Source organism: Salvelinus alpinus, chromosome 4, assembly GCF_045679555.1.
Source record: "Salvelinus alpinus chromosome 4, SLU_Salpinus.1, whole genome shotgun sequence".
NCBI lineage: Eukaryota > Metazoa > Chordata > Actinopteri > Salmoniformes > Salmonidae > Salvelinus > Salvelinus alpinus.
The window spans coordinates 50,957,704-51,017,685 of NC_092089.1; the positions used below are offsets into that span (position 1 = coordinate 50,957,704).

The window sequence follows — 59,982 nt, forward strand, 5'->3', positions numbered from 1 at the left end:
AAGAATGTGGTGATTGACAGAGTCGAAAGCCTTGGCCAGGTCGATGAATACGGCCGCACAGCAATGTCTCTTATCGATGGCAGTTATGATATCGTTTAGGACCTTGAGCGTGGCTAATGAATACACCCCTGGTGAACCACACTGAGGGAGTAAACAATTAACTTCCACATTTGTCCAGCAGCATCACTCATTGTAGCCTACAGCTAATAATAAACTCAAGGCCTATTCACAGATCGTGTCATTTAGGAGAAACAGTAAAAGATTCCCAAAAATGATGACCAGGACCATTGGTAAGTAAACATCTTCCAACCCTGTTTAGCTGGACTACTTTATGCTCTGTATACAGTATGACACATAAACACAAGTTCATAGCAGTGATTTAGATAAACATGTGAGATAAGATGACAACTGGAACATTGAACTGAAGAGCATTGAAGAGCCTTTGAAAGCAGTCGTCGTTATATTGGTCACAGACACACAGATGAAAGAGCATTAGGGCGTTGTCTCTGGGGTGTGTGACACGTGGTCACTCTGTCTGACGTACACCCTCCTTGTTGAACCTTGTGAGATGCCTCTGGGCGGTGACATCATCAGCGTCCATTATACACAGCCCTTTTATATTGAACTCCATATTCTTAAGGACTTTAAGATTTTGAAGGTCTTTGACTTGTGTCCTCTTGTTTACCACCATAGATAAACGTACTGGGTTGTATTCTATATCTATTTTATATTTATGTGTACCACATAAGATTGGTCTTTTCACAGGTAACTTGTAATTGACCAATACGAAAAGTTCTACCGTATTATCTTTTTTATTAGAAGTAAAAAAGTATAGAGCATATTAAGCATAACCATGGCCAATAACATTTGTATACCAAATGTATTGTTTGAGGTTAACACAAAAAATGGCAAGCGTGGTGGTTTGGGTTTGACAAAGCACCAGGCCTGCAAGCTGGAACCAGTTAACTGTCCTACCCTCCCTCCACCCCACACTGGCGACTGACCTGTCATAATGACATAGTCCGTCTGTAGTCGCCCCCACCTAAAACATTCTGCTCCTTTGGCCTCAGTCCGACCTCCTCCGCCCCAAACCACCTCCCTGAACTCTCCTACTCGCCTCCTCTTCAACCTTGTCTCCTAGATAGCACTGACACTATAGCTGAGAAATGGACGCCCTCAAAACTCTAGACAGATGCGTTCTTTCCCCTTTAAAAAAAGAGGCTACAATGAATCTCTCAAAGGCATACTCTGTTCAACTCACAAGGGAAACAGAGAAAAAGAGGCAGAGAGGGAGGCAGGGAGGGAGGGAGGGACGAGGCCTCACATGCCTGTGTTGACCTGTGTTTTGAACTCTGGTGCCTTTAACAAACTCACATTTAACTCACTTAATTTCACAAGACAGGGACATGACAGATCATTAGCCTGGCAATATAGAATCAAAATAGTTACAATCTCGAACTGTTCAGACTTTACAGATGTTTTCGTGAGAAGACCTGTTTCCGGGATGTCTCCTCGTCCCACAAACTCTGTTGTATGTCAGCTGTTTTCCACTGCAGAACCAAATGGCCGACAATGGCGGATGCAGTGGATTGTGACGCAACCCATGCAAAAACACGGAAGTCTCTAGCTTAAAGTCATGGATTTTAATGAATGAAAAGTCAATTAAAGTATTATACTAATTTGATTCCTGCGGACATGAACTCCATATATTGAACTTTTCTATATTCTACTAGCTAAATAATATTAGTGACATGTATACAGGGCCTATAGAAAGTCTACACCCCTTTGAACTTCTTTTTCACATTTTGCTGTCTTAAAATTACATTTAAAAAGGGATTAAATAAAAACAAATCCCATAGAGCTACACAACCTTCTCCACATTTTCTAAGTGAAAGAAAGTTATAGAAAATTGTTCAAATTAAGAAAATGTAATAAAACTGAAATATCACATTTGGATAAGTCACCACTCCGCTGAATACTTGGAAGTACTTTTGGCAGCCATTACAGATGTGTTATCATTTTCATTAAGATTCTACCAATTCTGCAACTCTTAGGACAACATATATTCATAGTTTTGGTCAAAATTGTTCAGGGTCAGTAAATTTGGTTGGGAATCATTGATGGATAGTCATATTTTAACTTAGTCTCCAATTTTTAAAGCAGATTTAAGTCAGGACTGAGACTAGACAACTCAGGAACACTCAACACCACTTGGAAAGCCATTTTGGTGTGTCTTTTGCATAACAATGTGTATAATTGTCCCACAGAAAAATAAAACCATATGCCAGGGTTAGGTTTTCAGAATACATTTTACCTGGGCTTTGCTCCTTTCAAATTTATTTTGATTCTAACAAACTCCTCAGTCTCTGCCGGTGACAAGCATACCCATAACATGATGCTGCCACCACAATACTTGAAAATACAAAAGGATCAACAATATTGCATTCACTCCATATTACTGGCCTGTGTCAGGCGGTGGGTGTAGCTGGTGCATGAAGTCAGGCGCAGGAGAGCAGAGATGAGTGAACAACGCACTTTACTTAAGAAATAGCACAAGTAACAGTACCAATGTGCGAACCCTAACGGTTGCCACAAAATACGGGTGAAAACCCGGACAAAACCAGCCGGAAACGTACCGACCTGAACAATAAACAATCACACACAAAGACATGGGGGAAACAAAGGGTTAAATACATGACCAGTAATTGGGAAATGAAAACCAGGTGTGTGGGAAACAAAGACAAAACCAATGGAAAATTAAAAGTGGATCGGCAATGGCTAGAAGACCGGCGACGTCGATCGCCGAGCGCCGCCCGAACAAGGAGAGGATCCGACTTCGGCGGAAGTTGTGACAGCCTGTATGACAAAGTGAAAAGAAAGAAACCTGTGTTAAATAATCCACTCCAAATCATCCATTATGTTTGCAACAAGGCTGTTAAGTAATACTGCAAGACAACACAGCAAATCACTTTTTGCCATAAATTAAAAAACGACATAGTTGGGTCAATTCCAATACAACACAGAGTGAAACCCCCTCTATTTTATGGGTTATTGTGGTTATGCATGTCATTTCAGGGACTGGGATCAAAATAAATATGAATGGAGCAAAGCTCAGGTAAAATGTTAGAGGAAAGGGGGGATCAGTCTTCTGAAAACCAACCCTGAGTTTTATTTTTCTGACATTTTAATGCCAAAGACACCAGAATGGCTTTCCAAGTGGTGTTGAGTAGGTTTGAATATTGGTTTGAATATGGCTGTGATGCTGTCCATCAATGATTCCCAACCAAATTGAATGATCTTGAGCAATACCAAACATAAGGAACACCTTCCTAATATTGAGTTGAACAGCCTCAATTCATCACAGCATGGACTCAACAAGGTGTCGAAAGTGTTCCACAGTGATGCTGGTCCATGTTGACTCATATGCATCTCACAGTTGTGTCAAGTTGGCTGGATGTCCTTTGGGTTGTGGACCATTCTTGATACACCCAGCAATGTTGCAGTTCTTGACACAAACCGGTGCACCTCGCACCTGCTATCATACCACGTTCAAAGGCACTTCAAATCTTTTGTCTTGCCCATTCACCCTATGTTCCTAATGTTTTGTATTCTCAGTGTATGTTGCCCTAAGAATTTAGAATATGTTCTATAACTTTCTTTCACTTTGAAATTGTGGAGTAGGTTGTGTAGATCTCTAGGAAAAGTGTGGAAGTAGTGGATACAGCTCTGGGCGAAGTCATCCACCAAGCCCCCTCCTCTCAGTTGATGTCCTATACAGTATATGAGACCCTCTACTCTACTGCCTCCACTCAGACAGGAACCCCAGGAACGGTATGCGGGTGCCTTGTGGCGCTCCGGGCTGCAATTTGGTTTACACGTAAACAAGCCTTCCTGCCAACAGGAAACCAAGTCAAAGCATGTTTCGGATTCCCAGCTATTCCTGGTTTATGGCAAAGAAAGGAAAAGGAGGATGTTAAAAAAGAATTACCACAAAAAAAGTGTTTTTCGACTGTCTACGAGTACCCTGTGCAATGCTATAGTGGGATTATGATTTAAGATCATGAGGCATTTATACATGATAATCAATGGGTATCATTCATTCAATCGTTTAAAAAAATGGCGGTAAATATCAGAGTAGGCCTTTAAGGCTGTGAAACCTTGCGCGATCTGTTAGTTTCGTTCACCTGGGGGCAAACGTCCTTGTTTATCAAAGGAGGATTTCCTTGCTGATAGAGCTCATTTATAACAGGGAGTCTTTTGGTCAAGGGGTTCTCACTACTAAACACGAATGGCTTATGCGGACTAATGGCATGTTTATGAGGAAAAAGCTAAAAGCCTCAGGAAGAGAGAACCCCTTGTTTAGCAAGGCCAATAAAAAAAACTTTTTAAGTAGTGGAAATGGCCCTGTATTGTCACATTCGTGTTTTTGGGCCTATAAGAAAGCAAGACATTGATTTAATACCCCACCCCAACCAATGAGCACTCCCTTGGGACAAAATCTGCCAATCAGGTGCCAGACAAATCCACATTGTCCCGTCACTAATGTGTCCATGCTCCAATGATATACTTCCTGGAGTCCCAGGAGGTTTTAAGTCCTCACAACCATCATCCTCCCTATGAAAACACATAACCGCCTCACCCGGTCCCGTAGACACTGTACTGTATATACACAGACATACAACTAGACTTACAGCTATAATTACAAGCTCTTAATTTTTTCTGAGCTTCTCACGTCTGTTACGGGAAAGAGATAAAGAAGTGAAATGTTAACCAAAGGCAATCATATGCATCGGATGAGGGTTGCATGAATCATAAGGATGCCGGTTTAGACCATAGACTGTATAAAGGAATACCCCCATTGCAGATTATAAACTGTATAAAGGGATAGACCCATGTCTTGCCAAAGCCACGCAGACAAACCTCACAGGACCAGATCTGTGTTAAAATACTATTTAAAATATTGTTCAAAAACTTTGAGCGTTGGCTTTAGCCTGTGCCAGGTAGACGGGTTTGCACATTTGGGACATTTCTATTGGTTCCTTTGCAACAGGCAATATCAATCAAGCACAGGTAAAGTATTTGAAATGATTTCAAATAGTATTCGAACCCAAGTCTGGATGGATGCGTGCCTCACCACAACCGAGGAGACGAACAACACAGCCTTCCACATAATGACATGGAAACTAACTGGCAGCAACAATATGATTCCGATAACAAACAATCTGTTTCCAGTCATCCGCTTCCCACAGTTTAATGCCTGGACTTGTGCATAGTGTATACAGTATGAATATTGAAATACCACACAGAAAAAATGTGTGTACATTCTAGCATTTATAAGATAAATTCATGTAGATTATACTGCGTGTGTGTGTGTGTGTGCTGGAGGCACTTGGTTGGGGCATTTGTTGTGTGTGTGTGTGTGTGTGTGTGTGTTATGATGACGTAGTACAGATCCATTAGCACCAGAGCTCTCCCTTTCATTAAGATGGAGCCTACATGAGCGTGCTGGAGAAGAGGAGTATAATCAGGATAATGACAGGGTGACACATACTGATGATAGGCAATGGAGACCAGAGCCAGGTTAACAGACCAGGCCCACTGCACATTTACTGCAGGTGATCACCAGGTTCACTGCATATTCTTCCCCCAGCACAGGACCCAACAAGCCCAGGCTGGGAGAGGGGAGTGAGAGGACATGCCCATCCTGATGTTCCTCCACTTTGTGTTCTGTCTGTCTGTCTGTCTCTCTCACGCACACACACTGTAGTCTACAATAGTTGTATTCCACCCATCTACATGCTAGACAGACAATATGCTAATTTTTCTGTGTGGTATTTCAATATTCATGCTGTATACACTATAAACAAGTCCAGACATTTTGAGATATTTAACCTGAACTGTCTCCATCTCCAATCCCCAAATGATTTGCAACACTCATACTCTTACTGTTTCTTTCAACTTCAGATGGCTGCTGGCTAACTCAATCCCCATGCAATCCCTCATCACCTTGACCCTCCCCTTCCTCCCTCTCCCTTTGCCGGTAACTGTTGACTCACAGTTAATTAAAATAAATAGACTGAGTTAGTGGCATCCTCCTGGGCTGGAGTCATTACTACATGGTGGCTGCTCGGTCATTTGGCCTCCACTGGTTCAACAACCCGGGAGTGCTGCTCAAAGGACACCCACACTAATGACAACAGGAAGCACTGCTTTTCATCACAGTCCATCCACAAGGCAAAGATTGACACTCCACATTCATCAGTGGGGTTTAGACCTACGGTAAGTGCGAGAGGAGTCTGGCCTTTTAGAAATGGGTGAAGAGACTGCATATTCCAATGAGCAACATACTGTAATTCAAATGGGGTTTTAAGGCAAAAGTACTGCAAACAAAGAACCATGGGTTTTAGTTACACATGGCTGTGGTAAGGATATGCAAATGTCGTATTTTGCTCTGTCACCATGGTAGTTTATAGATAAAACACAGACTAAAATCCTACGGACCAATTGTATCATTTTCTTTTACATGGAGGTTAGATCAGCTTTAATATTGAAGATAGATTGTAGGTTCTATCAATTTAATTGTTTACATCATTTCTGATCCCCCTAATTTATATTTTCTCTAAATAGTTTTTTCACCGTACCATCCCTACCCTAATTGGACTAAACTAAAGGACAAAACTTCTACTGCTACTTACAACTATTTCACTCACATCTACAGTACCTGTAGTTAAATAATTATACATATATTCCTAATTTCCTCTTTCTTCAAGTGCTGGATTTTCACCCACAACGGCCAATCCACCATTCATTTTGATTTGAACTCCAACCCTCCAATTTTCACAGATCAAGAGTTCATTTGGGTGTATATGACACTGGCCTGGATGTTAGAAGTGCAGCAAGCCATAGACCGTTCTCTCTGCTATCACATGGCAAGCAGTACCAGAGCACCAAGTCTGTGACCAAAAGGCTCTTGAACAGCTTATACCCCCAAACCATAAGACTGCTGAACAGTTAATCAAATGGTTACTCTGACAATTTCGATTGACCACCTTTATTATTTATTCGACTTAATTGTTTTGCACTGACTCATAGACACACTTTGCATATGCTTCTGCTACTCTGTTTATTCTATATCCTGATTGTCTGGTCACTTTTACCCCTACCCACATATACACACTAAAAAGAAAAGGTTCCTGGAGTATCCTTTAAGGGTTCTTCAAATTTGAACTGTGGGGGAATCCCTATAAGTTCTTCAAATAACTCCTTTTAATGGATACTCGAACATTTTGGGGTACTACCCCCGCTCCCCTATTATTATTATTAATAATACCCATAACAATACCACAATATTTTAGCTGTCAGTGTTTATTATGATTTTAGTGGCAAAACAGAAGAAAAAATCCAAATATGACGTAAACTTGTGAGGACAGATGCTGGGAGACAAGAAGCCAGTACAGGGAGTGAACACTTAATAAACAACGGGCACAAAACAGACGACGGACAGCGTGGGGACAGGGAAAACATAAACAACAATAATTCTGACACGGGGATGAAAGAGGAACAGACAAATATAGGGAAGGCAATCAAAATGTGAAGGAGTACAGGTGAGTTCAATGAAGCGCTGATGCGGGTAACGAAAGTGACAGATGTGCGTAATGATGTGCAGCCTGGCGGCCTCGAGCGCCATGGAGGGGGAGCAGGCGTGACAGTACCCCCAACCACCCCCCCCCCCTCTAGGGGCGCCACCCGGCGTCCCATCTGGGCGAACCTGACGGGCCGGCTGAGGTGTGAAAGACTGACGATCCCACTGTGGTGGAAGCCTGACGAGCCGGCTGAGGCGTGGGAGCCTGACGAGCTGGCTGAGGCGTGGGAGCCTGACGAGCCGGCTGAGGCGTGGGAGCCTGACGAGCCGGCTGAGGCGTGGGAGCCTGACGAGCCAGCTGAGGCATGACGTGGGATGGGAGTCTGCTGAGCCAACAGAGGCAAGGAAATCTCTCGAGCTAGCTAAGGTGTGGAAGCCCAACGAGCCAGCTGAGGCACCCCCGGTTCCATCGGCAGCGGCACCTGGACCCGACGCCACCAACAAAAAACAAAAACTCCCTGATGCTTCAAATTGTGGAGTCAGCATTATTTAAGGACAGACGCTGGGAGACGAGAAGCAAGTACAGGGAGTGAACATTTAATAAACAACGGACATGAAACAGAACACGGACAGCGTCTGGACAGGGAAAACATAAACGACAATAATGCTGACACAGGGATCAAAACGTGAAGGAGTACAGGTGAGTCCAATGAAGGGCTGATGCGCGTAACGAAGGTGACCGGTGTGCGTAATGATGGGCGGCCTGGTGACCTCGAGCAGGTGTGCCAAAACTCCCTGCAGAGCCCCAAGTCCAATGGGTATATCCTCTGGCGTGTTGATGTTAATGTGTTGATGTTCTCTGTATCCATTGCCAGAATTATTTTGCAGTGCATGGTGATCGAACAGGTTTCCTGTTATATTCATCAGAGATGTAGGGAGGGAATCCAAAGAATAGTTATTATACAAACGTTTAACAAAACATGCACACAACAGTTTTCATTCCTTGATTTTTGTGGTAAATGTGAATAAAAAATAACTGTTTTGGTCATGGTTTTCATACACATACAGTACCTTGTCCATAATGTAAAGCCTATGGGATTTTCATTGAAGAAGTAAAGGAAGAGGATGTTGCATGTGATCTGCATCACATACCAATATCAATTGACATACCTTTGTATGCCTCCTCATCTGTATACCTGCAGACAGAGACACCAAAGTGAGCAGTTCTGTCATCTGCACCCAATGCAGCTAGCCTTCAACATATTCCTTGCCTTGATTGACCAAACCCTCCTTCCTTGCTCCTGGCCTACCTTGCTTGTTCCACTTATCCATTTGTTTTTACGGACAGACAAGAGCAGAAGCTCTGAGCTTTCCGATCAGGCCCATTGTCTATTGTCACTCACACTGTTCCTAATCCTGTCAGTCATTATGAATGTAGTTTCCAGGTGAATAGAAATTCCACCTGTTGGTTATCCTAACTCTGGCTGGATTCCAATAGGAATTACACATCACCTTAAAACGCAGCATAATGTAACTTGCAAAATTCGGGTAAATTTCCCAGGGTGTCCAGAAATCCCAGTTGAAAGATTCCTGGAAATCCTCCATCCAGGATTTCTTTTTACATCTGGGAATTTTGGGAAGATTACTGGAATTTTACAACCCTACTTGCAGGCCTGATGTGGCCACTGTATTAGGCTAAAGATAGGCCTCAAAATAAGTCCTTATGAGATACAATATGTAATGTGTAATGTACTGACATAAAAAGTTTAATAATAATGAAAATATTCGCCTAGGAACTCACATGGTGAAGGCCACTAACAAATTCAGTCATGGGTGGCAGCTCTACAATTCACTCGAAAAATAAATGATATTGGAGGAGAGGCTTAGTGGGGCTGTTACTCTAAATGTTCAAGCTGATAACTCAAATCTGGCTCCCCTACAGCACAGGTTTCAAACTCATTCCAAGGAGGGCCGAGTGTCTGTGGGTTTCCGCTCCTTCCTTGTCCTTGATTGATGAATTAAGGACACAAATTAGTAAGGAACTCCCCACACCTAGTTATCTACTATAATATAATAATACTACCACTATAATTGAGAATTTCAATAAGCATTTTTCTACGGTTGGCCATGCTTTCCACTTGGCTACCCCTACACCGGTCAACAGCCCTGCACCCCCCACAGCAACTCGCCCTAGCCTCCCCCATTTCTCCTTCACCCAATTCCAGATAGCTGATGTTCTGAAAGAGCTGCAAAATCTGGACACCTACAAATCAGCCGGGCTAGACAATCTGGACCCTCTCTTTCTAAAATGATCTGCCGAAATTGTTGCAACCCCTATTACTAGCCTGTTCAACCTCTCTTTCGTATCTAGACCCAAACTGCTACAGACCTACAGTGGGGAGAACAAGTATTTGATACACTGCCGATTTTGCCGATTTTCCTACTTAAAAAGCATGTAGAGGTCTGTAATTTTTATCATAGGTACACTTCAACTGTGAGAGACGGAGTCTAAAACAAAAATCCCGAAAATCACATTGTATGATTTTTAAGTAATTAATTAGCATTTTATTGCATGACATAAGTATTTGATACATCAGAAAAGCAGAACTTAATATTTGGTACAGAATCCTTTGTTTGCAATTACAGAGATCATACGTTTCCTGTAGTTCTTGACCAGGTTTGCACACACTGCAGCAGGGATTTTGGCCCACTCCTCCATACAGACCTTCTCCAGATCCTTCAGGTTTCGGGGCTGTCGCTGGGCAATACGGACTTTCAGCTCCCTCCAAAGATTTTCTATTGGGTTCAGGTCTGGAGACTGGCTAGGCCACTCCAGGACCTTGAGATACTTCTTACGGAGCCACTCCTTAGTTGCCCTGGCTGTGTGTTTCGGGTCGTTGTCATGCTGGAAGACCCAGCCACGACCCATCATCAATGCTCTTACTGAGGGAAGGAGGTTGTTGGCTAAGATCTCGCAATACATGGCCCCATCCATCCTCCCCTCAATACGGTGCAGTTGTCCTGTCCCCTTTGCAGAAAAGCATCCCCAAAGAATGATGTTTCCACCTCCATGCTTCACGGTTGGGATGGTGTTCTTGGGGTTGTACTCATCCTTCTTCTTCCTCCAAACACGGCGAGTGGAGTTTAGACCAAAAAGCTCTATTTTTGAATCATCAGACCACATGACCTTCTCCCATTCCTCCTCTGGATCATCCAGATGGTCATTGGCAAACTTCAGACGGGCCTGGACATGCGCCTGCTTGAGCAGGGGGACCTTGTGTGCGCTGCAGGATTTTAATCCATGACGGCGTAGTGTGTTACTAATGGTTTTCTTTGAGACTGTGGTCCCAGCTCTCTTCAGGTCATTGACCAGGTCCTGCCGTGTAGTTCTGGGCTGATCCCTCACCTTCCTCATGATCATTGATGCCCCACGAGGTGAGATCTTGCATGGAGCCCCAGACCGAGGGTGATTGACCATCATCTTGAACTTCTTCTATTTTCTTCTATTTTCTAATAATTGCGCCAACAGTTGTTGCCTTCTCACCAAGCTGCTTGCCTATTGTCCTGTAGCCCATCCCAGCCTTGTGCAGGTCTACAATTTTATCCCTGATGTCCTTACACAGCTCTCTGGTCTTGGCCATTGTGGAGAGTTGGAGTCTGTTTGATTGAGTGTGTGGACAGGTGTCTTTTATACAGGTAACGAGTTCAAACAGGTGCAGTTAATACAGGTAATGAGTGGAGAACAGGAGGGCTTCTTAAAGAAAAACTAACAGGTCTGTGAGAGCCGGAATTCTTACTGGTTGGTAGGTGATCAAATACTTATGTCATGCAATAAAATGCAAATGAATTACTTAAAAATCATACAATGTGATTTTCTGGATTTTTGTTTTAGATTCCGTCTCTCACAGTTGAAGTGTACCTATGATAAAAATTACAGACCTCTACATGCTTTGTAAGTAGGAAAACCTGCAAAATCGGCAGTGTATCAAATACTTGTTCTCCCCACTGTATATATATCCTAACTTGCCTTTCTAAGGTCTTCGAAAGAGACATTACTGTGCAGCCGTATTCATCGACCTGGCCAAGGGTTTCGACTCTGTCATTCACCACATTCTTATCGGCAGACTCAACAGCCTTGGTTTCTCAGATGATTGCCTTGCCTGGTTCACCAACTACTTCTCTGATAGAGTTCAGTGTGTCAAATCGGAGGGCCTGTTGTCCGGACCTCTGGCAGTCTCTATGGGGGTGCCACAGGGTTCAATTCTCGGGCCGACTCTCTTCTCTGTATACATCACTGATGTCGCTCTTGCTGCTGGTGATTCTCTGATCCACCTGTACGCAGACGACACCATTCTGTATACCTCTGGCCCTTCTTTGGACACTGTATTAACTAACCTTCAGACAAGCTTCAATGCCATACAACTCTCCTTCCGTGGCCTCCAACTGCTCTTAAATGCATGCTCTTCAACTGATCACTGCCCACACCTGCCCGCCCATCCAGCCCGTCCAGCATTACTACTCTGGACGGTTCTGACTTAGAATATGTGGACAACTACAAATACCTAGGTGTCTGGTTAGACTGTAAACTCTCCTTCCAGACTCACATTAAGCATCTCCAATCCAAAATTAAATCAAGAATCGGCTTCCTATTTTGCAACAAAGCATCCTTCTCTAATGCTGCCAAACATACCCTCGTAAAACTGACTATCCTACCGATCCTCGACTTCGGCGATGTCATTTACAAAATAGCCTCCAACACTCTACTCAACAAATTGGATGCAGTATATCACAGTGCCATCCGTTTTGCCACCAAAGCCCCATATACTACCCACCACTGCGACCTGTATGCTCTCGTTGGCTGGCCCTCGCTTCGTACTCGTCGCCAAACCCACTGGCTCCAGGTCATCTACAAGTCTCTGCTAGGTAAAGCCCCGCCTTATCTAGGCTCACTGGTCACCATAGCAGCACCCACCCGTAGCACACGCTCCAGCAGGTATATCTCACTGGTCACTCCCAAAGCCAATTCTTCCTTTGGCCGCCTTTCCTTCCAGTTCTCTGCTGCCAATGACTGGAACAAACTGCAAAAATCACTGAAGCTGGAGACTCATATCTCCCTCACTAGCTTTAAGCACCAGCTGTCAGAGCAGCTCACAGATCACTGCACCTGTACATAGCCCATCTGTAAATAGCCCACCCAACTACCTCATCCCCATACTGTATTTATTTATTTTTCTTGCTGCTTTGCACCCCAGTATCTCTACTTGCACATTCATCTTTTGCACATCTACCATTCCAGTGTTTAATTGCTATATTGTAATTACTTCGCCACCATGGCCTATTTATTGCCTTACCTCCCTTATCCTACCTCATTTGCACATACTGTATGTAGACTTTTTTTACTGTATGTATGTTTATTCCATGTGTAACTCTGTGTTGTTGTATGTGTCGAACTGCTTTGCTTTATCTTGGCCAGGTCGCAGTTGTAAATGAGAATTTGTTCTCAACTAGCCTACCTGTTTAAATAAAGGTGAAATAAAAATAAAATAAAATAAATCCAGGGCTTAATTGAAAGGAAAATCCATAAACCTGGAAACATTAGGCCTTCCACAGAAAGAGTTTGACACCTCTGCCCTACAGGTTCACAGTGACTCTCAGTTTGAGTAAAGACTACAAAATCACTTTAATTAAGTAACTGTACTCAGATATATTAAGTGCAACGAGCTTCCTCAAAAGCTTTGAGTAATGACAGCACATTGGGGTTTACAGTGCCATGTACACATCACCATCATAGCCACATCTTGTTTGAACCTTTATCATCAATGCATGGACCTCAAAGGATGCATTAATACCAAAATGACTTAATCATTATCTCCTCTGCTTCACCCACTCATCCCTTTGTGTACAGTTAGCCCATGTCAAAGCATGGCGCCTACTCTAGAATAGACTCTTCCTGCAGGCACAGCTGAGAATAGACACTGCCTATTCATTACTGTCCATCACATTTACAAGGGATCTCCTTTCCCTCCTCTACCTGGACCCGCCTCCACTGATTACTGTCCAATAAAGGGAAAGGGGGATACCTAGTCAGTTGTCCAACTGAATGTATTCATACGGTGTCCTTATTAGGAGGGAGGGCTGACATTTAGGGAGTTCAGAGGGTCCATGCAATGATAGTATTGGCCTTATAAGACATTAAGAGGCCTTATTCACAGCCCATACATGTGGATATCAATTTGTGCACTTTCATCCAAAACCTGGGAATTGAAACCCAACTCTTCAACCCATTATAGAGTCTGGTGCGGCACTTTCCCCCAGGCCCAGACCATCCAGCATTCTTAGCCTAACGACAAATCACTTCATATCAGAAGTAGTACACACAGCCAACTTTTACTGAGATAGATCTTCTTGATCCACTCCAGGGAATGCACAACTATAATTCCATAACTCAGATAGATATAGGCTTCCCTTGTGCACACCAAATACATCAACTTAGTACCAGTTCGGAGTACAGTACGTGAAGGCCATATTTTCTGCACTGTGGAGGGGTGCATGTGCGTGTGTGTGGGGGGGGTTGGTTTGCATTGCATTTCTCAGCACTCTCGTGACAGTGGAATGCAAAAACACAACTCCCTAGAAGTCCAACCATCTGCTTCACTTGTAATCGGCTTGTGCCGTGTCAGAGTGTTTACAGTGAGACCGAGCAGTTTGAAAAACCCTCAGACTCCACCATGAATCAATTTCCACACAGGACGTATGAAGACACACACAGAGAGCACACGCACATACAGACACACGCACGCACACACACACAGACCAATGAAGATACACACACACATGCGTATGAACAGTGGTGGAAAAAGTACCCACTTGTCATGCTTGAGTCAAATTAAAGATGCCTTCATAGAAAATGACCCAAGTAAAAGTGAAAGTCACCCAGTAAAATACTACTTGAGTAAAAGTCTAAAAGTATTTGGTTTTAAATATTGAACTTAAGTATCGAATGTAAATGGAATTGAAAAAATATACTATCAAAAGTAAACGTAAAAGTATAAATCATTTCAAATTCCTTACATTGAGCAAACCAGACGGCACGATTTTTTATTTATTTTTCTTTCTTTACAGATTGCACACTCCAACACTCAGACATAATTTACAAACAAACATTTGTGTTTAGTGAGTCCGCCATATCAGAGGCAGTAGAGATGACCATGGAAGTTCTCTTGATAAGTGTGTGAATTGGACCATTATCCTGTCCTGCTAAGCATTCAAAGAGTACTTTTGGGTGTCAGTGAAAATGTATGGAGTAAAAAGTACATTATTTTCTTTAGGAATGTAGTGAAGTAAAAGTAATCAAAAATATAAATCATAAAGTACCGATACCCCCGAAAAACTACTTAATTAGTACTTAAAATATTTGTACTTAAGTACTTTACACCACTGCGTATGAAGACACACACACACGCATGCAGGCACATAGGTTATTCACCCTAACTATGCTGTGTGTTGCTTATCAGCAATGACTTCAAGTTTAGGGTCAAGCCAGAGAGCTCTGCCCAGAAACATGGTAGTGTTAATAGGCACCTCTAACTGCTGTGGAGGGTCAAAATACATCAGACTTTAACTGCCAATCCATATCATTTATGGCATCAGATGAAATCTACAATAGTGGATGGAAATGTGAACACACATAACCTAAGATATTATGATTTCATAGAGTGATAAAAAGAACAAGAAAATAAATGAAGAAAAAATAAGAAATTGTTATTTGAGCAATTAGCATGTCACATCTATACTGACCAAAAATATCAACCCAACATGTAAAGTGTTGGTCCCATGATTCATGATCAGAAATAAAAGATCCCAGAAATGTTCCATACACACAAAACGCTTATTTCTCTCAAATGTGCACAATTTTGTTTACATCCTGGTTAGTGAGCATGGGGACAATAAAAGGCCACTCTAAAATGTGCAGTTTTGTCACACAACACAATGCTACAAATGTCTCAAGTTTTGAGTGAGCTTGCAATTGGCATGCTGACTGCAGGAATGTCCACCAGAGCTGTTACAAGAGAATGCAATGTTCATTTCTCTACCATAAGCCACCTCCAATGTCATTTTAGAGAATTTGGCAATACGTCCAACCGGCCTCACAACCGCAGACCACGTGTAACCACGCCAGCCCAGGATCTCCACATCTGGGTTCTTCACCTGCGGGATCGTCTGGGATTAGCCACCCGGACAGCTGATGAAACTGAGGAGAATTTCTGTCTGTAATTAAGCCCTTTTATGGGGAAAAGCTTATTCTGATTGGCTGGGCCTGGCTCCCCAGTGGGTAGGCCTATGCCCTCCTAGGTCCATCCATGGCTGCGCCCCTGCCCAGTCATGTGAAATCCATAGATTAGGGCCTAATAAATTAATTTCAATTGACTGATTTCCTTATATGAACTGTAACTCAGTAAAATCGTTGAAATTGATACATGTTGGCTTTATATTTTTGTTCAGCGTAGTTCTATCCTGCTAAAGTTATTTCAAAAGTGAGATGGAGTCTTGAGAGGGCTGTGCATGGGCTATGAAACACCTTGATTCTTTATTATTAAAGAATGCAGAACCTCCAGGGTGTTTTGTCTGCTCTCTGCATACAGTACAATGAACCCGATGGCATTCATTCAATCACACAATCCATGGAAATATCCTTTTGCTCCACTGGGTGAAATGTAATAAACATCTCTTGTTACAGCACATGCATTCCATCTGTGCAGCTGTAGCCACCATCTACAAAGCAGGCCTGGCTTTAGTGATGCATATGTGCCTCAGTTTCACAAACAGACCTGGGTTCATATATTATTTCAAACACTTTAGCTAGGCTTGATTGAGCTTGCCTGGCCCAATGGAACCAATAGAACAGTCATGGAAAGTGCAAACCCCTTCCATCTGCCATCCAAGGCAGGTCAAAGGACACACTTCATGAGTTTTTATCGTTTTTTTAACCTAGCTCTGCTCGTAGATGTTTCACCTTCCGAAACAGCACGTAGCACAAGTCCATATGTCCCCATCACTTAAACACCATATTTCTCAAGGGTGCTATAGGGTGATATTTATATTGGATATAGGTCGTTAAAGGCCCAGTGCAGTCAAAAATGTGATTTTCCTGTGTTTTATATATATTTCCACACAATGAGGTTGTAATAATACTGTGAAATTGTGGGAATTATGATAAGGCCATTTTAATGTAAGAGCTGTTTGAAAAGACTGCCTGAAATTTCAGTCTGTTTTGCTGGAATGGAGTTTCGGCCTTACATGGTGACATCACCATTAAGTAAATTAGTTAATAGACCAACAAGAAAGAGTTCCAAACGGCTCTGCCAACAACAACTAATTCTCAGTTTTCCCCTCCCCACTAAGACAGTCCTAGCAAAACTCTTCCTTGAGAAATTGCTCTTTGCTACGAAGCATTTTTTCTTCTTATTTTTGAACATTTTAATTGAAAACAATCACAGTAAGGTATTTAATTGTTACCCAGAAATGTGTTGATAATGAGATAAAAACGGCTGCACTGGTCCTTTAATAAGTTGGACTTGGTAGGTTAAAAATGTATCGTAGTACGGTGACCCTAAGCGGCAAACCAGAGTCCAAACCAAACATCACTCCCGGATTATATTCGTCTATGGAACCTTGATTCTTGATTTAAAGGCCAGCCTACAGCTTAGACACTCAATGACATGATTGTATTATAATGAACATTTCAAAAATATTTCAGAGTATTACAGACAAGTCACTGGTCACAGTAGCTTTTATTTCACAGGTCTGAGATCAGTAAAGATGGGGATCATTCCCTGGCCAGCTAATGATCAATTTTTTTTTATGGGGGTGGGGACCACAAAAAGTCTAAACTAATCATCAGGAACACAGTGACTTGCGGGTCTGCGTACCCACACATGCAGTCAGAGTCGAGCCGGCGGTAGCCTTTTGGGGGCCCTGAGCAAAATTTTGTTGCAGTTCTAAAGGAATTTTGCTGCAGTTCTATACATTTTGCCATGGGGCAGAGAGAACATTTAGCAATTTTATAGCAAATTTCATGCACTTCTACAAATTCTGCCATGGGTCTTAGAGAAAAAATGTACGTTTTACAGCTAATTTCCTGCAATTCTACACATTTTGCCATAGGGTGGAGATACATTTTTGCAGTTTTTAATAAGATATCTGAGTGCGAGTGACTGACAAGATCATTGGGGTCCCCCTGGTCGGTAATTCGACCAGGATTACTACAAGTTTAGATAGCCGTAAACTTAATTATGCAAGAAATGGTTGTGTAAAAAAACCTTTATGAGCAAATATTGATATAATAATCATCATATCGAAGTAAACTTGGATTCAATCGTTGTTGTGTTGTTCTCCCACTACGACTCGGGAAAGCATAAAGTATATTAGGCTACAGATTAAATCAATTATGATGAGCTTCACAGGGTGGTGAAAGTGCACCTTAATGAGCTTGATGCTCCTTTCCAATAAATACTGAGGATCTTAAATTCTTATTCTGGTGACATGATGATCAATGCTTGGCTTCCTTTTGACAAATAAAAATAGTTTTGTCCATAATAATCTCATCATGTAGGAAAGCCTACACGCATTGTATCTGTGAGCTGTTGGCTAGAGTGCATGTACCAAGACCATAAATATAACCAAAAATATTTGTTGACTAAACCATTAGTAGAGTTGAAAATGCAATGGAAACCCATTTCACTTGTATTTTTTATTGGGTAGATGGGAATTTAACCTGCAAAAGTCTTTATGTGCATTATGTCATCTTGCACAACATCCTTTTATCCTCAACAAGTCAATTAGATGGAAACATCTCTGGTGGGAAAATGTGCACATTGTTTTCATGCAGATTTTTTTATATTAAAACTTATTGTCAGTGACTGACATAAGAGAAACTGCTGATGCACAACCACATTTTGAAATTACACCTTGTGTATTCTACTATTCTAACTCTCAAAAGTAAATTGAGACCCCACCCACAAAAAATAGTTTTATTACATTATTATTATTTATACATTTTTTGGGGGAAACAATGTCGGGATCTAAGCCTAGCAGCCCTCCAGTTTCCAGGTCAGTACCCCCCCCCCGAATCCCAGCGCCGGGCACGGGATTCGAACCAGCAACCATTCGGCTACAGGTCCAACTCTTGGCCACTGGGTTACCTACCGCCCAACTGTTTCTAAGTTTGGTGTCACACCCTGATCTGTTTCACCTGTCTTTGTGATTGTCTCCACCCCCCTTCAGTTGTAGCCCATTTTCCCCTGTGTATTTATACCTCTGTTCTCTGTTTGTCTGTTGCCAGTTCGTCTTGTTTGTGAAGTCAACCAGCGTTTTTGTTTTCAGCTCCTGCTTTTCCTCAGTCTCTCTTTTCTAGTCCTCCTGGCTTTTGATCCTTGCCTGTCCTGACCCTGGACCTGCCCACCTGACCACTCAGCCTGCCCCTGAGCCTGCCTGCTGTCCTGTACCTTTGCCCCACCTCTGGATTACCGATCTCTGTACCTTTACCCCTGTTGCTGTAATAAACATTGTTACTTCGACACGGTCTGCATCTGGGTTTTACCTTGATTCCTGATATTTGGGGCAGTGAGACCGTGTGTTGGATGCATTCAATTCAGATTCTCCTGAAAAAAAATTCTCCCTCTCTGCTGATGACTTCGTCAACCATTTTGAAAAGAAGGTCAACGACATCCGATCCTCGTTTGCTAAGTCAAACGACACCGCTGGTTCTGCTCACACTGCCCTACCCTGTGCTTTGACCTCTTTCTCCCCTCTCTCTCCAGATGAAATCTCGCGTCTTGTGACGGCCGGCCGCCCAACAACCTGCCCGCTTGACCCTATCCCCTCCTCTCTTCTCCAGACCATTTGCGGAGACCTTCTCCCTTACCTCACCTCGCTCATCAACTCATCCTTGACCGCTGGCTACGTCCCTTCCGTCTTCAAGAGAGCGAGAGTTGCACCCCTTCTGAAAAAACCTACACTCGATCCCTCCGATGTAAACAACTACAGACCAGTATCCCTTCTTTCTTTTCTCTCCAAAACTCTTGAACGTGCCGTCCTTGGCCAGCTCTCCTGCTATCTCTCTCAGAATGACCTTCTTGATCCAAATCAGTCAGGTTTCAAGACTAGTCATTCAACTGAGACTGCTCTTCTCTGTGTCACGGAGGCGCTTCGCACTGCTAAAGCTAACTCTCTCTCCTCTGCTCTCATCCTTCTAGACCTATCGGCTGCCTTTGATACTGTGAACCATCAGATCCTCCTCTCCACCCTTTCCGAGCTGGGCATCTCCGGCGCGGCCCACGCTTGGATTGCGTCCTACCTGACAGGTCGCTCCTACCAGGTGGCGTGGCGAGAATCTGTCTCCGCACCACGTGCTCTCACCACTGGTGTCCCCCAGGGCTCTGTTCTAGGCCCTCTCCTATTCTCGCTATACACCAAGTCACTTGGCTCTGTCATATCCTCACATGGTCTCTCCTATCATTGCTATGCAGACGACACACAATTAATCTTCTCCTTTCCCCCCTCTGATAACCAGGTGGTGAATCGCATCTCTGCATGTCTGGCAGACATATCAGTGTGGATGACGGATCACCACCTCAAGCTGAACCTCGGCAAGACGGAGCTGCTCTTCCTCCCGGGGAAGGACTGCCCGTTCCATGATCTCGCCATCACGGTTGACAACTCCATTGTGTCCTCCTCCCAGAGTGCTAAGAACCTTGGCGTGATCCTGGACAACACCCTGTCGTTCTCAACTAACATCAAGGCGGTGACCCGTTCCTGTAGGTTCATGCTCTACAACATTCGTAGAGTACGACCCTGCCTCACGCAGGAAGCGGCGCAGGTCCTAATCCAGGCACTTGTCATCTCCCGTCTGGATTACTGCAACTCGCTGTTGGCTGGGCTCCCTGCCTGTGCCATTAAACCCCTACAACTCATCCAGAACGCCGCAGCCCGTCTGGTGTTCAACTTTCCCAAGTTCTCTCACGTCACCCCGCTCCTCCGCTCTCTCCACTGGCTTCCAGTTGAAGCTCGCATCCGTTACAAGACCATGGTGCTTGCCTACGGAGCTGTGAGGGGAACGGCACCTCCGTACCTTCAGGCTCTGATCAGGCCCTACACCCAAACAAGGGCACTGCGTTCATCCACCTCTGGCCTGCTCGCCTCCCTACCTCTGAGGAAGTACAGTTCCCGCTCAGCCCAGTCAAAACTGTTCGCTGCTCTGGCACCCCAATGGTGGAACAAACTCCCTCACGACGCCAGGTCAGCGGAGTCAATCACCACCTTCCGGAGACACCTGAAACCCCACCTCTTTAAGGAATACCTAGGATAGGATAAAGTAATCCTTCTAACTCCCCCCCCCCCTTAAAAGAGTTAGATGCACTATTGTAAAGTGGTTGTTCCACTGGATATCATAAGGTGAATGCACCAATTTGTAAGTCGCTCTGGATAAGAGCGTCTGCTAAATGACTTAAATGTAAATGTAAATGTAAAAATCTTGTTGGAAGTTGTCATCCAAAGTGCTATCATTACAATTGTACGCACCACATCTGACCATTAATGCACTGGTATAAATTGCGTGTAGGCCATGTGGGGAAAAACTCAGAGGTGTCTGACCTCAGATCTGGCACTGTCTTTCCCGATAGTCTGGGACTGTCGTTACCGCGTCTCCTAAATTTAAACTAAGCTTTACTCATCCTAAAATTCTGGCCTAGAATTGAAACAAATTAGATTTTCAGACAAACCACCAATATGTTCTGTAGAAATGAGTTGTACAGCATCCATATTTAGAAGTTGTCAGACAAAACTCTCTGTTCTCAGTTTTCAAACCATTCAAAACAGTATCACTGTGTGTGTCTCAAAGTGTTCATCACTTTGAAATCATTGTCGTTCTATCTCTAACCAAAAATAAAAGTAAGCATGTAAGGTCAGACGCGTAATCTGGAAATGTGGACATGGTGAGTTCACTCCAGGACACAGACAAAAAGAAAACGGCCTCACAAATAATTCCCTGGAAACTAAAAGCTGTTTGTGGGGGCAATAAGTAAAGCTTCAAGTCTTTCCTCCCCAGGTGGGTTTGCCTGAGTTTTATGCCAGAGCATAAACACAGCTGACACCTGCTCTGGCAGGGTTCACTGTAAACAACCTGAAAATCATCAAGGATGGATGTGCACGCACACACGCACACACAGGCGTATGAAGACACACACACAGACCTATGAAGAAACACATATGAAGACAAGCACACCACCCACACACACACAGTCCATTCACAGAAATGATCCACCCTCTTGTATGTGCCTGATAGAGAATTGAAGGTCTTGCAGTAAACCACAGTGCCTCGTTCTCCTCCCCTCTCTCTCCTGCAGAGCCTTCCACGTCGTCCACTGTCTGCAGGCCTACTGTGCTGCTATGTTTATCAGCTGGTCTGGATGGGCCAGGTGCTTCGAATGAGGGTGTCTACGTAACTTTACATAACCCACACATATACACACACACACCTCAGTGATTGAGGACAGAGGTAACAGTGTGGATGATGGAGGGTGATTGGTGGAGGAGCCTAATAAATAACAGAAGCACCCTGCTCTGCCTTTAAAGCTCCATTTTACAACGGGTTCTCATTTTTCAACAAAAGCACAAAATACAATCTCGCCCCAGTGCCAAGATATCCAAAGCATTTCCACAGATGGAAGATAGATATATTGGCCTGGCGTACACCAGGAGTACAGGCTTATTTTATTACTGTTTGGAGAGATGTGAAGCGCCTCAAATCCTAGGTTTGAGTTTTTCTTTCATGTGCAGAATTTCAGTCTGTCCTGAGCCCTGCACTTGCATTTCTTCAGGGAATGTGTTGACTAATCGTTTTGCGTACACGGCTTGGCTTACACCATTCTTTGGTTGATCAAATGTCTGAGTCGGGTTTTAATTAAATTCAATCACATTCAAATTAAAGAGAGAGAAAAAAAACATTGGGTTTCATGTTCGCTGAAGCTGAAATACCCTCTTTGGTAGCTGAATTCAATTAACGCAGGAAGATATGTTATTGGCGTAATGTTCTGGGCTTCTGACTGAAACAGTTCATTTCTCCTTGTTATTTCAGTGTTTCTTAACATGGAACGGTCTGAAACTGCGTCACCACCCAGAGAAAGTATAAAGTTATGACCTTTCCACCACGTTTTTCAAATGCAAACAAATGATAGACTTTCAGGAATTCAACAGCGACAGCCTAAAAAAAGACCTAAAAATGTAAAATAAAACTCTACTGCTCTTGGAATGTCTAAATCAAACTCCAAGGTTTTTATTTTCCAAATCTGACAAAGGTCCGTGGCACACCACCCATTTACTGTGATATACTGCTATCAGGAAGTTGGATCATTTTGCAACTCCTCATTGGATATAGACTGAACATTTACAAATTAATTATTTAAATTAAAACTATTTGGGATTGTATTTGGAAGATTTCATATATGTTTCCATAGTTAGACCCTAGGTTATGTGGAAAGCTATGATATATAGAGCATATAGAAATTGGTATAGTGCAGTTCAGCAAAGTAAGAGAGCGCATATTTTACGCTACAGAGACACCATCCTTTACACACGCCTGGAATGAAAACAGAAACACAGTTCTTTACTTTGGCTAGAGAGGTGATGACTGTCGAGGAGGCATCCCAGCTAGCAATGAGGAATCGGCCCAGAAGCGCCCCTCTTCCGGGGGGCCTGAACTGATTGAAATCGGCCCGGATTCGGGTGTCGGACTCGGCCCGGAATCAAAATGAATGACTGCCCAGAATCGGCCTAAGTACATCGGGCCGTTTCCGTTTACCGGAATTCTTCCGACCTTGCCAGCATCTTACCAGAATCCCCCCAGAAGCGGCCACATGCAAATGTAAGTAAATGTATACAAAATTACCCAAAATAAGTCATTTTAAATGTTACTACTATACATGTTATACATACAAATTATACCCATCCACAAAAAAACATTTTGTGTCAGAGGAAACACCGTACACCTGGAGACCATGTCAGCGTGCATGTGCCTGGCCCGCCACAGGAGTCGCTACAGCGCGATGAGACAAGATCATTCCGGCCGGCCAAACCCTCCCCTAACTCTGACAATTGTGCGTTGCCCCATGGGTCTCCCGGTCGCGGCCGGCACGGGTCTCGAACCAGCATCTGTAGCAACGCAGTTTGCACTACGATGCAGTGTCTTAGACCGCTGCGCCACTCGGGAAGCTCCATCCAAAGTTTTTAATGCTTATCAATTGCCTTGCACAAAGTATCAAAATACAAAAATACTACACACCACTCTTAAAGAATTTAATTTAAGTGTTAATTGTATTTTTTGATCACAGAAACAATGACAAAATATGGAAAAATCAATAATTAAATATTAATGATATAAAGCAGCCCATGTAATCATCTGCCAGAGAGTAGCCTCAATCGGCCAGAGCCCCAAGTAATATATTTAGGCCAGAATTTCTCACCGGAATTGGCACGAGCTCAATCCCCGCATCCTAGCCATAAGTAATACTGCCGAAGGCAGCCCAGCCTCGGGCCACATGACTTCGGCCGAGTCCCCCGACTCTCAGCCGGAATCGGCCCAGATCCACTGTGGTAGCTGGGTTGTAATGATGTCGACCAGACCGAGCCCCATTCTCCTCAGCCAAATCTTTAAAATGATTGACAGCGACGGCTTGACCTCATAACAGACCATATACTGCACCAGGTGACACCCACATCCCTGTCTGGATAGTCGCTATTCCAGCCACAGAGCTCCATTGGTTGTTCTTCCCTCCATCCCCTGGTTATCTCCTCAAAATAAATAAATATAATAATGCTTTGTTTAAAAAGTAACATATTTTGGAGATTTCATTTAACCTAGAGTGAGTGAGAAAAAGGCAATTCTTGAACATGGGGTGAGACGTTCTCACTAATTTGTAAATAAAGCCAGTTTGTTATTAGAATGATTTATTTCTGGAGAAATCTAACTTGATTATTTAGCAGACATCACTTGCTTATATTCAGTCAACACATACAGTTGAAATCAGAAGTTTAAATACACTTAGGTTTTTCAACCACTCCACAAATGTCTTGTTAACAAACTATAGTTTTGGCAAGTCGGTTAGGACATCTACTTTGTGCTTGACACAAGTAATTTTTCCCAACAATTGGTTACAGACAGATTATTTCACTTATAATTCAATGTATCACCATTCCAGTGGGTCAGAAGTTTACATACACTAAGTTGACTGTGCCTTTAAACAGCTTGGAAAATTCCAGAAAAGGTCATGGCTATAGAAGCTTCTGATAGACTAATTGACATAATTAGAGTCAATTGGAGGTGTACCTGTGGATGTATTTCAAGGCCTACCTTCAAACTCAGTTCCTCTTTGCTTGACATCATGGGAAAATCAAAAGAAATCAGCCAACAAAATTGTAGACCTGGTTCATCCTTGGGAGCAATTTCCAAACGCCTGAAGGTACCATGTTGATCTGTACAAACAATAGTACGCAAGTATAAACACCATGAGACCATGCAGCCGTCATACCGCTCAGGAAGGAGACGCATTCTGTCTCCTAGAGATGAACGTACTTTGGTGCAAAAAGTGCAAATCAATCCCAGAACAACAGCAAAGGACCTTGTGAAGATGCTGGAGGAAACAGGTACAAAAGTACCTATATCCACAGTAATGAGTCCTATATCGACATAACCTGAAAGGCCGCTCAGCAAGGAAGAAGCCACTGCTACAAAACTGCTACAAAAACAGACTACGGTTTGCAACTGCACATGGGGACAAAGATCGTACTTTTTGGAGAAATGTCCTCTGGTCTGATGAAACAAAAGTAGAATTGTTTGGCCATAATGACCATCGTTATGTTTGGAGGAAAAATGGGGAGGCTTGCAAGCCGAAGAACACCATCCCAACCGTGAAGCACGGGGAGGCAGCATCATGTTGTGTGGGTGCTTTGCTGCAGGAGGGACTAGTGCACTTCACAATATAGATTGCATCATGAGGGAGGAAAATTATGTGGATATATTGAAGAAACATCTCAAAACATCAGTCAGGAAGTTAAAGCTTGGTCGCAAATGGGTCTTCCAAATGGACAATGACCCCAAGCATACTTCCAAAGTTGTGGCAAAATGGCTCAAGGACAACAAAGTCACGGTATTGGAGTGGCCTATAGAAAATGTGTGGGCAGAACTGAAAAAGCGTGTGCGAGCAAGGAGGCCTACGAAGCTGACTCAGTTACACCAGCTCTGTCAGAAGGAATGGGCCAAAATTCACCCAACTTATTGTGGGAAGCTTGTGGAAGGCTACCCGAAACGTTTGACCCAAGTTAAACAATTTAAAGGCAATGCTACCAAATACTAATTGAGTGTATGTAAACTTCTGACCTACTGGGAATGTGATGAAAGAAATAAAAGCTGAAATAAATCATTCTCTCTACTATTATTCTGACATTTCACATTCTTAAAATAAAGTGGTGATCCTAACTAACCTAAGACAGGGAATTTTTACTAGGATTAAATGTCAGGAATTGTGAAAAACTGAGTTTAAATGTATTTGGCCAAGGTGTATGTAAACTTCCGACTTCAACCGTATATCTTAAGAATATCATGGAATATAATTGAACATTTTAGTTTCTCCATGCTTGTCTGAGAGCAGCACGAAACGGTGCTGAAATAGACATCCACAGCGAGAAGGCTATACATCAATTTTTTAAATAAAAATAATTAAATTTAAACGACAGTAAGCGATTGTAATCTGAATAGGATTGTAATCTGAAAGGCCAAAATAATATGTATAAAGGCCAATATATAGCCCTGCTATGAGCCATAATGATGCTGTACAATGTGATCATCTGTGTTTGAAAGAGTACTTTCCAGTAAGCAACAATTTGTTTGCCTTCATTAGACAACTTTGTTCCAATATTTTTGTAATTCTGTGATAATTATTCCCATAGTTATTCGTTATGGATCCATAACTAAATCAACATCTGCATTTTGAAAGAGTATTTTTATCATTATTATATTAACGAAAGCATAAAGATGCTCATGAATAAATGTAGTAGTGTACAGTATATGCTTTTACATTTGGACAATAAAGCATTTAAAGCATTTTGAAGATATAAGCCACCTGCATTTGTTTATTAGGCTACTGTGCAGTCTGAAAAGTAAACATAGCCTACAATACATACTGTAGTAAACATGGGAAAGTGTAGAATTCCTTACATAAGGAAGAGCAGGCCATGTCCAGACTTTCTCGGTGACCTCAAGTACCTTCAATAATGGCTGTACTAGAGAATGCGGGCACGCGGGAGACCGGGGTACAATTCCCTGATGGGCGTAAGGAGTAGGCTGTCCTTGAAAATAAGAATTTGCTCTTAACTGACTTGCTTAGTTAAATAAAGGTTACACTAAGAGCATAACATTTCTACACCCTCATTTTTTTTATTCTAGTCTAACCAATACCCAAACGGAGATGAAGTGAAAATAAAAAATCTCATTGATTTATCAAGACCAGTCCCCATGCTTGTTTCAGACCAGGGCAAAACGTTGCTAAAATAGTTGTAGGCTATTGCTTCTAACTTCAATATGCTCTTTAAATAAATATGACCTACACCACTTAACAGCACATTACTCAACACTAGTGAAACTCATGTTGACTACGGTAGGCCTACAGTATATCGAAAAATATGACGTGACTTTCCGCCAATAATTACATAGAGGATATTTCTGTCATTTAGTGATATTTATTCCCATAGTAATTCGTTACGGGTCCATAACTAAATAAACATCGGCATTTTGAAAGATATATATATATATTTTTTAAATAATTTTATTAATGAAAGCATAAAGATGCCATTATTAGTTACATTGTTTTAGTTTCAAAGTGCAGACTGGCACTGAGAACAGAACAGCGGGAACGTTTCCCAAGTCAGCGCCATTATTAGTGCAATCCCCTTTAAATGTTTTGGAGATCTCGTTTTCAAATCATGTAAAATGAGCGAGAAAAAGGCCATTATTGAACATGGGGTGAGACATTGTTACTAATTTGTAAATAAAGCCAGTTTGTTATTTAGAATGATTTATTTCTGTTTTTAGAGAGAGAAAAATCCAAAACCTACAGTCATCTCGTGTCTCCCAGTCGAGGCCAGCACGGGTATTGAACCAGGATCTGTAGCAACACAGCTTGTGGTGTCTCAGACCATTGCACCACTCAGGCACTGTACAACATCACTGGTCGGGAGAGGCTTACAGTACTACAGTAAGAGCAAAATAATCATAACAAAATAAAATAAGAAAAACCTTAGTGTAACAACAGTTTTAGTAAGTAATACTGAAGTCGTGCACAATTATCAGTTTCTATTTAGGTTTAAGTCGCCCATTCATTGTCAGTTAGACACAGTAGGACCCAAAAGCATAATCAATGCTCTAACTCCCCCCTTGCGCTGGTCTGGAGCAATGAAGTGGTGACGCAGGGTACCATACTAAACCACAAATTACCTCTAAGTCCCACGGCGTAAGCTTGCAACTTTCAAAGGAGGAACCACTGTAGGTTGATGTATGGTAAATATGTAACTTATTAATAGTCACATTATGTAAGCCAACCGAGTTGCAGTAAAATGTACCTCCCAAACCATACACATACGCAGCCAGCCGGCCACACACACTAACTCACGTACACAGTCCTGTGCCTTGCTCATCCTGTTCTTTGATGAGCGCTAAAGTGATGGGCTTTAACAGATTAAGCTGGGCTCTGAAGTTTGAGGGCTTTAATTACAGAGACTATTTACTGCATGTTACAGGGAGATGTGCTCCTACCACCTCCCACCCACACCAAAGCCTCCTTTTGAAGGGGCAGATTGAGACAGAGGAAGTCCAAGGGCTATTTCCCATCACTAGATAGAGGGGAAGAAAAGAGGAGGTAGTTACGTGCAGGAGTGGAATTGGGGGGGGGGGGGGGGGGGTTGGAATCACTCCATGAAACTCCCAATGCAACATCCTAGGAAAAACACTTTTTATATGTCGTACAATTCTGTCCTTCCAATTCCACCCCTGGTTATTTTTGTACTGACACCATCATCCATAGCCCTGGAAAGCCTCAAAAGCACGGCTGGAAAATCCATGCACCTTCAGTTTCCTGCTGCTGCTAATGATATATGTTCATCCCAGTGAAAGTAATAGAGTAACGTATATACTTACAGTAAATGACTTGTGATATGGTCGCCATTCCCCTTTTGTTTCTTACAGTCACCCAACGTGAGAAGGTAACATGGTAGGCTAAGCTACTGAATGAGCCGCATGCACTTCAAAGTGCTCAATCTATTCAACAGACCCATATCAGCTTTCCTTAAATGGGGTGCCTGTAAATTAGGTTCATGTGAATAGAACTGTTCTACCCTCACTAGGGGTTTCTACGACAGAGTATGAAAGTGAAAAGTATGAGCCCGAAGACTAAGAGAGCACTTGCATAAAATAACAAAATAAAGACGTTAAATCTGTTTTAGCAGTCAATTGTTTCAGCCTTTCTGTTGAACAAGCCCAGTACCATTCACGTCAAGCATGTACAGCTATCACCAGAACAAGACTGGACCAAGCGTAGTCAACCATTGACGTCATCATTCAAAATGTCGAAGCTCGGCAACACAATGAAAACATCACGTTTCACTGGCGATCGCGGTGAATGCACAGTAATTTAAGTCATCTAATTTGTGAGCAAGAAGTGAGACGTTGAGGGAGTATGCTTCTACACATCATTAAGGAAGGGAAAGTGTGGAAAGAAAGACAGCTGAGTTTCTTTCCTGCAGCATTCCCAATGCTCCTGGCTGGAACCAAAGTGAAGCACAGCCCGATGTTTCCTCATTCCCTGGGAGCAGTGTGTGTGTGTGTGTGTGTGTGTGTGTGTGTGTGTGTGTGTGTGTGTGTGTGTGTGTTGACGGTGTGAATGCGGCCAGCTGTTAGAGTCGTAATCACTGAGTGTTCTGAGGCCTTTTCTGAAGCCTTCCCAAGACTTTCCCCACATTTGGCTGTAGCTAGACCTCTGTGGGATAGGTGAGGGCGTGTGTGTGTACATGTGACCGTGTGTGTGTGTGTGTGTGTGTGTGTGTATGTCTATATCCATTAAGTTGGGCCGCACTTGGATCTATCATCCAGCGAGACTGCTAGAGTATTTGAGTAAGAGGGATATTGACTAAATGGCACCCAAAAAAATTCCTGAAAGTTTGGACGTGATACCATCATATTTCAACATTTGGTATTTGGAAAACATCAACGGCCCATTTGTTCAAACCACTTTTATTTCATGTCAGACTCAATTAATTTTGTTCACTTTCTATCGGCTTGGGTGTCTCTTTATGCATTCCAAATGAAAAATCTAGCAAAGTAATTTTCAACCAATACTTATTTCAAATCATCACATAATGTGCCTCAGTTTGAATTCTGCATAGGGTTAATATGTGAGTGGGTACAGGTAACTCTATCCATGAATGTGTGTTTGTAATAAGAAAAGTAGATCTGAATGGTGCTTGCATTTCTGAGGCTTCATACATTACATTACAGTTGAGAACCATCGCACTGGCTTCCTGTAAGGGCAAGGATAGACATTCCTGAAGTGAAACAGAAAACTGGGTCATATTCAGTAGGCACCAAATGGGATAAAACAGACCCAAACAGGGCGGTACTACCTGAACTTGTCTAATAAGAAACACTTGTTTTCCGTTGCGTAGTGTTTTGCTACGTTGTGCCCCAATAAACACGACCCAGTGTGGTAGGAGGAGCAAAAGTGAGACAAGACACCAACGATATGTAGTACAGTTGTGGATATTAAAAAGGTTCCTTTTCAAAATGTCTGTTGCAGCAACGGTCCATTGTTACTGTGACAAACTCTCTTGCTGGGTGACGCCAAGCAGCAACTTCATCAGCGAACATCTAACAATAACCTATGCAGTTAAATACATTTCTGAAATATAACAGACAGCAAATGTTTCTACCTGAACTGCAGTGCAGGTCAACTTTAGCATGCCCACACCTGCATGATTAACTTTACCACTTCTAACACATATACTATTAGTAAAAGTGCAAACACCAACAAAACACCACAAATGTACACATGAACATACTCAAGACTGTTCTGCACAGGGTCCTCATACATGTATAGAAACTCAAACATGCATACTCTTGCATGTGTTTTGTGCACACATGCTTGCATGTTCGCACAGACACACAGACACGTATTTACACACACACACGGGCAGGCAGCCAGAGCGTGCGCACACAGTCACACACACCTCCCTGTTCAGCTTGTGGTGGGCCGGTATCCTGCGTTGACAGCGCGGACAAGTACTCCCATTGAAAAGTTCCCTCTTCTCCTCCCCCCTTGCAGATGTTCACAGTTAGCAGGCAGTTTGACAATGACAGATACGCTCACACGCCATTTTAGATATCCCAAATACCCTGAGACATGGCATGAGCAGAGGGAGAGAGGCAAAGAGGGAAGAGAAACCATGCATACCACACATGCTAAATGGATGGGATAGTCTTGTGTGACTCAGTCGGTGGCGCTAGCAATGTCAAGGGTTCAATTCCCACAGGGATCACATAGACATACTAAAAATGTATGCACTCACTAATGTGGCATGTATTAAGTTACTGAACATTGCTGTATGCAGCAATCGACATCTATGAATCTCTATGGTACAGAGGAGTGACTGGTAGAATGCACGAGAGTTCCGAAAATCTTCACCCCTTCAGAGGACTCTAAAAAACATGTCTCTTTATTGCCTGAATTCCAATCCTCTCTAGCACAGTGACCAGACTCAGATGTGTCATTCTTTGAAGAATCAAACATGTTGTTTATCCTAATTCCTAGAGTGGGCCCAGTTCAGTTGGATTGGCTCATCTCTCACCCCAGAGAGTTATGTAAGAAGTACATTTCTCCACATGGAGCCCAGAGAGAAATATGAAAGGAATGGACATCCATCCCCCATTGCCCTGCAACATGTCAAACACGAACACTGTGTGCCTGTGCTGCACAAAACGGGATGAGAAAGAATCATTAATGCCCACTCCAAACAGACAATAACAAGTGCCAAGTTGGCCAAAGACAGGCCCGCTGCAAGAGCTACACTGCAGTGCGAGAGAGAAACAGACAGAGAAAAAGACAAAGGGAAAGAGAGAGCGAGAGGGGAGAGAAAGAGCAAGAGGGAGGGAGCAGCTGAAAGCAATCATCTGTCATGGGAAGAGGCCGTTACTGATGTGTTTCAGATGATGATGACTTAGTGGTTATGTTGCAGGTACAGCATGTGAAGGTTTAGTAAAAATTACCTCATGAACTCCAGGGATTTTAGAGGGCACACAATAACAAAACGCTGCAACCGAAAATGAGCATGTTCAAACAGTACCTTGCCGCATCACTCCGTTTCGGACCATTTTCCTTCATTTCGTGCCAGGAATCACGACCCTGGTCTCAGTCAGAGGTGGGTGGGTGGTGGGGATGATGCTGGACTCATGTGTCAGGAAGAGAAGATCAGCCTGTGATTGGACATGAGCGGCTAAAACAGATCAGAAATTTGGATTGATTACACTTGATATTCTCTGGACATTCTCCTATTTAAAATGTTGTTGTATCACATTACGTCAATTACACAGTTATCGAGACAGTTGTAATCAGGGGTGGAATAGGTAAAAACTCACTCTGGATACCGACCATGTAAAATCCTAGGAATTCACCTTCAAAACCATTGCCTGACGACTCAAACTGAATTCTTCCTCTGCTCTGTTTGCTACACACTTCATTCTGATACTGTCATTGTTGAAGTCGTTTGTGGTGACATCAAAATGAGGGCTGTTGTACAAAACAAAGTCATCAGCGATTGGATCATCTCTAACCAATCAGAGTATCAAAGCCAATGGTGAATTTTCAAAACGCTGCTTTACCCACGTATGTTCTGGCTGAACCCATTGGTTTCTGGGATCAAACCGAATAGTTAAAATGTTGTGTTCGCATTCTAGAAATCGTTGGGGAGGTACTCAGATCCAGACTCATTGCGGAGAAGGAACTAGCGTGGTGTGGCCGGAGCAAGGAGTTTGGGAAGCCAGGCAATGAAACACACTTTTACATGTCAAAATGTTTCCACTCCTACTTGTCTTGTGCGGAACAAGTCTTTCACTGAGAGCAGTGATGTGTGGTGAACACTGGCCTACACAGTTGTCTTAATTCATTTAGATTGGACACTCCCCATGTCTACATCCCATAACTGACTCCAATGCCACAAAGTATTTATTTTAGCTGGCACCAGCTTTACAAATGTGTCGAAAGTCAGTAACCATTGTTGGATTTGTCTGTCCCCTTTAATGTGGGGACAGAAACAAGCCCGTGTGGTTTGGATGAGAGACCCAGCTGGATTTATAGGTCCTATTTAATGTGGAATTCAGAACTCCATTAGTGGTATCAACTTCAGCAGTGATGACTTGATCTGTGTCCATCCATCTAAGTCTGATTAAATCAACAGGAAGATGTCATTCTGTGGCTATAAACTGCATCACTAAACAAATGCGTACATAGTCACTCAGTCACAGCAGTGACTGTACAACTAAACTCCCCTGTGGTCAATGAATCCTTCAGTTTTTTGCATCTTAATCCAGTCTTAGATCTTTGGGTTCATTTCCTGTATTTACTAGAGCGTGGGACAACAAAAAAAATGACAGAAAAATATCAAACTAGAGGGATAGTTGTTTGAACAACAACTGAAGGGCAGGAATCTTTTCTCCAAGTGTTTTCCCTGGCCGCTCACATGGAAACCTTATGCACATCCTGAGTGAAGAAGAGATGCCTCGAAGAGCAACAGTCCCTCCGCAACAAAGTAGATGCTCAGAGGAACGTCATCAAAACACTGACTATGAGATGAGTGGGTGACACACAGGAAGAAAATGTCCTGAAACAGGTTGGGACTACCTGAATTTCTCCAATAAGAAACGCTTGTTTTCATTTTCAACGGTGTGCCATAATCAATAAGTCAATCATTCTAATCTAAACTATTTGACTGTTTATTTCCAACCTTGGACACTGAAGTGTTTACAATAGACTTCAACATGATCAGTTGTGGCATCTTTAAGACTCCACAAAATGAGATACTCTTTGTTGACGTTGGAGTGGCATGAAAGGCAAATCCTTATGACCTAAATCAGGACATAATGACAGTGGCGAAGCCAAAGTGTAATGCCTTTTGTTCGGAGCGTGCCAGAGAATGCATCAGTCCAACAGGATACACAGGTGAAACACACACACACTTCAATTGAAAATCTGCATAGCGAAACATTACAATTGAATTACTAGAATGGAGGGATAAAAGATCTTCATACAACAAATTTGGCTGCACCCTCAGAATGTCCGCTTGAACGGGTACGACCATTCTAGTAATTCTATTAATATGGTTGGAGGCTCGGAGCTATTGAGCCGACCCTCGTGGAGACCACTCTTCTCCCCCAGCTAAGGATGAAGGGGTGGGGTACAGCCAAGCCTCCAGTGGCCAAGGCCCAGCCAACCATGACATACTCTAGTTGTAGGGGTCTCTGAGGGATGGGCAAGGCTCTGTAGCGTGTCAAACCGCTCGTCCGTCCACACATACATTTGTGCCGTTGCTGAGAGACTGCTAGGTCACTGAGTGATGCGCCGTTTGGCAGGAGTTTAGGTGACCTCGTTTTCTATCCATCTGACGTCAGAGCAAGTTGAAAGAAAAGCAGCTTCACTGCGGAGTTCTTGTACAGACAGGAACTGAAAAACATAAGCTATCCAATCAGTGTATTAATAATTTATTTCAGAGTCCTCTTCATCTCGTGGGGACATAAGGTAGTAACAATCTTTTGTCACTGGAGTCTTCAGCCACAGCTTGTGCACTATCCCAGAGACCAGCTCAGCCGCCACTATGAATAAGATAAAAATTAAATAAAAAGGCCCATCCATAACTCTAAATTATCTCACCAGAATCCATGTTACAGGACTGATCAGGAGCTTGTGTGCGTTAGCAGATGCAAAGAAGTGTAAAGAAACTAATCCCCACAAGGATGTGTGTTTAAAGGGCTGAGGTGAGGCAGCGGAGTGGGGGCACATGACCGCGGTGCAGGGGGACCAGCAGGGGCCTTCCTGTTGGAGCAAATCTACCTTGGCCCATGGTCCAAAACTCCCTCAGAGAGAAAAGACACTGTTTCAGTGGAGTATTTCACACACACACACCTCTCTGCAGGGAATCGATACACATTCTGTAACGGCATGAGAGACTGAAGAGTAATAACTATAGGAAGATAACCATTCCTTTCCATTTGGTGAACTGAATACATAGGGTTTCATTGACGATTTAGGATTCAACACTTGAGGTCATTATCATCATTAATACACAATATCTGGTGTTCTTGGTTATACATAGAGCAAATGCATTTCTATTCTTTGAGAAAGTACTCCACCTACTGGCAATGACAGGAAGTATTGTCAACATTCAAAGTTTCACATGAAATAAAAAAAATTGTAGGAATAGTGTACTTTTCCATATCAAAGTTTATTGCTGACATGCATGTAGAGATTTGATGAAGTACAAAAATATGTCTTTTATACAAACTTTTTTTCTCATCTCTGTACAATTAGCCAGGTTTTTGTATTAGATGCCCATATCCAACAAAGCAGCTTACAACAAATCCTGGTTTTCAACCATTTTTTTTTACTTTTACCACCACATCATACACCATCATCTATTTTCCAGTTGAAATATTCAGCAAATCAAATACATTGTTAAACTGACAGACATTTCCCATATTTTTGAATTATAGTAAAAATGAAAACTTAAGTTGAATGTTCATTAAATGAAAAACATTAGGTTTTTCTGTAAGACTCAAATTCCCAATTCTTCCTGGTTGGTTGATTTCAGGCAATTATAATTGTGGGACCACCGCAAGTTAAAAAAAAAATACAAATATTCATGCAAAATCACATTTTACAAAGAGCTCAACATCATGCTTCGTATGGTGATTTCAGTCCACAAAACTTATATGAAGGGGACAACTTTCATAGACAAATGGGACAATTCTAACAGCCAAATGTGAACACTATCTTGATAATGCTACAGATACCTAATAAACCTACATATTTATATCCAATAGTGGGTTATGGTCACCCTCAAGTACGACGGGATCACAAATTTGCCTTCAACTTCAGCAAGGGCTGTGGTATTCACAAAATACCCTTTTCTCATGAACTACTGACACACTATCAACTACAATACTGCTTTTATACCCAGAAATTCACATTGAGGTGGGAAAAAAGCTAACATCTCAAAATCTCATTACATTTATTTATTTTTTCTTTTCCCAAATGTGGTGGCTAGCATTGCCTCTAATGCATGTCTATATAGAATTTGTGTTAAAGCGGGGTTGTTCAGGAGTGTGCAATGTTACAAAACGTTCAGATGAAGATATGATTTCCTGTCATGTTGAATTTGGAATCATGTCAGTTCTATTCAACACATTCCTATCTGCAACATTTCACCTTACTGAATGTACCCCTGATCTAAGCTGGTATCGTTCCACTAGATGGAAGCTCTACTGGTGTTGTCGCTGTAATGATGGTTTTATATTTACATACTGACCAAAAGTCTGGTATGGGGCGATAAACAGTTGGCATGGTCCCAGATCTGTTTGTGCTAGTCATTGTCAAGGCAACAGGAGTTGGCAAAACGGCACAAACAGAACTGGGATTCGGGTAATAAACAGATCACTACCATAAATCATCATAATGCACGATTATTTGTGTAAAAAATAGAACTATGCAGAGTCAGTTTCATTATTAGTGTAGCTTAAATCGACCACGAGTGTGTGGCAATGGCAAACAATTATAAAAAGAGATCTTTAATGAAGATGGGCTGAGAGAGAAAAAACTGCAATGGCGGCTCAAGTTTGGAGAAACAAATGGAACCAGAAAACTTCTTGCTTAAAGCTAAAATGGAAAATAGATTTGATGCCTGAAAATGGACAGTGAATAAATAACAAAATAAACATAAATGAAATTGAGGAAAAAGACAATATACAATGAAATAGGACGAAACTGACTCAAGTTTCTACCCATGTGATCAGTTTGGTTATAAATAGGGTGAAGGTCTAAGCAATGCGAATACCCATAAAGATGGGCAAGCTTATGTGAACAGATGACTAATATTGTTCACGAGTTAGTAGCTTAGCAACATTGCTAGCTATTTTTGACAAACTTTGCTAACAAATGACAACATTGCCATCTGTCTAAAGTAAATTTGCCGACATAATGGCAAACATTTTTCCTACTTGCCTACTTTAGCAATGTCATCGTATTTCCAGGACACTAGTGCACTTTAGACGAAACAGCCGTTAGCCTCTGTGCAGAATTATTGGATTGATCACGTTTGGCACCACTACGGCACCGCCAGCAGAGGGAAGCTTAAGAATGTGCGTAACGCGACTGAGACAACCTCATTGTTGAGTTACTCTATGAAATATTACACTATTCAATTATCACAATCAACATTATAGTAAGTCTTTCATGATCAGCTACTACAATATAACTTACAACAGCTAAACGGGCTTGAGAGCTATGATCATCGCGGTTTTGTTTGATTTTTAAACTTTGCTACGCACTAGAGCATTCACGACTAAGACAGGGGCAAAATGAGGGATGCCCATCTTTCATAGCGGACACATTCAGTCCAGCCAGTCTTTGAAAAGCCTGTATGTTCTCAGTGTGTGCAAGCAACTGAGGCAGGCAAGATAAACAGATTGGGAAGGATGGCTAGTTTAAGGGTCTGCACTGACTCACTGGGCTTAAATAACGTGGCTCTAGTCTGCACCTACCACTGAAAAGGCCCTGGCTTTGTCTAATACACCCCTGGCCCAAATCACACTTATCTACACACTGATAATCACTGGCATTACCATTCATTCACATTCATGCCCAATACCTATCTCACAATGATGTCACAGGATAAATGGGAAGTTGAATACCTGGAAGTTGTTCAGTGGTGAACGTGGGGGGAGGTATCATTTCCTTGGCTAACAATCAGTTAAGATGCGCCATGATTTCTCACCCCCAAAAAATGATAGTGTCCACATCGTGATTATTAATCAAAGATGCCAATTAGAACAGCAATAACGAGAGAGGATCAACATGAAACATCTAATAAACGTCGCCCCATCCAGCTCTTCAAGGTACTTGACACCTAAATGCAAAAAAATGGTTCCACAGGGGGGTGAGAGCAAAAGCAAGAAAACAATGCAATCTGCTAGACTTAAAGACAGAAGTAGGCAATTTTGGCCACCCTTTGATAGTTAGCATTTTCAATGTAGAATAGATAGAAGTGTAGAATGCTACTTATTAGTCATAAGGAAAAAAGCTTATTCATATTCCACATTCAAAACCTTTATGCACCAAAACATAGTAATGCTTTCTGTCTACGGTGACAACACTACCCCGACAATTCCTTGTTTTCTGAGAATGGTGGACATGGTGTAAAATGCACACAAAAAATAAAATAAAAAATAAAGATTGAGAGAGGTAGATTTGAAGTCGTCAGTTTAGAGACGGGACTAGTCCAGATCATTTTGGTTATGAGGAAACTAAAGAGAGTGAATTACGTCCATGATCAAGTGATCTCAGTTTGGAGAGTTGAGGGGGAGGTTAGAGGAAGGTTGCTACATGGTTCTTCTGGCCCTGTATTGCTCAGGGTTTCAAGAATAAATGGGGGTAGGTAGGAGGGCAATGGCCAGGTCTCAGCAGAGGGAAACAAATGGGAGGGGGGGGCTTTTCATGTACAAACACACACATGCGTGTCTGGTATCCCCCTGGCCTGTACGAGTCCATATGTGCCCATAGCTGGCTGGCTGAGTCCATATGTGCCCATAGCTGGCTGGCTGAGTCCATATGTGCCCATAGCTGGCTGGCTGAGTCCATATGTGCCCATAGCTGGCTGGCTGAGGTGGGGGGGGGGGGGGTTCAGTGGGAGCCTTTGGTTGAGATCTTCAGATTCTCAGCCATTGCTGTGCACACCACCGACACCCAGACTTGAAGTGTGAAAACTATGAGAGGTTGTCAGGTGAGTGATCAGTTCTGCCCCCCGCCCCCCACCCATGTCTATTCCCACTCCACCTACCTAACTCCCCACAGCTAGGGACCCCTCTACCCAAGGGAGGGTTGGGCTAAGCTCCCATAGATATTCTCAGTTTCAGGGTACCTTCCCGACACAACCCTTGTGTTCCCCAACCCACTTGTCCCCCTGAGGGCAAGGTGATGGGTGAAGGGGCTACTTCCGGAGGAAGCGCTGGGCCAGGATGGCTGCGTCCAGAGGGCTGACGGGTGTGGCATCGTGGCCCAGGCGCCGCACGGGCGGGATGGTGCTGAACTGGCGTTTGGCGAGGAAACTGGCCTTGGCCTCGTGAATAGTGTTCTTCTCCTCGGCCAGCAGCAGCTGCTGGCGCATGTAGTTCTCAAACTCGTACTGCGACGACTCCTCCGTCATTTTCACCTGGGATAGAGAGACAGATGCTTATCAGTTAGTTACACACTGGGTCATGTTCATCAGGCACCAGTCAGTAAGGGAGGAGCATTTGGCTCTGTTCCCCAGAAGGCTTTAGGTGAGCTGAAGTTCTGAGGATTAGCCATGCGCTAATGCTAAAGGCTGAAGGAGGGTCAAGGGGTTGTTGACCACAGGGATCTCACCTCCTGGAGATGCTCTGGGTGGCTGATCTGGTCATCGATGTCCGGTACAACCTGAAGAGGTCCGGTCAAAGAGGATACTGACTGCCTACAAAGCACACACACAAAATAGAGTTTATCGACACAGCAAGGGTTGACTGATGATTCTATGGTGCAGCGTTTAAATTAACCTATTACGCTATGTTGCACCAAGTTCAACATCTTGATGGCATTATAGATGATACTCTTACACCAGATGTGAATATATTGTTAAGCACTTTTTCAACCATAAACCACTACTGCCAATATTTACAGTTCTCTCCCTGTCCACCAGGGGGCGGGACTCACCATGAGGCAATAATGCCGCTGAGAGACTCCAGGACCTCGGCAGCGGTCAGCCTCTGCTGGTGGTCTAGCACCAGCAGCTTCCGTATAAGACACACAGTGTTCTCTGACACACGCCCGTCCCTGAGGGGAGAGGGAGGAAAGAGAAAGGGGGAAGGGTTATATTTATGGCCTTCAGTACCAGAAGGAGAAACTGTTGAATAATACAAGGAGGAACCAACAAGAGCATGGTCCTCTGTAGCCTAGTTGGTATAGCGTAGCGTTTGCAACGCCAGGATAGTGGGTTGGATTTCCCAGGACCACCTGTACGTAAAATGTATGCATGCATGACTAAGTCACTTTAGGATAAAAGCATCTGCTAAATGGCATATATTACTATTAGTTCAGAACTACTGGGCAAGTCTGCCAAAGTCCTTGAGTAGACCAACTGTTATGATAAGCATCATTGTAGCGACTTCCAATTCACACCAACGCAGTATAAAAAGGGCCTTGAATAATGCCTGTGTGGCGCTGTATGGGATGGAAGGTGTTATACGACATGTAGCACGCAACTCTGTATGGGGGTGCATGGAGCAATAATACTTGTGTGGTTTTGTATGGGATGTGTGGTACTGTATTGGTTGGGGGGGGGGTTGTATGTTGACCTACTCTGGGATGGAGTACTCTGCAGCCTTGATCTTGCGGAATAGCTCTTGAGGTATGCTGTCGTAGAAGGGGAACTGGCCGTAGAGCATGGTGAACACCACCACGCCAAGGGCCCACATGTCACTGGGCTTACCGTGGTACGGCCGGCCTGCAAAAGAAACATTAATAGATTCATTTAAAATGTTTCACGAGCTAGGTCTCTATACAATTGGCGACAGCCTACATGAGATTATTGTTCTGGACAACAAAAAAATAGCGTGAGTTTTTATTTGTCAAACGGCAGCCAAGCATCGACAATATTGACACGAGAATAAGACACTTGATATTTATTGGAAAGGAGCATCAAGCTCATCATTATGCACTGTCACCATCCTGTGAAGTTAATCATTTATTTCATCTGTAGCCTAATAAACTGCATGATTTTGCGTGCGGTCATTGTGGGAAGTCAGTGGGAGAACCACACGTCTTCGCCCAAGTTATCGATACGTTATTATATTAATGAGCATAAAAGCCTTTCAACCAGCATCTCACATAATTAATTTTCCTGACAAAAAATGTTTTTTAAAAAACGATAATTTTTTGTTTTGCCGACATTTGGAAAGTTGACCAAAAAAACATGTTGACATTTTGAAAGTTTACCGTTTCCATCAGGCCTGTTATGACATTTTGTATCTGACATGTACTCGCATAAAAAGTTTGGATGGAAACCTGGTTAATGTTCGACTTTTTGCAACTGAGAAAATGACGCTTCCTTAAAAACATGTTTTGCATATAGGCTTACATATCATGTAACAGTATGGTGCATGTACGTACATGCACCAGTACAATCACACTCTCGAATCTTAATTCAACCACAAACATCGTTTGCTGTTACTCCTCAACCCACTGTCCTCCTCTACAACCATACATAATACCCAGAAACTCATTATCAACCACAAAACAAATGATTAACCAATGGAACACAAACAGAAGACAATGTGACTATCACTCTCCAACTGCAGATCTCGGCTCATCTTTCCAAGAAATTCCCAACCACATCTGGCAATACCGTACCTCATTTATTCTTAAACCTATGAAACAGTAAAGGCATGATGAGTCAGAAGCCAGTGATGGTAAGGGAGGAGCATTGAGCATGGTGCTCTGCTTTAAAACCAGAGGCAAGTGTTGTTATAAAGAGGTGGCGGCAGTTGCTTCCCTCCCTCCGCCCATGGGGCAATAATGGTAATGCAGTTGACACACACACACACACACAGGGGGGGAGGGGTTGGGAGTAGTTTCCCCTCTCGGTGAGTCATCAGTGTGACTCACTGGAGGTCAGTTTCATTGCTCTGCTTTCAACTTGTCAATGTTCCGCTCATATATGCCTAGGTTCTGTGTTTTAATGGAGAGAGGGGAAGCAAACACCAGCCAAATCTGCTCTTTTCACACATTTCCCGCCAATCGTGTCTAGACCGTAGGGCTGAGAATAACTTTTCAAATGGTTAGAACCTCAGTGTACGCATGAAGTTCGTGCACAAACTACTGAGTGACAGAATATTGTGTGCCGTCTCTGCAGCAAGCGATTAAACTAATAGCAAAATGTAGCACAGTAACATGTTTGCAATAAAACCAAACAAATCAACACCACATACCCCAATACATGGCTTATCACGAGAGAACATCATGCAACTGAGATGATCAAGTCAATAAATCAAATTAAAAAAATGCCTTGAGATATTTTCAGCCTTCACTAAATGTTCCAAGTTTGCAAAATAGGCTGTGTTGCCTAATAACCGGAAAAACCAACAGTGGACTGCCAAACATTACACAAACCTCCTGACTGACTCGCAGATTCCCAGCTCGACCCAGATTAAACTAGGCTGACCCTTCCTTTCAACAGAACAGTAAAATATATAACAGGAGCTTATCAGTCAAACCACATTGCAAAAATAACATGTGAATTACCATTGGAAATCAATAGGCCTACATGATTTGCATCCTCTTGTTACATAAAGTAAGCATGGAGAAATGGAAGTTTCAATTCAACTGTTATGCGATTGTGTTTGGCATCAGTCAGTAGCATTCGTGACAGACTGATAGAGAACTTCCTTCTCCTTTCCCTTCACATGCCATCTGTGTGTGTCTGTGTGTGTGTCCTCACCACTCAGTACGTCAGGGCTGATGTAGGCTGGACTTCCTCGCTGGTCCTTCAGCAGGTCGTCCTCACTCACCAGGTGCTTGCCCAGGCAGAAGTTGGTGATGGTAATCCGATGAGTTCTAGGGTAGAGACACCAACACACAGCAGGGTCATATTCAGTAGATATTTTTTTTTAAATAAATAAGTCAGAAACTGAGCGAAAGACACAAATGCAGCACAGTATGCCCTAATGCAGGTATTCCCAAACAGGGGAACGCCAAATAAAAATGTGATTCACAAAAAAATTACAAAATTCTCTTCACATTTTCAAACAGTCCATTTATATTCCCCCCCGCCTGAGTAGCCTCGTTTCACTGCCCAAAATAAAACCATCTAGTGTTCAGCGAAATAACACAATGTCAAATACATGTAGTCTAGTCAAATAATTAACATCCAATCACATTAACCGTCACTCTCTCGCGGGAATTCCACTAACAGTCCGTATGTAGCCAAACGTAGCTGCTGCTCATTCCGTTTGCTTGAAAATGGTAAAAAAAAATAATAATAATTGAGGCCCACGTCCATAGACACGTACCACCAGCTCTAATGGTAGTACTATATTACAAGCAGTATTACACCTGCACCTGTCGACGACAAGTTGTTCTGCTTCCATGAGCACATCCAATACTAGCATCAGTAATTCTACATTTGTTGTTAGCCCAGGTAGCATGGACACCGACAGTTGTGAATCTGATGTATCATTCACAATTTGATGACCAAATAAGGTTTTATATGTAAAATGGCTAAATAAAGAGCAAAATTATTATATTATTTGTGCCCCGGTCCTATAAAGAGCTCTGTCACTTCCCACGAGCCAGGTTGTGACAAACTCACTCATTCTTATGTTTATTAAATGTATCGTATAGCGTGTGTGTGGCAGGCTTACAATGACGGCAAAAAACAACATTTGAGTGCGCTGACCCTGGTGCTAGAGGGGGTACGCAGCTGGAGGTTGAATGTTTGAAGGGGTACGGGACTATAACAAGTTTGGGAACCACTGCCCTAATGAATATGACCCAGGAAACTCTACTCCACTTCCTGATTGTTAAAGTTTGCTTCGTCATCACAAAAAAAATAAGTGTTTGGTAGGCCTGTGAGACACACGATGCTTCGTGAAATAATTAAATAGATGCTGGCTGACGTGGGAGGCAGAGTTCACTCACTGCTTAATTTGACTATCACAGTTATCTGACCAACGCATTATGGACTCTTTTGCATCATCTTAAAAGAAACCAGAGGAAGTTTCAAAGAAACAAGACGATCACCACCACCAGTTGAAGGGACAACTCCAATACCAGGAGGACAGTGATATCTAGAGACAGGGTAAACTCCAGACAGTCTGGCACTCAAGCACCGTTGCTAGGGACATCATATTGGTTTCTGTGGAAACATCATAGGCCTATCAGATGTTTGCATGAGTCATCGTAGATAAACTGTGTTTGTGCGTGTGTGGGGGGGGGGGGGGGGGGGGCATGCAGGTTTTAATGGTAGGCCTTCATACAGTATCTCCATCCTTTCCAGAACATGTAGAGAGAAAGAGGAAATTTAAAAAAGGCTACACTGACAAACATGTGAGTCAACCTGTGGTTAGGGATAATTATCTCGATGACTAATCCGGCATGCCATTGGGTTGACGAATGTGTATGCAAAGCACATAAGGAAAAGTGCACACAAGCTTAAGTCCACCCACACGCGCAAGCATGCACACAATCACAACTGCAATTTAGAACATTGGTCTACTCAAGATCACGTTCTCACCCACATCCCCTTTCTCCAAGGACCGAGGGCAATGCAGCTTCCCCTATTCTCTCTCACTTGCACACTGTATGCAGTTCACATTCTGCTCACACAGACAGAAGGCCACATTTAGGCTAAGTTTAATTTATGTGAAAAAAATGCCACATTGTAAAAACATTTTTGAAGAGGAAACCTTTGTCTACAGTCTACCATGTGAGGCTGTTCAAAATGATTTGTGAACATGAGTCGTCTATAATACAGTAGCCTTTTGAAATTCTCAATGACAGGAGGTGACGCTTGAAGGGCTCTCGATAAAAAGCTACTTTATGAAGGGGGCCTTTCTTTTGCCTGCATGCATCACACAACTGCGGTTGCTATTCTTACTCTGTATCCTCTCCATGAATGAGATAGCGTGTTCGCCTCGTGAGAGAGACCCTTAGGACTGGAGGGACCAAAAGAACCACACAGTCTCCACTTTCTGGTCATGTGATCCCAGGAGACAGGAAACCAGAAACCTCCACATCCCCAGTGACCCCTCCACATCCCCAGTGACCCCCCCCCCCCCCCATCCTGCCCAAAATAACTTGACTGATGGGAAAAGGGGTTGAATATGGCATCCGCTGGCTCCACATGAAGCTCAACAAATTGCACAAAAAATAAACTACAAACACATTTTAAAAAATTCAGCAGGAGTGTCCCTCAATTGAAGCCATATTTGAGATGATATATTTATATTTTCGGAAAAACAGAACAGTGTGGTGAGGTCAAGGATTTCTCTCAAACATTTTGGGGGATTTACCTGTGCATGACTACTGTCCCATCAAACACAATTTACATTATAAAAAAGTCAACCTCACTTTCCAGTTTTAAACACAGATGGACTTCACAAATAAGTAAAAAAGCAACATTACAAAAATAGGAACAGCTTTTAGTATCATTTTGAACCCGGCACCACCAAACAAACCCTTTTAAAATGTTGATTTGCAAAGTTTATTTCCAGCATAAGCAAACTCCTGACAATGATACAGCACACTGAACTTTGCAGGACGGGGAGAAGTTGGTGAAGGGAAGAAGATTGTACAGGTGTAAACTAATCTTCAGCACAGTCAGTGGGAATACATGCATAGGTTGATGTCACCGTCAGTGTCAAGTGTCAGCTGACTGAAGCATGCTGACAAACAAGCACTATTCGCAACTCAGTCTAAAGACTGTGCAGAGACGGGCGAGAGAGAGAGAGGGATGACCTGACAAGTGCAGCCTCTAAAGGCTAGTTTGCAATCAACCAAACATCTTACAACCCTAAAGTACACCCGCAATGTAACAGTTAATTTAAGAATTACTAACCTACAAAACACCAGCTATTTAAAACAACTTGGTGGCAAGATGCAATAACAGCCTCATTCCATCCATTTCAAGTGGATAAATGACCATTTCAAACAGATAACTGACCGGAACCATAAAAAATAAAAGTAACGACCGTGCTGATGGAAACAGGAAATGCAGGTACATTTTTAAATGTCGGCATGCAATTTGTTTGTTCGACACGGTTGGTTCTTTTTGTGTCTAAAATTAATTATGCGAGAAATGGCAGCCTTTAAACAAAAATATTTATATAATAGCAATTATATCGATGTAAACTTGGATTCACACGATGATAGGCTATGTTGTGTCGTCCTACCACTAGGACTGGGGAAAGCATGGAGTTTATTAGGCAACAGATGAAATAAGTTATGAACTTCACAGGGTGGTAAAAGTGCACAGTGATTCAAGATCAAATAGGGGGTGCTTACATGTGTCCTGTTTCACACATGTACAAGTGTCTGGTGTAAAATGGTTTGTTGCATATCCCAAATCTGGATGAGGCCTTCCTCCATACATCTCTCTCCATCCCCCATACAGTATGCATGCACACTCAGCGATGACACGTGAAACATGTAGAGCAAAGGCGAAAGACAAAAAAAAGGAAGACAATGACAGGGAATGGAAGAAAGGAATCATGAAAAACAGAAAGAGTAACGAGCAAAGACAGTTTGTGTGAGAGAAAAAAAGGCTCCTGACAGACAGAGGGAGGGAAAGTAAATAGAGGGCTGGGTGTGTGTGTGTGTGAGAGAGAGTGAGTGAGTGAGTGACGTGTGTGTCCATGGTGAGTCAGCCCTGAGCTATGGAGGGCCTTTGGCAGGCCTCTCCTTTTGTCTCCAGCTGGGACAGTGTTCCACTCGTCTGCTCCATTCCGTGCAGCAGCCCCACCGGCCAGAACAAAACACTGTTTCATCACCACTACGGCTGCCGAATGGTGCTCACTAGGGATTAATCTAAAATTGCGATATTGACAACCACATCGCAAGAGGCTGCGATATCGTTCTAGATTCACTATAGATGGGTTAGCTGACAACGTCACGAAAATGATGTGCACGCTGCCATAGTGCAGAAGTCAGCGTGTTGTTGAAATTCTGGATGGCCAGATTGCTAGAAAGAATAAGAAACTGCCATGTGGGGAATCGTAAGTGGCTCATTTCATCTTGTTATTGATACGTCTTGACTGATCATGTCAATGCTAATATAGTAAAAATTTGAAATAAAATTCAATAGCTAGCTAACCAATAACTAACAAAGTATTTGAGAGACAATTGCTCATGGTGCAAATTTTAATAAACAGAGACGAAATATAGCTTACATGTTGTCATTCCTAAGCCAACCCCTTCTATTCCCCCCTCCATAGTTGCGCACGCCTTTATTATGTTGCTAAACAACCAACCAATCTATGCATGCATTGACAGAACAGAAAGCTCTCAACAGATTTGTCCAAACATGAACGATGTAGCTATTCACTTATATAAATCCAAATTTTCTATTATTCATTTGTGTAACTTGCTCTCTGCAAAACATTAGTTTGTTGGTCTTACCAAGCTGCTGAATTTAGCTAACTCCACTGAGCAAACTTTTGCTCTAATACAGCCTTGTACCAGTTGGAGTATATCAGCATTGGTTGTACAACAGCTTGTTCTCATAATCAGAGAGGAAAATACGAAGAATATTAAATTCTGTCTGAATGTACCTATTTAAATCTAATTAGGGTCCCATGGGAAACCCTGACCAACACTTTGGTTCCTACTGTCATAACCAACTCGTCCCTTTTTCCAATTTCCAAAAATTGCACTGATGTTTTTTGCAGCGCTCACCATTACGGGCACCGGCCGGCTCAGTTCCCAGTGAGTACAGCAGTGTTTCCCAATCCTGGTCCTGAGGATCCAAAGGGTTGCCCACTTGTTTTGGCTTAATTCAACTAATCATCAAGCCTTAAATTGACCAGGATTGGGATGCACTGCTGCACAGTATGTTCGTGTGTAATGGGGGGAGAGGGAGAGAGAAGGAATTGAGGTAGTAAACACTTCCTTGCAGTGGCTAATATGCTTTTAGGTGATGTATGGGCACTAGTATTTAGATATGAATGTGTATGCATGAATGAAACTCATTCAGACCCATGAATATGCCACACTCAATTGTTTAATAGTCTACACATAGACATACTATATGAGCACGTGGAGCCAAGAGGAGGAATTGAAAAAGCCTGCACCGTTGATCAGTTACAAAACAGTCACTAGCATACTCCTACATTTCATGGGCTCAAGATAAAAACAGCTAAATACACATTCACTCTTAAATTATTTTATTTATAAAACCTGTCTAAAAATAATAATAATTCCAGCAGGGTTTTGAGAGGCTCTGGGTGCACAATAAGGCTGGGATTTGACAGGGACCTCACAATATGATATTTAGGTACCGATACGATATGTATTGCATTCAATACTGTGATTTTATTGCAATTCAATGTTCCAAACATATATCTGCTACAGAGGGACAAGCGAGAGGATGAGTATGAATTCTGATCAGCCATGGAAATAAGTGCTGAAAACAAATTGTCTCCCTATTTACAAAATGGATAACTAGCTATGAAGGAAAAATGCTTCCGTTTTGGTGCAGGTACAGCAAACTAGCACGAAAACAATATTGCGATATTGTCAAAACGATACAATACCGTCAAAAATAATATTTTGATATGGAAAGGGGGATTCAACTGAAATGTGTCTTCGATATGCAACTATTGATTTGTTCCCAGATCACTAGTGCACAACCCCCCACGTCCTCACTAGCATGCACTCCGTTTACACACACACACACACACACACACACTCCGCGCATATGTGCCCCGATTCTTGAAGCTGGGCGTTTGACAGTTTCCTACTTCACAGGAGAGGGATTCAAAAGTAAAATATTTCGTTTTTTTTCTTCTAAATGCATTTTTTCTCTCTCGCAGAAATGGCTTTTTGAAAATGTTTACTTTCTTAATAAGAAACTCGTACGTAACCTGTAAATATATATAAAATGTGAAATCACGAAGCGTTTTCGCCCTGGAGAAAATACAGGATATTGCCTAGCCATGATTGGTTGAGATAGAGGGGGTGGGTCATTCCCAAGAAATAGCAAATCCTGTCACTCAAGGCTTCCCTGTCACGTCCTCTCTGCTACGGCAGATATTTGTAAACTCCTTTAGATTGACTGATTTTCATCAATGACAACTTGCAAAGTGTAGCTACAGCTTTAAATAACAGAGTGGTGCTGAATACAGCTGCTGGTATCGACACAGCTCTTTCTTCTGTGGCAAAAGCAGTCTGCTTTAAACAGAGTGGGAAGGATATATATTTTTTTTTATGTCTGTCGTGAATCATATTCTAACAGTTAAGAGCTTACAGTTAAAATAGAGATAGTTATCGTCTCAACTGTATAAAAAAAAATATTTTTCATTGTTAGCTAGCTAGACAGTTGCATACAGGTAACATAATAGGCAGCTAGCTAGCTGAGATGGCCAGTTGCATTCTGCAGTTAGTTGATTGCTGGTGTACAAAGTCATGACGATAATATGTTTGTCAGTTTATTATGTTTAACTAACTAGCTACCGAAAATAGCCACTGTGGTGCGAATGCTAATCGAATAGCAAGCTAATCAAACCACAAGTTAAGTGACAGGGACACATTAAATGGCTAAATAACTAGCTATCTACACATGTTCAACTAGCTTAATACTAGCCTCGTTTAGAATTCGAGAGTGAAATAGTTACACACTCATCTCTAACATGTAGGCTCAGCATTCCCGAACAGTCCCATTAAAAAGTCAGAATGATGAACCAACTTTATTTCAACTTACTTTACCGGCGATGTTGTCCCTATGTCAGAGGTAATTTCATACATAATATCCACAGGGAAGTGTTATCAACCTTTAGTACGCTGTCTGTATTTCCAGTTGTTATTTTCAAAACGGATGCAATTCGCACATGAAACACTTGCACAATATGGCCAAGACTAACCAAACCGCAAACACTTCCAGCTGATTGTGAGGGAACGTGTCAGACGACAACATTCCGGTTACATTTGGTTATTGTTTATATCGTGTTTCACGTGTAATGCGTCAAGAGATTGAAAATAACGTTACAAGTGACAGAAACTACCGGCACAGCAAATAGTCAGGTACACATCACTATCCTGCGGATACCCCATCTCCTAACAGCAGCATATACAACCGGTAAAGTGTAAATATAATTTCATTCAACATTCTGGCTTGTAGAGAATATTGCATTGTTTTTTAGGGCGACTTGAGTCGGACAAAAATAAATAAATCAATGGAGTAACCATGGTAAGTCTGTTTAGGCAAGATGAATACCATATACATATAGCCTACTGCTAATTATTAGCTGGTTATCTTGTAATGTCTGCAATGCCATTGTTTCGCTGGAAACCAGTTGTTGTGTGTACAGGGCATTTTAGTAACAGGCAATAACAAGCTATAGGAGATGAATTCATTCGTAGTTTTTTTTACCTATTGTTCTGGAATTTGTCTTTCAGCAGTGTAAGGAGACGAACAAGCAGCACTTCAGGTATTTTTTCTTTGTACTTGAGCTTATTGCTCGGGGTTCAAAGAATGTTATTGCTGGTATGCAAGGTTTTAATGCCTCATCTATTTGTGTCTGCCTTTCTCCTTTACAGCTTAAAATTGTCTGGAGCCTGGTGTTGTGGCCATGGAGTTTTCACTCTGATCGAACTAGATTTCAGCTGCTGCGCAACGATTATGTCCTTCCTCCCAGAGATGAGCAAGCATCCCTTGGACTGGACAAAACCCGGCAAACATATTTTGAGAAGATCAGGACTTTTGCAATGAAAAGGCCATAGACAATTACACGTCCTGCTCCAAAGGGCAAGATAGAAATATGTTCAGTTTGTTCATATCATAACTTGAACAAAAGTCACAAAGGATCTCATGATAAAAGCCTAGATAGTGTTTTACCTAAGCCCTTGTGTTAAGGTCTCTGATTTTAGGCTACTACCTTTAGCACTTGAAGTTAATCAAATATTTTAATCTTGAAATATTTTCACAGTCACGTGAATTCTTGGTTGGGTCTTAAGGCTTAACGGGTTTAAAACAAAGCAGCACTGTAGTTCAATGTGAAAAGTTTTTTTATTATACAACAATAGGCAATTTAATACTGTTAATGGTTTGCCTAATCAGGGAACTTGGTGAGATAATGTAGAGAATTCATTTTGGCAATTTGGTGAAAGTGTTCCTTTTCTAAATAAACGTTTTCCAAGGATTAATGTGGAGCACGTGAAAATCGCAGCTAAATGTTTGAATGCCCTTTTCTCCTAAACGGGATAAGGTTATTAACTTAAACCAGCATTACTTCCATGTTTTCTCCAACTACAGTGTATGATGTACCATTTTGAAGCTCAGTCTGTAATTTTATTCAATAAAATTCAGGTCACACTGACCTGATGTGCACTCGAGCCAGAGTTCCAACCATGTGCAGTTCCACCCCCCCCCCCTCTTCCAGAGAGAACAAAGTAAGAGGGCACGTTCTTCACCCTCTTTTTCCTCGCTAGGTTCCCATCACTGCCTTCCAAAACCCGACCACAGGGAATGAGTCACTGACTCGTACGTGAGAGAGGGGGGAGAGAAAGATGTAGAGAGCAAGAGAAAGAAAGATGGGTGAAGGGGAACTGGGCTGGGATATCTGTCTCTTCCTTGAGGCTGCGAGGTATTGACCCTGCTCGGTTGAAGGCCAGTTGCACACTGGATACACACTGAATGGGGCATCTCGCAAGGCTGAACCAAATATGAAAGCGTGACTGAGTCCTTACCGTTTGTTCAGCACCATGTTTCCAAGCTTCAGGTCTCGGTGCACAATGTTTTTCTGCAGGGTGAAAGAGGTAGAGACGGATCAAATATGTCACCGTCAGACTGCTGTTGAATGAAGCACTGGAACAAAAGCAACTCAAGTCAATGCTGTTACTGCTCTATAAGAGCAGTTTAGCTTGGATGATGACTCATCGGAGGGGCTACATAACAAAAATGTAACAACATTTTGACTTGTCTGAACATGCCCAAGACTTAAGTTGGAGACCGTAAAGAAAACACACTTACATAATACATCTTTCAAAAACAAATTGTCAAAGCTATGCGTCATCTTGGCTCTAGAGGACTATACAGTCAAGTCAGTGACCAATTACTTGATCATGAAGGTCAGCCTGTGAAGGCAGTAGGCACTGACCAGATAATCTGATCTACAAATCATTAAACTTCCAAAACAACTGGCCACCAGATAATGAAAAGTCTGGGAAATCTGCAAAGTATGTAGCAGACTGAACACTAGTCAAGAAGCAGATGGATTTAGACTGTTTCGAACATGTTCAAAACAGCTACTGAGTCGGACTGAGTTGAATCACTGATCTACAAATCACCTCACATTCCAAATAATTAGGCAAACGCATTGTGATCATGATTAGCGATTCTGCACCTTGTCTTCCTCAAACTGATCCCCTCAAACGTGCTGTACGTGTTTTGTTGGTCAGTCTCACCTTGTGCAGGGCCTCCACTACGCGCACCACATCGTAGAAGATGACAATGGCCTCGCGCTCGCTCAGCCGCTTCTCCTTGATGACGTAGTGCTGCAGGTTGATGAGGTCCGCAGTCTTGTCGCTGAAGTCGTGCGCACAGAGGCAGTCCAGCACCAGGCAGATCCGCTTCTTCAGTCGGCGCACCTTTCCATTGTTGGCCTCCGGATCCTCCACAATCTCGTACGCCCGGTCCTAAAGTGGACAGGGGAGAGAGAGTGGGTTGGTTAGGGTGATTAGAGAGGAGACCGTATCCTTTATCTGTGCGTGTTACAATCTGTTGATATGGGTAGTGTTCAGTAAGCACAAAACAAAAGGCCACGAAACAGAATTAAATGTTGTCCAATAAAACGATGGTTTTCTTTTGCAAAACATTTTGCTACGGTGTGCCATGAACAATACAACTCTGGGACATCTCTTTAGAAGCATGTAAGAAATAATATGGATTCTGACAAAAGACATGACAATTGAACGGCTTCCAAATCATATGCGTCATAAGCCATCACCTCTTCCATTGCCGAGTGAAATTGCACACTGGCTTCAATCAGCTATGAGAGAGAGAGAACAGTGGAGGAGATGACAGGGCTCAGTGATCTGTGTACAACCATCCCATCTCCAATGTGAATAGAACACAATCTGGGGGGGGGGGGGGGTTTGAGATGAAAAACAAAGGTCATTCTTCTCTATTCACCTCAGAGCGAGCCACTGTCCTCGTCCCCAATGGTATTGGTTTGTCCAGATTTAGATGGCTGGGCCTCTAAAGGCTTTCTGAGACAAATCATTATTAACTGGTCCGCTTGGAGACGGAACTATAACAAACCAATCAATACCGTTGTAGCCTTGAATGAATCACGCCGCAGCCGCACGGCTCAATGTAGCTATTCTAGGAAGAGCGTGTCGAGGAGAAATAGGATTGTGAAAGAGAGGCGACAGATGGAACAATAACAAAGTTATAAAGATATGGGAAGGGCGGGAGGGCTGAGTCACTGTGAGAGTGGACGGCTGGGAAAGTGAATGCTTGAAAAAAAAAGAAGAAGTGCTTCAATATCTCTACAGAAGTATCTCTAAGCTCCACTGGACTTGAATTGTGCAGTGCAGTTGGTAGGGAGGGGGTGTGAATAGAATGTTTTTCCCTGAAGGGGTGTCTTTGGGAGGCTGGTAGAAAACTATGCAAGTCTCTCATCAGAAAGAATAATGTACAATCACAATAATTCAGTACAGGTCTGTGAAGTTCTCATCATTGAAACTGTTCGCTGCTCTGGCACCCCAATGGTGGAACAAACTCCCTCACGACGCCAGGTCAGCGGAGTCAATCACCACCTTCCGGAGACACCTGAAACCCCACCTCTTTAAGGAATACCTAGGATAGGATAAAGTAATCCTTCTAACCCCCCCCCCCCTTAAAAGAGTTAGATGCACTATTGTAAAGTGGTTGTTCCACTGGATATCATAAGGTGAATGCACCAATTTGTAAGTCGCTCTGGATAAGAGCGTCTGCTAAATGACTTAAATGTAAATGTAATTGAAAGACATTACAATTGGCTGCAGCGCCAAGCGATGTACCTGAAAGTTTGTGGTGCACCAAGTAAATTTACCTGGAACAGGCCATGGTGGTGCACCACTCCATCCTGGTTATGGAGCAGCGAGAGGAGGGAGTACTCGGTGTGCAGCAGCATCTTCCCCTGCCTCTCCTCCTGGGTCTCCCCGGCCGCGTCTGCCCGCTCCTCCAGCGTCAGGATCTACAACAGAAAGCAGCAGCAAGGTCGTGTTCATTAGGCACCAAAAGGAAGAAAACTGACTGAAACGGAGGGCCTACCTAGATTTGTCCAATAAGAAACACTTGGTTTTTGGTTTCCCATAGCAAAACATCTTACTACTGTGTCGCCTAATGAATTTGACCCCGAGGTCACGAGCACAGACGCTCTGGGACTGGGGAGAAATCCCTGAACAGTGAACCACATGAAGTCGTCACCCCACAACAATGCCTAAAGATGTACCATAACAGCTGACCCCAGCAGCTGATCTAGGCCTTGGGAAAGAACTTAGGAAGAGGGGGTTGAGAGCCAGAGGGGACAAAACAGGCCTGCATATTTGGCACATCAAATCAAATTTTATTTGTAACATGCGCCAAATACAACAGTGAAACTCTTACTTACAAGCATTTAAACAACAATGCAGTTTTAAGAATAAAAAATAAATTAAAAAAATGTTAATTAAGTATTTACTCAAATAAACTGATGTTTTTTCATGCTGGTTTCATTTTATTCAGCGCAAAAACACATCCCTACATACTACAGTCAACACACTCAGGTGACAGGCCACTTTTTCACTCTTCCTCCTAAAACACCTGGTGTGTAAAACAGATTATTAGATTGCCCCAATAAACAAATTGCCTCTACAGTTTGTCTTCTGCCCAAGCAAGCGCAGGCTGCTCCACTCAAATAGGGCCGTAAAGGAATAACTGAACACTAACAAAGACGTCTGTTTAGGAAGGTCAAAGTTCAAAAGGCTATTGGGACACTGTAGCTAACTAGCTGTTTGTAGACACTAATTCATCTCCATCAAACAGTGAAAATAAATCATTCAAAAGAAACAGTGCGAGTGTGTCCACTCACCTTTAGCTGGTAGAAGTCATCCGTCCCATCCTTCCTGGCCAGACACTGCACTATGCTTGGCACGGGCGAGTTCCCCAAACGAGGCCCTGTAAGGAAGAAGTGGCAACAGCTGCATGACCAAAAGGTAAGGAGTGTGTGTGCCCTAATGCAAACCATTAGGAGGCATGCAAACTTCAACCCCCCCTAACATAACGTTTTCTTACACGTCATCTAGCAGACAGCAGAAGTCTTATGCTAACGTTTCACAAAGTAAACAGCTTCCATTTCCTGAAAAGATTGAAGAAACAGCAACTTTGCTTAATAGATTCTGAGCCATCTACCCAATGTTAAAAATTCTTCATATTCTTGCCTCAAGCTAACTGAATCCCCCCACCTCTTCCCTAGTTTCCTGCACACACACAGTTGTAAGAAGACAACCTTCCCCCTTTTCTGCCCCTGAGTAAACCCCCTCTCTTACCCAGGACAAAAGGACCTGCCCTCTTGGCGTTGCTTCCAGCTATTCCAGGACAGAGGAGCTTGCTGGCCCTGCCCGAGGTCTCTCCGGCCCCCCTCTCCAAAGAGCGCCGCTTAGACATGCTGGAGCTCTGCAGGAAGAACACAGAGACAAAAAGCTAATCAGATAACATCAGATCACGATAGGCACGTTAAGTGGTGTTGGACAGAAATGTGACCACAAGGACGCAAGACTCTCAAACTGATATGGTCTTGATGTTCTTCCAGGCCACTAGCAAAATATACATCTTGAGTTGCATAATTCCGACGCTACGATTCTGACCAAAATTCTGTCAATGTGTCATACAGTAGAAAATACATTAGTTCTCAATAATCCCTGAAACTGCATGACTATACCTGGGTCTCTCCAGAAGTTCTCTATTGACTTGACTAATGCAGCAGACTGTCTTGTGGTATGAGAGAGGAGAGGGTTTAACCCCTCCCAACCACGTTAGAAAACCCCTCCCACAAGTTTACTAACACAGTGTGAATGGCTAGCCATTATAGGTTCATTCAGATGTAGTCTCTGGTGAGAGAGATGGCACCTCAGCTTTAAATCCTCACAATGTGGCATGCAAACGAAACATCCATGTACTGACATTGAGTGACAAATGCCTTGATGCAGAACGCAGTAGGATTACTGCAACATCAAATCCTGCAAGGGTGGAATTCTGGTGAAATGCTAAAGATAGAAAAACATGTAATAGGGCTAGGCTGAATTCTATTTTGTGCATACATGCCTTTTCATTTTATCCTTCGCAATTACTTTCTGAAAATCCTGCAGCAGCTCTTAGGACCTATATCAGGTGGTGTGAAAGGAAGGCCCGGAAAATTGTTAGGCTCCAGCCACCCAAGCTATAGACTGTTCTCTCTGCTTCCACACAGCAAGTGGTACTGGTGCATCAAGTCTGACACCAACAGGATCCTGAACAGCTTCTATACCCAAGCCATAAGACTGCTAAATACCTAACAGAATAGCTTCAAGGATTGACTGAGTTAACCCTTTTATTTTTGCACTGTCTATACACACTCACAGGACTCTCCAACATACACATTTATACTGACTCCACACACATTCACTCAGCATTTATGCTGCTGCTACTCTGTTAATTATATATCCTGATGCCTAAATCACTTCACTCCTATACATAACTAACACTCCAGTATCCCTGCACATTGTAAATATGGTATTGGAACTGACTCTATATAGCTTCTTTCTTTGTCATTTTTAGTACTACATTGATAACTGCATTGTTGGGTTTGGAGCTTGCAAGAAAGGCATTTCACTGTACTAGTGCACGTGACATTAAAACTTGAAACTTAATCTGCACTGGTTTGCGGTTCTCTAAATCTGTGGCCTAGGCTATGTGGTGAGTTATAACCATTGACAGTAAAAGGATACGACTTCCTCTCAGAAGACAGTTTCCCATAAAAGGTTGGGCTCATGGCTTTTTTCATGACAGAAAAATAAATACCAACCCTACCATTTCCGATAAGGAACTGAAGGCACATGCCAGGGGAACCTGTGTGTGACACATCGTGACATCTATTTACAGTAACATGCCTACCTCTATAGGACCTACGGTATTCTATCTTTGAGAGGTATTTACTTTTTTGCTGCCTGTTGATAATGAGATCCTAAGTGATGAAACGTGCTCTGGTTCCCATAACAGGAAAGTAATGCTCAGAACCAACTGTGTGTGTGGGGGTGGGGGGGGGGGGGGAAATCACTCAGTTCAGTCACCCCAGGGTTATCATGGACTAGGTTTTGTCAGAAATGCCAAAATATCAGAGGGATGACACCAATAAGAGCGCAAACTGAAACATGTCCTAGAGTGTAAAAAGGGGGCATCGTTTCAGAGTGAAAACAATGTGCAACTTCTTGTAGTGAAACTGCAGCACAAAGGTGATAGGTCAATGTGCCTGAAGACAGGATTGTGGTGACCGTAGATCTTTAGTGGACACATGCCAGTACAAGTTCAACCCGACTAGAGATGTTCCAGAGCGAGAAGATTCGGGCTGATAAAAGTGGGAGCATAGAGGGCAATAACAATGAATTTGAATTACCTGCGTGAGAGTAGACATTGGAAACTGACACACACACAAAAAACTCAAAGTATGCATTACTGGCAACACTAGTCAAAATGCTCACACATTTGCCAACACATGGAAAACAAGACATCATTCCATTTTGAAACTGTTCCACCATAGGCCACAGTTTGGCTCTGGTGAGGACAGGACAGTTTGCAGCAGTCACAGTGGGCCTACACAAATTCTCACTTCTATGAGGATTTGTTCAGATCCCAAACAGCAGACTGTCGTAATCATGACTCTAGCCATCTCAACCAGTCATCAATCACCCAGGGAGGCTTATGAACAGTGCTTTTCTTGACTCCCAGTCACATGTGCAACTGTAGGAGAGCAGCATATTCTATCAATCAATTAGCATACCATTTATTTACACGAGTCATCTAAACTAAATGTTAGCCATTGCCATTTGCAAAGATGGAATAGTACACAGGGTATGCTGCTAAAATGACTGTCCAACAAGAGAACTATTAGAGACTGAATCAGAGCCGACAGGTTCTGATGTGCATTTCTACAAGAGCACTGTACTGCCCTAAAACCATTTGACAAAACAATTACCTTTCTGTAACTCATGCACCTTAGGCTTGCCTGAAATGGGCAGCTCACAACATGACTTCAGATTAGTTTGGCATTTGATGAATGTAAGCCAACTACCAATAGTTCAAGAACTAAAAAGGTCAAACCACCCGAGGAAAGAAAGCACAATGATTGGCAAGAATAACTTCAGCGCAATGGCATGCTAAGATGCAGTTTTATCTGATGCTGACTGTACTGAGAGAGAGAGTAGGAACATAGCCTACTGAATCATATCAGACACAAGGCACCAGAGAGAATCTCCCACGCCATCCACGGGAACATGCGCTCTTTAAATAGCTAGAGAGTGCACACACGGCCACCATAGATGACTGGAAATCCACTCACGTCCTATTATAGCAGCATGAATCAAGCATTTCACACAGTGTTCTGTTGCAAAACAAAATAATTAGCTAAAAGTACTAGCTAAAGGAGCCATCCCTAAATACATCTAATATAACCAAATGTCATTTTTACACGTTCATACCTGAAACCTAGGCTATATCCTGATAAATAATTGAAAAGGAATAGTCCAAGCTATCACAATGTTGTCAGAGGAGATGATTCATACAAATCACGTGCGATTGAAGTTGAACAATGGAATTCTTGACTTGAGGTTGCACAAGTCAATCACCTTGGACATCATGATAAATATACCTAGCTAGCTCGTAATGGGCATGTTAATGTACCTGGATGAAACCCCAACTGCCTTCTGCGCTCTTATGGTTACCCACCATCTTGCAGCCTATTGTTACATTTTGAATGCACTTGGCCATACAAGGTCACCAAAAAAATAGAGACATAGGAACGACGACAGCATGTTGCAAGGGGGTGTCAGTTGCAACATTGTATCAGGCTATCATTTGAAACAAATGAAAAGGAGCACGCATCGCAGGGATGAAATCCCCCAAGTGTAGTGTACACGACCCCTTTTGACTCCTACAACGGAGACGAGTGCCAACAATCACCCTTTGTCCACAAGCCATTGAGCCATCGTGATCTTATGTCATGACATGAGTAAAATATAACTAGGTACCATTTATAGTACCGACAACCCACGAACGTTTACAAACGAGCCCCACGCCCGAACGCAATGTTGTAGCAAAATAAGTTCTCAAACGAATATAAATTAGTAAAACACAGCGCATATACGGTGTATGGGAACAGTGGTTATGTTAATTACAAAATAATGTACGATACACGGCGTCAGCGAAACTATGTTAGGTAGCCTAACTAACGTTAGCTTAATCTGCTAAATTCCATTCGGCACGAGCAACCCAAAGCTAGCCCGAATTACAACAATGCACACCGTTCACACATCGGAACGACCCCAATGACAAATGTGCATGTATTTGTGTTAATTAATATGTTCGGTTTACAATTTACCCATTGTCTGCTAAACAATACACATTGCGCAGACCGGGGAGGCCATTTAAACAAAGTACATGCTAGCTACTACTAACGTTACTACCGCTAGAGCAAGATCTTTCGCCACCTCGCTCACTCAGGTCTTTTTTCTTTAACAACTTACCTCGAGCTGAAAACGCCGAGGAAAGTCTGCGTTGTAATGCTACAGCATGGACATTTCTTTAAAAGTATTTGTTCGGTGCATAAGCAGTTTGTTGCCCCAACCAAAGGAGACCGTATATGGAGGGTTGATATCGTGCAATGTTTGTTTTAGCCACTATTACCGAAATGACCACTCAGGAACAGCTTCCATTCGTCAGCTTTCTGATCGCATCTTTCCATAGCAGCGCCACCTGACAACGGAAATGACGCAAGTTGCATGACTGACAGACTTGCTCAGCCAATAAAAATAAAAACATAATTTGATTTAGTAGTTTGTCTAGCAGATGCAGCTGATTGATTGAGCGTTTGATGAAATGTGTTTGTTTGATAATAGGACTAGGAATGACATGACGTTGAGCAGAGGTTCAGTGTTCAACTATGTGTCAAATTCAATTCGATATAGTTTCAAAATGCACACATGGTTTCACAACTTTGTTTTACAAAAATGAAAAAGTAAATTGTGAGCTAGGAGGCAAATATT

General features: G+C 42.6%; 1 protein-coding gene and 1 long non-coding RNA gene across 2 annotated transcripts; both read right to left on the minus strand.

Annotated features, from left to right (window-relative positions):
• Positions 1–2,323: 2,323 nt before the first annotated feature.
• LOC139572497 (uncharacterized) lies at positions 2,324–32,581 on the minus strand. The gene is made up of 3 exons (XR_011674433.1): positions 32,313–32,581; positions 32,021–32,170; positions 2,324–2,856 (listed from the first exon to the last, which is right to left on the minus strand). It is a non-coding gene; the product is annotated as an uncharacterized lncRNA (long non-coding RNA).
• Positions 32,582–35,151: 2,570 nt separating this feature from the next.
• On the minus strand, positions 35,152–59,692 carry LOC139573883 (serine/threonine-protein kinase 40-like). The gene is made up of 11 exons (XM_071397842.1): positions 59,464–59,692; positions 55,237–55,363; positions 54,780–54,865; positions 53,760–53,903; positions 52,129–52,359; positions 51,412–51,464; positions 42,452–42,567; positions 40,315–40,459; positions 39,670–39,789; positions 39,346–39,430; positions 35,152–39,151 (listed from the first exon to the last, which is right to left on the minus strand). Exons 2-11 carry the CDS (start codon positions 55,352–55,354, stop codon positions 38,930–38,932), a joined length of 1,320 nt encoding a protein of 439 aa, XP_071253943.1. The 5' UTR covers positions 55,355–55,363; positions 59,464–59,692; the 3' UTR covers positions 35,152–38,929.
• Positions 59,693–59,982: the final 290 nt, after the last annotated feature.

Excerpts from the sequence above, each read along its gene's own strand:
- LOC139573883 (XM_071397842.1), bottom strand. The coding sequence starts at position 55,354 with ATGTCTAAGCGGCGCTCTTTGGAGAGGGGGGCCGGAGAGACCTCGGGC. Across the intron at positions 52,360-53,759 it reads ACCACCATGGCCTGTTCCAG|GACCGGGCGTACGAGATTGT; the intron begins GTAAATTTACTT and ends TGTCCACTTTAG. Across the intron at positions 40,460-42,451 it reads CAGCCCTGACGTACTGAGTG|GCCGGCCGTACCACGGTAAG; the intron begins GTGAGGACACAC and ends TTTCTTTTGCAG.